This window comes from Quercus robur, chromosome 1 (assembly GCF_932294415.1).
Source record: "Quercus robur chromosome 1, dhQueRobu3.1, whole genome shotgun sequence".
Lineage (NCBI taxonomy): Eukaryota > Viridiplantae > Streptophyta > Magnoliopsida > Fagales > Fagaceae > Quercus > Quercus robur.
Window position 1 is genome coordinate 53,095,382 of NC_065534.1, and position 72,089 is coordinate 53,167,470.

The 72,089-nt window shown below is 36.3% G+C and overlaps 2 protein-coding genes across 2 annotated transcripts; one reads left to right on the top strand and one right to left on the bottom strand.

Moving 5' to 3' along the window:
• Positions 1-13,568: 13,568 nt before the first annotated feature.
• LOC126691766 (2-alkenal reductase (NADP(+)-dependent)-like) lies at positions 13,569-22,315 on the top strand. The gene is made up of 5 exons (XM_050386904.1): positions 13,569-13,978; positions 15,509-15,686; positions 21,242-21,408; positions 21,553-21,635; positions 21,750-22,315. The coding sequence occupies exons 1-5, from the start codon at positions 13,757-13,759 to the stop codon at positions 22,126-22,128; spliced, it is 1,029 nt and encodes a 342-aa protein (XP_050242861.1). The 5' UTR covers positions 13,569-13,756; the 3' UTR covers positions 22,129-22,315.
• Positions 22,316-24,587: 2,272 nt separating this feature from the next.
• Positions 24,588-59,874, bottom strand: LOC126691768 (acetolactate synthase small subunit 1, chloroplastic). Its single transcript, XM_050386917.1, has 12 exons — positions 59,581-59,874; positions 58,314-58,527; positions 57,977-58,060; positions 57,568-57,636; positions 48,291-48,374; positions 47,373-47,525; positions 45,330-45,416; positions 41,077-41,181; positions 40,860-40,982; positions 38,813-38,965; positions 34,418-34,483; positions 24,588-24,980 (listed from the first exon to the last, which is right to left on the bottom strand). The coding sequence occupies exons 1-12, from the start codon at positions 59,802-59,804 to the stop codon at positions 24,897-24,899; spliced, it is 1,446 nt and encodes a 481-aa protein (XP_050242874.1). The 5' UTR covers positions 59,805-59,874; the 3' UTR covers positions 24,588-24,896.
• Between the last annotated feature and the right edge of the window lie 12,215 nt (positions 59,875-72,089).

Below are 72,089 nucleotides of genomic sequence, written 5' to 3' on the forward strand. Positions count from 1 at the left end.
ATTTTGGGAACGTGCTTAGGTGAGTTAAGAGAGGTAAAGCACAATCTATGTATATTGTTGTTGTTATTATAATTATTTTTTTTAAATACATCATTTTGAGGCCCTTTCTTGAAGGGGACCCTAAGAAAAGGCCAAAATAGCTTAGGCCAAGAGCCGACCATGGTTTGTCAGGAGAAAATGGGCAAATGCCCCTTTCAAAAAAAATAAATAAAATCTAGCATTTTGCCCCATTTTCCAAACTAAATAGAGAAATGCCCTTCTTTTGAAACTCGATCTTCTCAAAATAGAGTTAAAAAAAAAAAAAAAAAAATTTGGAGTCTTATAGTGGCGTTTTAAGGACCTATAGTGGCGTTTTAAAAACCTGTAGTGGAGTTTTGTAACTCAAGCTCCATGAAGTCGAGTTACATGCAATTTCTTTTTCTTTTTTTTTTTACCTATAACTTGAGTTCAAGGAGCTCGAATTTCAAAACGCCACTATATGTCCTTAAAACGTCACTATAGGCTCTTTAAAAACGCCACTATAGAGCTTAACTTGATTTTGAGAAAATTGAGTTTCAAAAGAGGGCCATTTCCCTAATTAGTTCGGGAAAGGGGGGCAAAATGCTGGATTGTTTTTTTAGAAAGGGAAAAGGCCAATTTTTTCCTAGTTTGTCAAGACTCGAGTTACTGAACTATGTTAAAAGGGAAAATTATAGTAAACCCACTTGTGGTTAGGCCCGTTTTCACTTTGCCTACTCATGGTTCAAAACTTAACACTTTGCCCACCTGAGGTAACTTCCGTTAGGGATCTGTTACCTAGGTCTCCATTTGTCGTTAGAAAAACATATTTTTAGGTAAAAAAAACATAACAAAAATAAAAAATTTAGGGTTTTTGATTGCTTAAGAACTTCTATGAGAACAAAGTGGGGGAATAGTACACGAATCAAAAATAAATAAATAAAAAAAGCTCAACAGAACTTTTGTATAAATCAAAAGGCAGAGCAAAAGAGAGAGAGATAAAGTTCTGAGGAGGTGAGCAATCGAGGCCAGCACCACAAGGGACTTTACAAGAGACTTCTTTAAGAATGATTTCGTTTGTATTTTGGGCATCATTGATTTCGTCCTCGTTAGGCCAGAGATTAGTGGAAGGTTGAAGAATTGACTGGACAAAATCGATTCCAAAGAAACCAAGGAGGTAGATGAAGGAAGCGACGAAGGCGAAAATGGTGACAATCTCAGACAAGTTAAGGACATGAAGAGGGGTGGAGTTATAAATCTTCTCACGCCAACGAGTGAGTAAGAAGTAGACCACAAAGAAAAACAAAGTGAAGAAGACAACATTGATGGAATCATAACAGTAGTTTCTACAACCAAAATGTAGTGCTAGAAACCCAAAGCTATTGCCTCCCCTGTTTTCACTAGCTTTTGTTCAAGTGAGTTTTTATTATTTTTTTGAATGATTCATTTCACTGTGAAGGCTCTGATAATGGGGTTTGTTTCAAGGACTAGATTGTCGTAGCTTTTGGTGGTCTTATTGATGTAGTGATTTTTGTTTAGTTATGGTGGGGGTAGTGTTTGGATTTTGAGAAAATGGGTTGTGCTAACTCCAAAACTGATAAAAATGAAGCTCTGCGTCTCTATAAAGAATCGAAGAGATTCATCAAGCAAGCCATTGATTCACGGTATGCTCTAGCAGCTACTCATGTCTCTTACACACAATCCTTTAGAAACATTGGCATTGCTCTTCGGCGGTATGTTGAGGCCAAGATCTTAATTAGATGGGGTTTTATGCAAACAAGGAAATCTGATGTTGGGTTGAGTAGTAGTGGGAATTTAAGTTCTAGGTCAAGGGAGGCTTCAAAATTAAATGGTATGTTGAAGAAGTTGTAGGGCATAGACAATCTCAAAGGGTTTCTAATCAACGAAATGTTGTTGATGAACATGTGGAAGAGAGTAGCAGTGGTAAGTCTTTGGATGAAGTGTAATTAATAGATGATGAAAAGTCTATGGATGAAGTTCTTAAGCAATCAAAAACCCTAACTTTTTTATTTTTGTCATGTTTGTTTTTCTCTAAAAATATATTTTTCTAATGGCAAAGGGAGAGGTGGGTAACAAATCCCTAATGGAAGTTACCTCAGGTGGGCAAAATGCTAAGTTTTAAGTCATGGGTAGGCAAAGTGAAAACAAGCCTAACCATAGGTGGGTTTACTGTAATTTCCCAATGTTAAAAAATATATACTTTAATCGTATATTTGATTATTTGTTTCAAAATCAACCTTGTAATTTAAAATGTTTCACTTTAGTTCTTACATTTTCAAAATTGTTTTAAAAAAGTACTTATCTTCATATAATGGATGGAAGATGCTTACGTTGCAAATAGAATGCATGCCACGTTATAGGTTTCACATCATTAAAGTGACCACAATTTCATGAATTTGTTTGTTATGTCAACATATTCCATTTATCAAATGACTAATAGGAAAATTTTGAAATATTTTGAAAATATAAGAATGATTTTGAAAAAAAATGTCAAAGGTTGAGAACTAAACTTGCAAATTAACCTTTAAAAAAAAAAAAGCAATGCCAAACGCACAAAATTTTTACAACTTATTAAGGTGATAAATTGTAATTCTAGAAATATCAAGTTCACATGGGTCCATCATTCCCACCAATTTTATTATGCACAAATCACAATATGTCACATTAATAGTTATTAACCAACCTGGAAATATTTATCCGCCTTCGCATTGATATAACCTTCTCAAGACCTTCACATTGATCCACTGGCGTTAACAGTGCCCTTGGTGAATCCCGAGCTCTAAACTGTGGTTGCTATAATTGCATAGATAATCCTGCTATGTCCTCTTGAATCTGGCTCTTCTGGGCTATGGCAGTAATGCAGCATTGTCGGGCTACTCCTTGATCTCCCCTACTCCTTGTTCCATGGGGAACTTCACTTTCAGATGTAGGGAAAAGGGTAGCGCACCCATGGCATGGAGCCAAGGTTGAGCTAGAATTGCAGTAGAGGGGGAGTAGGCATGCACTACTATGAAATCCATTAGCACCTCTTTTCCACCTACGACCACAAGGAGCCTGATATATCTTGCTAGTATCACTGCCTTGCCATCGAAACCCACCAAAAGGTTTTCATATCTACTTAGATCACTAGGAGTCACCCCCAATCCTCAGTATAGATTGGCATGCATGATCTCAACCTACTTCCTAATCAACCATGACCCTTTTGACATTAAAACCAGCTATTCATAGAATGACCACTAGGGCATCATAATGTGGTTGAATAGTCCCTTCCTTTTCTAGGTCAGTGAAACCTAACACCAACTCCTGCTCGTACCTCTTCATTTTATCCGACTTATATCTAGACCCGAGTCTTGTTTGGGGTGTCACAGTCATCATCCTTGATCCTTGCGCAAGGCCATAGGTCTCGGCTGCATGGATTACCCATATTAGTCCAAGAGCCCGGTGGCTTTTCCGAACCTTGCAAATTTAGAGTGAAAGCTTGGTTTAATGCCAGGAATTCCTTCAGGTGCCTTATCTTCGTCAAATGACTCAGATGATCCAGCAAAACCTTGTAGTCTTGGGTTGTATGCCTTTACTTCCTATGATAAGAACAGTGTAGGCTCTATCGATGCCTTGCAATGGCTGACCACCCATCACGGCGACACTCGCGTCCCATTTAGGGGTGGCTTTAAGCTCGGGTGTTGTGTGAAAATGATGAACCTCTAGTGTGTGACTGAATTGAGTCGATTTTAACTTATTATTACCAAAGGTAGTGAAGTAGCCACCAATCATTGGGTTTTTTCTAAGGTGTGATTGCTCACCTAATTCTATTTGATTTTATTACCAATCCTAGGCTTAGAAAATGTCGTTTTTCCTAATCTAACACGGACGGGTAAAAAAATCTTGATCCTTGAGTTCAGAAGTTTGGTTACGTGCGGGGAAGGTGTTAGGCACCTCGCAACGCCTATCCGGAGACAGTCCTTTGTTTTGGTAAAATCTTAATTTTCGAACATTGACAATTGAAAATAAGCTATTGGCATTAGCTTTCGTGGCTTTAAAATAATTAGGCTTTGAGGTTTGATTTTGGGAGGGGCATGATCTTAATTAATGTTTTGCTAGCACATTTAGAATTGTTGCCAAATTTTCACGAAGAAAATCCGACTACATTTCACCTTAGGTGCATCATAGCACACAGAAAACTATCCTTACCAAGTTTTCGCGATGAGAATACAGCAACAAAGGTGCCTTATTTTCACAGTGAAAATACAGTAGAGTTTCGCGTTTAGTGCGCTATGACGCACCGACAGGGTTTCATGCCTGTGTTTACGATGTGCATCAATATGTTCATACTAGGGCGAGCCAAAGCTCACCAAAGCATCAACCATATTGATGCATGTCACATAAACAAGGAAATCAATGTCACCAGTTGACATGGATCTAGACAAACACACCGCAATGACCATGCACATAATGTAGCATGAATATGCACCTATAACAGTCTCCTTAAGCGCATACCCACACTACAAGGTCAAGAGCACCCATGATCACGAGAGGGTTGCTCTCCTAACCGTGGGAGTCCATCATACAAAGTGCATGACCACCCATAAACAAGCGGATATATATACACACACACACAAATAGACACACACATACATTATGCACAATGCAAGCATACAGAGCAGGAAAATAAACCAGACATCGCCAACATTCCAAGGGTATGGCCCAACAAGGTACGAGAAATGTAAATCAAACATTGTCATATCCAAGGAACGTGGCCCAAGCAAGGTACAGGAAAGATAAAGCATACATCGCCTATATCCAAAGGGTGTGGCCCAAGCAAGATGCAAAGAGAGCAACCCTACCCTAGATACATGGTTCTAAAGAAGAAGACTAAAGGAGAGAAAGAAATAACCACATGAGGAGGCTAAGCCCTTTTAGGCTTGCATCTTCTTGCTTACATTCTTGCCCTTTTAGCTTGAGCTTTGGAAGTCGTGCCCTCACTCCAAGCATTTACATGCAACAACAAAGAAAACACAAAGCCAGCAGACAAGCAAAAGAAATAACAAAGAAACTGTAGATATCGCATTTTGTATCCTTTACGACTCGGGCCCTCATTCCCCAATGATGTTGGAATTCCAAGCCCAAGGTTGTTTTAGGGCCTGATTAGATTTAAATTCATTTGAGGAAAGTATTTATGGAAAATTTAACTCTTTTATGAACTGAATAAAACTATTTTTGGAAAATAAAGGCCACAGAAACCCTAGGGCATGCGTACGCATACACGCATATGTGCATGCATGTCCTAAACCTGCGAGCGTATGCTAGGGTTCCAGAAAATATGAAAGGAAAGTTTTTCTGCATTAAAGCTGAGGTTTAACATGAATCCCACATCGTTTGGGAGCCATTCCAAACTCCTATTTTCTCACTATAAAAAGCCACACATGGTACCTTTTAAAAACACAACACAGAAAATCCTAAGGGAAAAACACAAGATTTAGAAATAGTGAAAGGGAATTTTTCACAAAACATCCTCAAGTCAATATTTTTCTGATTGAGGTCTTTTCTGGCCTTGATCTTCGAGTTTCAAGCTTTCTAATCACTTTTGTATTTGATTATGAATAGATTGACTAAGGGGAACGGTCAAAATCAAGCTAAGGAGTTTTGTGTTTTAAGGTATAATGTTCTTAGTCCCTTTTCTTTTTCTTTTCTTTGTTTTGATCTTTATTTCCTTGTTTCTTTTGTTTGTTTATGCTATAATGTGCCTGTTTAGCTTAGGTTTTCTTTGCTTTATCATCTTAAGCATGTTAGGTTGTTAGTTTTAAGTTTTTGTTCTGCTTTGTTCTATGTTTTCTGGGTTAGGGTTAGGGCGTGTATGCATATGCATACTCGAAGTATGCGTACACATACAACTACGCTACGTATGTAGGCCCTATGTATGCGCACGCATACTTATGCCCAAAAACTCTAATTCGAGTCTTTCTGCTATTGTTTTCTTTATTCTGTTTACATAATATGTTTCTACCTTGTTCCTTTTTTTGTTTATAAGTCTTTGTTTCTCTGCTTGTTTGTTTGTTTGTTTGTTCTTAACATGTTAGATTAGGGTTTTATCTTCTAATTTTGTTGTTTTGCCATGAACATGCATATGATATAAATATGCATTGATGCATAGGTGCCGTGATGCAGCAAGGTAAGGCATGCATTCATATGAACATGCATTTGCATGATGAGCATGATGAATATGTTTGTTTGATGCCTTGATACTATGTTTGGATCTTTTGGATATACTTGATGTTAATACCTTGCTGCCATGTTTATATTTCTGTCTTAATAACATAATGTTTGGATCTACCATGATGTTTCTGCCCTTGGTTTATATATTTTGCAATGCCATGATAGATGTATGTTAGGGTTTGGGATGAAAATGCCATGTTGATTGCTAGATGTATGCTAGTGTGTATGTAAGTCAAGAATGATAAGTATTGAACTTGTCTTTAATAAGATTAAGATGTAGAATACAATGAGTGGAAGCCGACCCATGGGTCAAGTGGGGTTAGGTGTCTAACACCTTCCCATCCCTATATCTAAACTCTGAACACGTGCTCTGATAGTAAGATCAATCATTCCATGAAAGGGCGCTATAATTATGGTTCCTAGACCTAATCTAGGTGGTGACTCCATTTCCCTTCTCTGCCCCAATCCACTCGGCCGAGGCATACTCCCCTGGTTGCACCCACAGAAACAAAGCGAGCACACAAAGGGGGAAACAAACAAAGAATAGCACACAATGGGGCAAACAAGCATGTTATCAAACAAAAAAGGGTGTCCTAGAAAGACAAATGTAGGTTTAGATTTGGTGTCCGTAGTTCCATTATATTGGAGTATGGATGACACAGGTATGAAGACATAAACAACGATGCCAAGATGCAAACAAAGCAAAGAAAAGCCAAACAAGATGGCACAAAACAAGCATAGCAAGCACAAAGGAAGCAAAGCATGTTATCACACGAAGGGGAAGGGTAAACATGTTATAAGGCATATAGAAAGGCTAACATAAGAAACCCTAACATGCAAAGCCAAGCAAAAGAGAGAAACGCAAGCGACAAGCAAGCCAAACATCACGAAGATGTATTCTCACACATGGTTACATCCAAATAAGCCACCATAAAGGGATAGATGCAACCAAACAAACAAGTGGCCCCAAAGACCATCAAGCAACAAACCCATCAAGGGAAAACAAACAAGAACATGGCAAAGAGCCTAGATCTAAGCAAACAAGCATGGACCCAAACACAAACACATGGAAAAGGGAAAACAAATCATAAGCATGCATAAAGGAACTATTCCAAACCCTTTATTGATGAACTTGGATGTATGGATCTACATCCTACCCACCAAACACAAGAAAGAGGTATAAACAAGAGATATTAAGCTATAAAGGTATAGCATCCAAACAAAGCTTTAAGAATATGAACATGTAAATCCAAACACATAATGATGGCAAGAAGCACGTAAACATGTAGATCTAAGCACAAGCAAGGTATTTAGACATATCTTAGCTTACGAAGGCTAGGTGTAGACACTGCATTTTGTACCCATTACGACTCGGACCCTCGTTGCCCAATGATGCTGAAATTCTAAGACTCGAGGTTGGTTTAGGGTGTAATCAAATGTTAAATTGACTTAAGGAATGTTAAAATGGAAAATATAACTTTTAATTAGCAAATAAATCAATTTTTGGAAATTAAGGACCAAAGGAACCCTCGGCCTACGCACACATGAACCAACCTGTACACGGGGCCATGATGCATGTGTACGCATGCTCAAACCTGCACACGCATGGTGGATTCCAGAAACTATGAAAGGAAAATTTTCTGCATTAAAACTGAATTTTGGAACAAATCCCACATCATCTAGGAGTCATTCTAAACCCCTATTTTCTCAATATATATAGCCATACATGGTACCTTTTCAAAAACACACATAAATCCTAAGGGAAAACACTAGGATTCACTAGAAATAGTGAATCAAAGAGGGATTTTTTCACCAAACATACTCAAGTCAATTTTCTTTTCATTAAGGCTTTTTCTAACCTTGATCTTTGAGTTTAAGATTACTAATCACGTTTCTTATTGATTGTGAATAGATTTGACTGAGGGGAACGATCAAAAATCAAACTTGGAAAGTTTTGTGTTTGAGGTATTAGTCTAAACTTTCTTTTTCCTTTCTCTTTCTTTTTATGCTTTAATCTTTCTGTTATTTTTATTATATGTTTTTATATGTCTATGTAGTTTAGGTTTGTGTAATCTTATGTTTTAAAAGCATGTTAGGATGTTAGATTTATTATTTTGAAGCATTGCTCTATTTTCTGTGTTACTAGGGTTTCTGGGGTGGATTCCACATGCGCATAATCCTGCCTGTGCACGCAAGCTTGTTCACGCGTGCGCATGATCCTGCCCAGAAACCCTAACCCTAGTTTTCCTGATGTTGTTTCTTATTTCACATGTAATGTTTCTGTTTTAAATCCTTTTTTCCATATATTCATGGTTTGAGCTTCTTTTTCACATGTTTGTTTGCTTGCTTGCTTTTCACATGTTAAACTAGGGTTTACCTTATGTTTTCTTGTTTTGATGCCATTAACACTCATTTACATGTTTATGCATTGATACCATAGGTTCTGTGATGCAGTAAGGTAAGGAGGTAATTCATGCATTCACATGAACATGCATTTGTTTGTTCTAAAAGCCTTATCTTTCTTTGATGAACATGTAGGTATGTAGGTCTATACTATGCTTTGTGTAACAAGATTTACTTAATGCCTATGTTTCTACCTTAATGATTATATGCTTCTGCATTGGATATAATTTGATATAAGATGATGCTAGATGAATGCTAGGTTGATATGAGATGCCATGATAGACGAATGTTAGGAGATGCCATGATGTTAGGCTATGCCATGATAGATGAATGATTAGGTCTTTTTGAGATGATTGATACCATGTTGTATGCTTAGATGTATGCTAGAGTGTGTGTGAGTTAGAATGCAATATTGAATATGCCTTTAATAGGGTTAAGACATAAGACACAATGAAAGGAAGCCAACCTTAGGGTTGGGTGGTTTTAGGTGCCTAACACCTCTCAAAACCGTACCTAAACTCCGAACTCATATCTTTGGTAGTAAGATCAAAAAGGTCCTTTCTCAAGAGGACGCTGTATATATAGTTCCTAGACCATTGTAAAAAATAGGTGGCGACTCCCCCGTTGTGTCCACACTAAGACAACAACATCAAAGTAATAAAATATGTAATAAAACAAGCAAACATGCTAGAAAAGCTATAGAACATACTAGAAAGCAAGATAAAGCAAGAGATACGCTAGGAAAAGCTATAAAACAATCTATGAAGCAAAAATATAGCAATAAAAGCTAGGAAATTAAATGGGTGTAGATAGTAGCTAAAAAGTTACATCTACACCCCTAAACCTCAAATCCAAGGTACCAAGACCAAGGAGAGGAAAAACAGAGCAAGAACACTACCTCTTGATGTGTAGAAAAAGGTGAGGGATCAAGAGTTTTTATGTATGTTTAAGAGAGAATTTATAGAGAAAGAGAAAGAGCATCTCCCAGAAAATGCCCAAAATACGCTTTTTTTTTTTTTTTGGGTATTTATGCTGAAAAAATTACTATTCACCTTCCAGCTAAAGGGCCGCCTGCCAGCTCCAGTGACCCTTTAGGGTGTGCCAGGGCTGACATGCTGACATCAGCAATTCTGTCATGCTCCCGCTTGACTTCGAACGCACATTTAAAGGCCTTCTCGGACTCCAATTAAGCTGATCTTGGTGTCCCTAGAAAGGTATGGATGTCTAGTTTCCAGAAAACTAAAGAAAATAAAATTCCAACTATCGAATCAAAATTTATGGCCTCGAGAAGAGAGCTAATGTGCCCAACACGGTTTTCAAGATATCTCAACCATTTTAACTTCAATTTCGACCCATGAATAGTTTTGGAAAGGGAATTTAATAATCTCTTCAATGGTATTTGTTTCAATCCATTATAATAGTCAAATCAAAATTAAGGTTTCTGGTGCCCTCAGGAGTCAACCTCACGTCAAACTTGGTTAAAGTTGGTCAAAGTTGACGAAAATCTCTGAATAGCTTAAGTTTGATGTAAAAGCATGAAAATTGTAGTTTTGGGATGATTTTTTACCAACTTTGAATTTTGGTCAACCCAGGGTTTGCTAGGGGCATTTTGGTCATTTTGACCTAAAATGGCACTTTGGGTGCTCCAATGTCCGAACAGGTTGTACCACGTCAATCTAGGTGTTTCCATGGCCCCATGGTGGAAAATTAATATTTTTGAAATTTTAGAGGTCCGATTCGCAAATCGAGGGTAGACAAAATACAGTATCTATAGGCTCTGATTTCTCCACGATGCATCACTGTTCATTTTACTCGGCCACTTGAAGTAAGGATCATGCTTTAGTTTCTCCAATATTCGATGGATTGGCTCCTTGAAGATTGAATTCACCACTTCTGAACTTGGTCTAGGGTTCATTGGAAAGAAATCCCTCATCGGTTGTGGGGGTAGTGGTTCCATTCTTCTCTCCTTCCTCTCTGGCATCATTGATTTTCCTTTAGTCTAAGCCTCGAGCTAATCATCCTCCAACCTTTTATACTCCCTATTCACTCCATCAGGTTATCCATGTCCTCGGTTGGGTTCTTAGTGAGAGACTTCCTTAGCTCAGAATCTACAGGCAACCCTATCTTGAAAGTATTGGCTGCCACACGACCATGACTTCCCCCAATCTCATTATACAGCTCCCAATACTGTCTATATAGGATCATAGAGTCTCCCATTCCTTCATTGAAATGGTCAAAAGGGCGTTGATAGGTTGGGGGATCCATTACAAGTTACAAACCTCGAACTGAAAGCCTTTGTCAGCTCCTCATAGCTATGGATTGTCCCCTTATAAATACTATTGAACCATCTCATGGTAGTGGGTCCCAAACTAGAGGGAAATACTTTGCACATAAGAGCCTCATTCCGAGTGTATAAGGCCATACTATGATTAAAATGACTCATATGTTCAACAAGGTTAGACTTCCCATTATAAATAACAAAGGTTGGACGAACAAACCTCCGAGGTGGATCCAAATTCTCTATTTCCTCAAAAAAAGGGGATCTAGAGATTTTATGTAGAGCTTGGCTCATGGCATCCATTCCTAAATTCTGTGGTGTAGACTCTTCTCTACGGTGAACTAGCTCTCAACCCTCTCCCCTTGGAGATCTTGACCTTTCCAAATTCCAATGCACATGCCAACTACCAATCCTCATGCCATGATTGCTGTCTCCATCCAAACTAGAACAAGAGTCCTCTCTAGCCCTTTCTTTCTTTTTCCCTTTCCTCCAAACTTCCTGCTGTAAGGATCATACTTACTCCCAAAGATTTTCGATCTCCCTATCCTGACTGCTAGCTTAAGACCTACTAAAATGGTTGGAAGGCAACCTTTCCCTCTTAAGTGGAGGGGATGGTGTCCGAGTGGAACTAGATTCCCGCCTGGAGTCAGAACGCTCCTCCCTCCTACGTCCCTGTTGGACAAAATGAAGTCCAGCAATTGATCCTACAGATCCACCGGACCTGGAATACCTAGGCTTGTTTCCGTTTGAAATTTCTAAACTTAGCTCCCTTCAAACCTACTGCTTAGTGGATTTTTCAACAACCAATGCCAATTGTGCAGGGTAAAAAACAACCAACCCAGTTAAAGACAACTAATTTATATTATGAGACTAATGATAATCCACAATGGGATATTTGAACAAGAACAAGTGTATACGTAAAACCACGTAAAAAGGTGATATAATTCAAGAACAAAAAAATATATATACAATTTTCCTCTCAAGAACAAGTCTTGAAGGTGCTCTCAGGTTCTGTTTTCCTCTCCACCATTCTTAGTCTAAGTGTTTCTCTAATTTTTCTAAATCCCCTCCTTTTGCTCTCATCTTCCCTTATATTTACCATACTTTATTCTCAAGGATATGTTGTCCTTGTACAGTTGGAAGGCTTCCTCCCATTAGGCTCTTCCTTCCTTACTTTCATGATGATTGAAGACTTTTGGGGGCTACTTGCACTGTTTAGGCTAGTCATTCATCAATAAATACAACTGTGCCAAGCAGGTGAGCCCCATATGGAGGTGACTGTTGCTTTACCAGGAAGCTTCAGCAGGCTTCCTTGGGTGATTCCGCAGATCCTAGAATCCTTCCTCAGAGGCTTGGGGAGTACATCATCCTTGGTGCTCTCCAATGAGAATAGTGTCCTAGTTTGGTCTGTGGTTTAAGGTTTGACCCTTTCAAAGAGACTTGTTATCAGAATGGACCGGTCAACATTTGACCTATTTTCATCCATGGTCCAATGTTACTTGGGCTCAAAAACCATTTCCCTACTCATACTTAGCGTAAGTGATTCCTGCTACTGTAGAAGTACCTCTTAGAAAAAAAAAATAAGATGAATTAAATCAAGCAACCAAGAGTAAACTTGCAAAGAAAGAAAAACTTAGTGATTGTTGAAAACCAAGATTTGAAGCTTAATTCATTGTTCTAAGAAGTGATTTAATCCCACTGGTTAAAATTTATCATTGGTGAAAAATTGACTCTGATGATCACCCCACGATTCAAAAACATGCTTTGGTTGTGTGCACTCACAAACCAAAGCTTTAATGCACAAAAGTTGTAGGAATTTGTAATAGAGTTAGTAATAGACTGAGGGACTTTATATAGATCCGCTGAAGAAATTTTAAAGGAAACAAATGCCAACATACCTAATGTTCAAGGATTTTTTTTGCCATTTAGCATCATTTTAGCAACAATTTCGTTATATAGCATGTTTTTGAAACATTTTAAAAAACTAACATCTCAAGTTTGTTAGACTCAATTGCAATTAAGGAAACCAAGTCTAAAACACTCAATCTATGCTCTAGCAGAGGTTGATGTGGATCTTTTGTACATGTGGATCTTAAGTCTAATACACTCGATTTATGCTTTGGAGAAGAAATATCAAATATTACACCTCTGATCTTAAGAACACGGAGAAGAAGAAGAAAGATTTTTTTGCAAGTGGGTTTGGTTTTGCAAGTAGAGATGGAAACAAAGGGATGGATTTGGTTTTGCCATGGGTGGGTTTGGTTTTGCCGTGGGTCTCTTCTTCTTCCTCTTCTTCTTTTCCTTCTTTCTTCTTCTTCTCCTTCTTTCTACTTTGTTCTTCTTCTTCGTTTCTCAAAACAGTAAGACTAAATCGAGTGCATGAGACTCAAGTTCTACGTGTATAAAAATTTCCACATCAACCTTTTAGAGCATCAAATTCAAGTGCATGAGACTTGATTTCATACGTTGAAATTGAGTCTAACAAACTCGAGATGTTAGTTTGCTAAAATGTTTCAAAAACATGCTAACTAACGAAATTGTTGCTAAAATGATGCTAAATGGCAAAAAAAAATCCAATGTACAAAGTCAAACGTGAATGGTAGGTTAGTTTAATTGTCACCTACTACCGGGCTATCACTCTACTTAATAGTGTTCAACTTGTGTGTGGGTAAGAGAGTAAGAGACTAACTGCCATTAGTTTAAATTAAATTTGAAGCTTTTCCAACAGTGCCTACTGCAACAAACTGAGCATAAAGCAAAACCCAGTTTCTCCATCAATTCCATATTACTCTTTCACCATCTAGGTCTGGGGTGTGTGAGGAGACATTGAGTCATTGTTAATTTGCTATGGAGGAAGTGGACAACAAGCAAGTTATATTCAAAGGGTACAAAGAGAGACCACCAAAAGAGACAGATATGGAAATCAAGGTTAGCAAGATTAAGCTCAGGGCTCCTAAAGGGTCAGGAGCTATTCTGGTCAAGAATCTGTACCTATCTTGTGACCCTTTCATGAGGGGCCGTATGCGTGATTTCCAGGGCTCTTACATTCCCCCCTTTGTTCCTGGTCAGGTCGTCATCATCATCTCTTCCACTACTCTTACTGCACTTAATTACATTACCCCCTTTATTCATTTGCTTTGGAATTCTGTGTTATTTCTTGTTGTGATATTGATGTTGTTCTTGCCATTGTTTGAGAAATTCAATTTTGCCCACATGCATATCTCATTTGGAAGTTTCATTGTTCAATTAAATTTAATTTGTTATGATAACACCCAAAACTCTAGAAGATTTTGCACAGGAGAAGCTTGTATTGCCAGTAACCTTTGTTAGGAACTCAAACACATATGAGATTATTGTTAAAGTCACATCCCCAAGAAATTGGACTCACCTGTAACTGTATTTTACAAATAATGTTTGTTTTTTACAATTATCTTCAAATAGAATCTATTTATGATATTACGATGTCTCACGAGCAAAGACTGAATGGTCAAAGTTTAGCTACAAAACTATTTGTAACCTAATATTACAATATTACTTAATAAAATAAACATTACTGCATATTTTGAAAATCTTACCATTGAATTGCATGTTTTTTACACTCTTAATACATATTTCAAATTTTATGTCAATCGGATATTATTTACTATATGATCTATAAGTTATATATTAAGCATAATTTTAAACTATAAAAATTTGCAATAAAAAAAAAAAATTATTGATGACATAGCTATTAATCTTTAATTTTCTAAAAATTTTGCAAGTATGAAGGATATAAGAAGAAGATGTAATCTAATGATGAATTTGTCAAAATGCACCTCAAATAAAAAGATAAAGATAAAGATATTGAGTAAGGTTATAGTCTAACCAGTTTTATAGCTAAATTTTGTCCATATATTAATAGCCAAAACTTAGAGAAAATCCAATTAGATTTTAATTGGATTCTCAATTTTACATTATGTATCCCATTTAATTTTTAATTTTGTACCATGTGAATTATTGAGTGCAAAAAATAAAAATCGAAGAGTCCAGATCTAATTAGATTCTAAATTAGATTTCAATTGGATTCTAATTTTCTGTCATATGTTTATATAAGTTTTTAATTTTTGTGGCAAGTGAATTATTGGGTGCAAAAACCAAAGAGTTTAAAACCAATTACATTCTAAATCATATATATATATATATATATATATATAATGAGAAACCATTACATATTTTAGAAATGTATAGTTTAAAAAAAAGTGTAAACTAATACCATGTATAATTTAAAACTCTTCTAAAAATATATATATAATTTTAATTATATAATTGTGACTGTTTTTAATTATACCCGTGCATATACACGGGACTACACACTAGTAATCCAGTTAAATGCTAAAACACCACTTCCTTGTATCAAAATAAATAAGTTTAAAAAAATTAAATAAATAAAAACTGTTGATCATTTTTTCTCGTACTTGTCCTTATAATAGCATGAAAGAATATAGGAGCTTGAGCTTCCATATAGTCTCTCTTGTTTCTAATAGTTGACTTAACATGAAAATAATTTCTTTATAAAAGTCATTTTCTACAATTTCTCAACAATGCTATGTTTTGATGAAGGCCTTGGAAGGATTTGGCGTATACAAAGTTATAGATTCCGAGAATTCAGATTTCAAGCCTGGTGATTTATTTTCTGGACTTACTGGGTGGGAAGAATACAGCTTAATTTGCAGACCACAGCAGTTTAGGAAAATTCAGCAAGATAATATTCCTCTTTCATACCATGTTGGCCTTCTCGGTATAATAACTTTCTAAATTTGATATTGCTTCTCTTTCACCTAAGCACACAAGAAACATTTAAATATTTTCCAATTGTTTTGACAATGATTTCTTAGTCTCAGTTATGCTTTCTCGCTTACTATGCCTAGAAGTTTCATGCAACAGATGATAATCATAATGGTTTTTCTTGCTATATGTTATGATCCTAAATGCCGTTTTAGGATAAAACTTATATAGGGTGGTTAATGCTGGATTGGCAAAGGATTGAAAAATTAAAATAAATTAATAGATGACATCTGCCATTGCCCATCATATAACTTCATTCTTTGCCTTTTCCTTTATGAAAATCTTTTGAAATCAAACCATGGAACATTTCAATTTAGTATTGATGGTCAGGGTTTCAAGGACCTATCTGCTTCTCGACTGTCCAAGTTCAATATTATCTCCCTGTAAACTCTTTATGATTGTAATTAGATTTTTGTAGTCTGATCACTGATGATGATAGTACACCAAAACACTTTATCTGCTCGTTAAAAGGGAGTATGGTCTTATCTGTCTGAAGTAATATATTTAGTGTTCTTTTTTATTATTGTAAATAGTTTTCAACATTAACCATTTTGTCAAGTCATTTGAGTTACTCATTCTAGGGAACTGGTTGGCTCATATTATGACAAATGCATAATTGCAAAAGGTGTAGTATTTTTTTTTTTTTTTAATTCTAAATAGGGGCACGTTAAATTGATTGTTCATTTGATAAAACACAACACACAATAATGTAGGAGACGCAAAAAGATTATTATTTGGTATTATTTATGTTTGCAAGCCAATTATATTTTATGCTTTAGGTCCTATTAGTTTATTGGGCTAGTATTTTAATTTAGAAGCAAGGTTATTTTTGTAATGAGGCAATTAGGGCTTCCTAGCCAATTATAATTAAGGTTTAGCAATCCTTTATAAGCAATCTATTGTACTTCTTGAGAGATAGTTGATATTTTGATGAATGAAAAAAATGGCCGTTTGGTCTCTCTTTGGTCTGGTGTTGACTTCAGGTCTACCCTAGGTGCCGACTCCTAGTGATTTTCCTGCTTAGTGTTGATTCCAAGCAAGGCTTAGGTGCTGACTCCTAGGTCATATCCCTTTATTTTATTGTTGTTTCAGTTTTGTTCTGATTGTCCTGCGTCATTTAGATGCTGACTCCTAGGTCATATCCCTTTATTTTATTGTTGTTTCAGTTTTGTTCTGATTGTCCTGCGTCATTTTTTGGTATCAGAGCAAACACCGATCTGCTGAAGTATCACCACTAGAAAGAATCAGAAAAATCACACACACCAAAAAAAAAAAAATTCCCATCACTGCCGTGTTTTTCACCACTAGAAAGTTGTCTTTGTCATTTTCCTGCTTGGTACCAAAAAGTTGTCCTATAGTTGTGCTATCCATCAGAAGACTAGATATTCATGCCAATCAAAGACTCTAATCCAAAATCCCACAATCAAGTCTCCAAATCCCTTGCAACCACAAAGACAAAGAGAGGAGAAATAAGAGCCCATTGCTGCAATCGTGCCACACTACCACCAACAAACCACCATGTTCAAATCAGGTCGAATCCTTTCATAGCAGTTGCTACGCATGCCACCACCACCACCTCCATGAGCCGCCGCTTCAATTGGTTGTCCTCACCATCACCTTTATTCCGCGCCGCCATGATTTCAGTTTTGCCTAGTGTCACGAAGCCGCAATCTAATCAATCTCCATCGTTCAAATGTCATGAGGTAACCCACTAGCCTTGTCTAAACCCAATCTCTTTATTTTTTAAACCATCAAGCTAACCCGACCCACTTTTATAACCCAGACCATTACCTAATCTGGCCCATTTGTTAACAAGCCTAAAGCCCACATTTTACAACACCGGTTTTCTTTAAAAAAAAAATAAAAATACAAGACCCAACCCACGAAATCCAAACTTGTCAACCAGCCCAATCCCAGCAACTATTTTAGAGAATAGTCTTAGAAGCCTATTCCAACGATCTGTCCAAAGAACATCACAGCAACCTAGGTTCTTATTCCAACTTCCAACTATTTTAGAGAATCATGGTAACATCAGAAGCACCTTATTTTGATGGTTGTAAAACTAATCCATGGGATTTTGTCAACTGGATGAATGGGATGGAGCAATTTTTTGAGCAAGTAAATTTTGCAGAAAACAAAAAGGTTAGGTATGCAAAGTTGAAGTTAAAAGGTGGAGCACAAATGTTTTGGGAGAATCTTGAGTATTTCCGCTATCTAAAGTATGAACCTACCATTAGTGTATGGGAAGATATGAAAGAAAAGTTTTGTAATGAGTATTTATCACTATACTTTCGAGCTAAGTATCTACCACAATCTCAGTGTGGTACTTTTCAAGTTGAAGCACATAGGATGAATCCTCATCCCATTTCATGTCCTTAGCACACTTTTGAACAATCTATCAAGGAATTATCTACCAAGGAATTAAAGTAATTATCTGTAAAGCTCATGAAAGATGTTCGAGACATGATTGCTCAGATGAAGCAAATGAAGACTCAAACCGACTCAATTGGGAAACCAAGGATAATTTATCACAATGAACTTATTGTTGCCCTTATAGAAGACAACATTGATGATGATATCTTGGTCGTGGAGAATCCTCAAGCAACACCAAAGCCTAATGTTGACACAGACGTACATGCCTTGACAAGTGTTGCTTTAACATGCGTGCAAGGAAATGAATCTATTGAAGAGCGGCAAGGTGAAGAGATGGTTTCTAAAGAGAGTATTATGTTAGAGGGTGCACATGATGTGATATTGGAGCTAATGAATCTACTTTTGATCAGCCTTCCATGGTGCATGAAGACAAACACTTTGCTAAAGTGGAGAAAGTGGATAACATAATACTTCCAATGGTTCAAGATAAGATTATGTTGATTCCACACATTGATTTTGTTATTTCAGAAGAGTTTGACATGGTGAAATTCAAGATTTTTCTTTTCTCTATGCTCCCTAAGGTGATTCCAGACTTGAAATAAGTGTTACTTGTTAGCATCCTAATCCTTCAACACTTTAGAACTCAAAGTCGAGTTTTTCCCAACCAGAGGAGAATGATGCGGGAGACACAAGAAGATTATTATTTAGTATTATTTATGTTTGCCAATTGTATTTTTATGCTTTAGGTCCTGTTAGTTTATTGGGCTATTAGTATTTTAATTTAGAAGCAAGGTTATTTTTGTAACAACGCAATTAGGGTTTCCTAACCAATTAGAATTAGGGTTTAGCAATACTTTATAAGCAACCTGTTGTACTCCTTGAGAGATAGTTGATATTTTGATTAATGAAAAATGGTCGTTTGGTCTCTCTTTGGTCTGGTGCTGACTCCAGGTCTATCTTAGGTGCCGACTCTTAATGGTTTTCCCACTTGGTGCTAACTTCTAGGTCATATCCTTTTATTTTATTGTTGTTTCAGTTTTGTTCTGGTTGTCCTGCGTTACACAATTTGTCTTTTTTAAATATGTTAGTGAAGCGCTAGTTCTGTGTGCCGTGTCTATGGTTCTTGCTCAATTTGTGAATTCTTTTCCTTGATTGACACAATGACCCATTATGGCATCTTTACTTACGTTGACTGAGTAGTTAAACAAGTAGAGAAACTTTCAACATGGTTATGTCTTAGGCCCTAAACAAAATTGTTCAAATTAACTATGGCTCTGCCTATTAATGTGAGTCCTAAAGGACCTAGATAATTTGGCCAAGAATCCTCATTCTTCATATCAACAGGACAGCTCTTATCATGCACACTTCAACAGTCAGACTGATCTAGCTGTTTTAAAGTAGTAATAATAATAATAATAATAATTCATATGCTGAACATAACCTTTATCATATGATTGTGAAGATGTTTGCTTTTATAAAATGGATAAAATCAATTTCCAGGGAGGGTTGGCATCATTGGACCACTTCTAACAACCAGGGCAGCTTCAAATTCACATTTTCTATTTTGAAATAGAAGATACTACATTGATTTTCTATTTGATTCAAATTTCTTAGCAAGTGTTTTTTTCGGTATGTTTTTCTTACATAGTTAATATTTGATGGTTCTCTCCAAATTTTGTTCTGCCCAAAGAAAGGTGTTGCGGTGAGGCTTCATGTCAACCCTTTGGCTTAATTAGGAGTTACAGTAATCATAATTCTGACACTGATCCTCACATGCTAGACCAGATTCCCTCCAAATTAGTGGAGCATAACACTAAAATATTTTATTGAAATGGAGGAATAGAGAGTAGACAAGTTCAAACTCAAAAATTTTCTCTAATACCATGATATATTACTAATGATCTTAAAATCTTAAGCTTATGGGAAAGGAAAAATTTAATCATTTAACTGTAACTCTAACATGGACCAAAAAACCTCTGCTCAAAAAAGAAGTTACTTGCTTACTTGTTGATGCTGTGAAAAGCCACGACAATTAGTTGATAGGGGATTCTCAAAATTGTTGTGTATAAACTCTGTACTTTGTAAATAAGAAAGTTAGATATTCCTGTAAGGTCCAAAATAATGTATTAGGCCTTGGGCCTTGTCCGAGGACACTAACAAGTCCGAGGAGGAGAAGATAACTTAAATGATCCACATTACAAGTCTCATCAGTGGGAGATGGAGGGAAGGGGGTCCGAGGAGGAACTCCTCCTCGGACACGACAAATGCAAACCAAGTGTGTACTCTAGCAATCGAAATGCACCTCATGAACATGTGAAAGGAAAGGAAACTCAAAATATATAAGAAAAAGCTGCTACCACCACACCACCACATTAAATGTACTGCAGCTACTTTTCTGACCACATTAATGTGGAGAAGACCCCTAAACAGTATTGTCTTAGCTGCCACAACTCATAAAAGGCTGAAAAGGGTGTCTGATGGGATGGGTACTTAAGTGGGGATCCAGATGATCAACAAGTGTAAGGTCTAGATGATCAGAAAGGAGTTATATAATGTGGAAGAGCCCCCATGAGTAGAAGAGGAGAAAGGAGGGAGAGAGAACACTGGAGCATACTAAACAATCTTAATATTCAATTGTGATCAGTATACGTTAAACTTTGGCCTCTTCGAACTAAACATCCATTGACACTGATGTCTTTTATTTGTACTTGATTGTCTCTTAACTCCATATCAATCGTTGCCCAACTCATTAAGATCTAGTTCTTTGACTCATACTCTACAAAATTCATTATATTGGGCTTATTAGACCAGGACTCCATACATTTGGGTCTGAGCACCAAATCTTGCCCTTATAATTCCTTGTTGGAAATAAAAATTTAAAATTCTTCAGAGTAACGATTATCACACACTCCTTATTACACACTCACTGTACACACACTGCCACATGGATTGAAAATCATTGAAATCATGTTTTAAAAACCCAATTTCAAAGGGAGTGTGTACAAAGCGTGCAATAGCGATTGTGTAATAAGATTTTCTATTCTTCAAAATATGGAGATAAGATAAATTATTTCTTAGTAAGATCGTGCTTTAGTCATCTAAAGTAGTACTAAGAAGATTTCTTATTGGATACAGGCATGCCAGGTTTTACTGCTTATGTAGGATTCTTTGAGGTCTGCTCCCCTAAGAAAGGGGAATATGTCTTTGTCTCTGCAGCTTCTGGAGCCGTTGGTCAGCTTGTTGGCCAACTTGCGAAGTTGCATGGTTGCCATGTAGTTGGAAGTGCTGGCACAAGCAAAAAAGTAAGTTTCTTTTCTTTTCCTTTCTTTTAGTAAAAACATTTTAAACAAATATGTTTTATTAGGCTTTTCTGAAGATGAGATAGACTCTTCACTATATGATTAATCAACTCCAACAAACAAAATAACTTAAATGAGCCATTTTAGGTTGACCTTCTCAAGAATAAACTTGGATTCGATGAAGCTTTTAACTACAAGGAAGAACTAGACCTTGATGCAACATTGAAAAGGTTAATTATTAGTTTTTTTTTCATTCTATATGTCATCTTTTTTTTTTCTTTTCCTCATTGAAATAATATGGTTACAATTTTCTTTCTATTTTCTCTGGCTGACTTATCTAATAGGTACTTTCCACAAGGCATTGACATCTACTTTGATAATGTGGGTGGAGAGATGCTTGATGCAGCACTTCTAAACATGAGGATTAATGGCCGCATCGCAGTTTGTGGGGCAGTGTCCCAGCAGAGCCTCTCTAAGCCACAAGGGATTCACAACTTGTACAGTCTCATTATAAAGTCCATCAAAATGCAGGGATTCCTGCAACACAATTACTTGCACCTATACCCACGCTTCATGGAACATGTTATCAGTTATTACAAGCAAGGTAAAATTTTTTACATTGAAGACATGAACGAAGGTTTGGAAAGTGCTCCAGCTGCCCTTGCTGGACTCTTTTCTGGAAAAAATGTTGGTAAGCAAGTCATTCGAGTAGCCTCCGAATGAGTGTTGCCTAATGTGACATTACATGACAAAGGTGAAATGTGTTAATGTGACGTACCATGACAAAGGTGAAATGTGCTCTAGGCTTCACGATGAATCATGAATGAGACATTCAACAGTGCTCTAATTGAAATACCCTTGTATGAATCATGATTGAAACATTTAAAATAAATATCTGTGATTTCATTCAGAGTTTGTATCTAGCTATGTATTTTATTTGTTATTGTCAATGTCCATTACGGCAATCAAGTCGTCACCGTCCAAATAGCACTACTTGTTTTAGGAAAAAGAGTATCCGTAAAATCAGCTTCCATATTAATGTATGGCCAATATGTTGGGAAATTGCCTCAAATTTCAATTGTGATTAGAAAAGTCAATTAGGTTTCCTAGTTAAAGAAAGAAACATTAATTTAGGTTTCCTTAGTGTGGAAGGAAAGACTATTCCTTAATGAGGAAAGAAAGTCTATTCCTTGGTATGAAGGAAAAACTATTCCTTGTGGTAGAAGAAAAGTCTATTCTTTATTAAAAAAGTAATATATTCTTAATTCAAGAGAGAATAGAAAAAGAGTCTTATAAATAAACAAAGATACAAAGAATTTGATGACTTTGGCTTTGGCCCAAGGGTCCTCCCTTTGGGGAGAGGAAAAATAGAGCGTGAAACCAATAGAGAATAAAAGGGATTTTCATTTGGGAGGAACACAAGAGGAAAGAGAGAGTAAGGGGCTGCATCCTTCGAAAAGACCAAGAGCAAAGAAAGAGGAAGCCACACAAGAAAAAAGAGAGAGCAACCAAGAGTGAGCCGCTTTGAGAAAAGAAGACGGCCAAGAGATAGTTGTGTGTGGAGAAAAAAATAAAAAGGAAAAAGTAAAGCGTTGCCGCCTTTGAGAGAAATAATTAGTGTGTGAGAGCAAAGAAAAATAAGATATTTTTTTTTAGTCGTAAGACATACATAAGAATTATTGTAATTTATTTGATAATAGTAAAATTATTCGAAATTTGTCCCGTAATTTTTTTCTTCAAAGAAAAAGGGGTTTCCACTTAAATGTTTGTGTTTTTGTGTGTGATTGTTATTTTGGATTGCTAATATTGTTGATAATATTATTTGGAACCCACCACAATGTTGTATTTTATATGTATTATTTTTACTTTGTAATATTCATTTCCCCAAGGAATTTGTGAAGAACAAAACCCACTTTTGAGAGGGACATGTAGTAAGTTGAATGACAAGAACTGAATGAATAATGCTAGGAACACTATTTTCACCACAAATTCACAACAAATTTTAAAATAACAAATTGTTAGTAATAGGCCAAATAAATACGCCAAATAAATGGACAAAGCAGCACTCCCACTAGTTGAAAGACAAAGGGATTTGAGGGCCAAAATGGCCCAATACCATGTTTTTTTGAAATTTTTAGCAACAAAGCACTGTTTCGGAAATAATTTGGGATCTACCACTTTTTGTGGTACTCGAGCTTGGTGAGCTCGAGTACCACATTTTTCCATTCCACCGTCGCCCCATATTCAAGGAGACCTATAGTGGCGTTTTTAAGCCCTATAGTGACGTTTTAAAGTCCTATAGCAACGTTTTCCTGCAAATTTTTTTAAAAGTGTGATTGGCGCATATTCTGGGTGCCCTATAGTGGCGTTTTTAAGCCCTTTAGTGACGTTTTAAATCCCTATAACGGCGTTTTCCTGCAAAAATTTTTTATAAGGGTAATCGCTCTGTTCTGGGATCCCTATAGTGGCGTTTTTAAGCCCTATAGTGACGTTTTCGGGTCCTATAGCGGCGTTTTCCTGCAAAATTTTTTTAAACGTCCCCACACCCAGTTTCGAGGGGCCCTATAGTGACGTTTTCAGGCAACTGTTTTTTTTTTTTTTTTTTTTTTTTTTAGAAAATGTTGACCAATGAAAAGATGAGCTCGAGTACCACAAAAAGTGGTAGATCCCAAATTATTTCCGAAACAGTACTCTGTTGCTAAAAATTTCAAAAAAACATGGTATTGGGCCATTTTGGCCGGGATTTGAGCGTTACTTCGGGCTGTGCACATGCCTTCTTAAGTTCCATAAGAGGAACCACAGTGTGTGCCGTTTATTTTGATACAACTGTTTGTTTGAGGGAGAATCAATTATTGACCATTGACCTCTCACACCACGACTACTGCCTCAGTATCTTCTGTATCTAATCAGGTACATGCAACATCTCTCACAATGTGTGAATCCCATAAGTGGGTGGAGCTCAAAGCAAGAGAAAATGCAAATGTCTTAGAAAACACTTGCGTTTTCTGAAAGGAATCTACAAACAAATCAATGCCAGAATGGATCAAACACCAAAAAAGAAATTAATTCAGGTCAGTTGCCTTAAGCCTAAATTTGTACAATATGATGATATGGCTACCAGGGGAAAGGTTGAACCCTTCAATGATAAAAAGACATACATTAAGAAATAAATAAAAAGATAGTTCTTTGAGGTAAACGAACATCTACTCATTTCATTCATATCACAATACATATGTTTAGTTTCGTAAAACACCCGTGAAATATTAAGTTACGACAAGCGCCATATTTGTCTGTTGATTGCTCTCCAAAGATACCTAAACGCTGGAGAAGCCAAATTCGCATCTTTTCCTTTACTCTCTAATTATAATTAAAAGATAAAAGGCCAGCAAGAAAAGAGTAATCCATTAAAAGGCAACAGGAGAAAAACTTGCTTCCGATGCTTCACCATTATATTATATTATATTATATTATAGAACTCAGCAACTCAAGCATTACAATGGAAGAGGATAGCCACGGAGGTATGTGGAATCTACGCCCGACTCTCGCGCCAATGCCACCCTCCCTGTCCGTGCCACCTTCAAGAAAGAGGAAATTAACTTGTGACCAAAGAGAGAGAGAGAGAGAGAGAGAGAGAGAGGGAAATTAAATATAAAAACATAGGCATAATTTTTTGACATTTAGTTATCCTTTTTGTTTCTTTTCCCCTTTTATCTACAATATAAATTGTATACCATCTTTTTCTTTCCTTATTTACATGCTCCTGCATTACTCGTATTATTTATCTTTTCTTTCACTTATTTAGCTGCTCTTTTATTACTCCAACTTTTATCATTTCATACTTTTTTTTTTCCTCAAATATCTCAAACTCTCATTTATTATCTTTCCATTTGACATTTGGTTATCCTTTTTTTTTTTTTTTTTTTTTCCCTTTTATTAGCATCTTCATTACTTTACATTCTTATTTTTTTTACTTCCATTTATTTTAATCTACAAATCCTTCAAACTCTTTATTCTTTTTCTCACAACAATTTTGACTTATGGTTTTCTTGTATTAATATTTTTTTTTTTTAATTATTTGATAGTTACAACAGGGAAGGGGGATTTGATCCCTAAAATGTCTCCATCGGAAACACCAAGGAAGTGCCAACTAGTTGAGTTACAAGACTTTTGGCAAAAAACAAAACTTTTATTTAGCCAGTCTTTTATTATTTCTTTTTTTTTTTTTTTTTTCTCCACAAATTCCTCAATCTCTTCTTTAGTTTCTTCTCAAACTGGTTTTAATGTTCTTTTGGGATTCTTCATTTTAGCTGTACTTGGGCCATTGCAAATGGGACAAGGATTGCCTTCTTTATAATAATTGAAAAAGGATTAGAATTGCTATTGCAAGATATTTACATTCTAAAGATTTTGTTCTTAACTTCTTATGTATACACTTAAATTTATAAAAAAACATAATATTAATAATAAATTTCTTTTAAAAAAAAAAAAACTTTCTTTATACACATCTAAATAATTAATTAAAACTTTCGTGCCCACAACTAGTTCAACTAAATCATAGTTAGAAATATGCAGGATAGAATATGTATAGTACCAAATGTACGCATTTAAAAATATGGCATAAAAAACATAAATGAAAAAAATAAAAATAAACGTATGTACAGGTGCAAAATACGAAATAAAAAATGACTATTGATGCCAACTTCTTTCTTTAATTTTTTTTTTTTTTGATAATCAAAGAGGGGGTGAGGGCGACCATATGTGACTTAGCCCCTAGGGCATAACCTAATAGGGGCACCCCCGCTAAGGAATGCTGGACTGAGCCATATCTACTGTGACTGGGGTACCAAAGACCTCACCCTAGCACCCCAAGAGAGCTAGAGTGTGGGGCGCAATGCACGCCATGAAAATTCCCCCCCCCCCCCCCCTCACATGGTACCCGCCACGACTCAAACAAGGGACCATGAGCATGCACGCGAGATCCCACACCACTGGGCCACCCCTCCTAGGGCAACTTATTTCTTTGATTTTATTCCAATTTAATAGCATACTTTTGTATCTTAATATAATTTTATAAGATGTTATAAAATAAAAATAAAAACAAAAACAGATTAATAAAAACAATTTATATATTTAGCTTCTTTTCCCATATTTAGCTGTGTTTTCAAGTAAAATATATAATAAGTTATTGAAAACGATGATATTTTCATATATTAATTCATTCGCTTACTTAGCCAAAAAGTATATGTATCAAAATAACAAAAAGTATTTATGGTCCCATATTATTATCATTTAAAATGATTTAATCTTTTTTTTTTAGTTTAAATGTAATATAAATATACATATTATATATGGCAATAAGATCTAAAAACTCAAATTATAGAAAAAATGTGGCAGATTAAAGAATTCAAAATTATAATAAAAATGTGAAAATGTGATGTTTATATAAATAGCAAAACCTGATATTAATTTTTGTAATTTCATGGACATTGTCGTATATAACCTTTACAAAATAAACATTAATAACATCAATAAAAGAATAAAAGTTAAGTCAAGTGGATAAATTTAATCATAGAAATTTTGTATGTTTTCAGAGTACTTTTGTAGAGTTATAGTACGTATAATATATGGTATAGTTCGTAGATTTTACCAACTATAAACTATAAACTAAAGTTACGTCTTTTAAAAGTTACCATGGCTTTTGAGTGGAGTTGTGGTGTGCCTTTGTATTAGAACCTCTTTCCCTCTCCCTTGTGTGTGTATTTGTTTCAAAAAAGAAAAAAACTAAAGTTACAAACAACAGTCAAAGAACATTTTGACCAACTTCTAAGTGGCTTATTTACATTTTAAATTACTAATGAGAATTAGAATGTCTCTAATCATAGTTACTAAACCTAGACTAACGCTAACCTTAGCCAATTACTTAGAACAGAGGTCTGAGTCTTTTTTTTTTTTTTTTTTTTTTTGTTGATAAGTAAGAATGATATATATACGAAAGGCTACTCTATGCATGAAAAGCACAAAACAAACCCAAAAATTACAACAAAAAAGAAGGAAAAAGGAGAAAAGACATAAAAGAGAACCAAGCAACAGATTAATTACAAAAGAGAAGAGGGCTAAGAAAAGAAGGGAGAGAATCACCAGTCGTGATACCCAAGCCCGAGACCAATCAAACAGAGTTCCACTAAAAGAAGCAAGCATCTAATCACCGAAACTATCCAAATCCTCTAAAGTCCGCCAATTCCACTTCTTCCAAAGACACCTTAGTAGGCACAACGGAACTAAATTCCAAATCTAGGACAAATGTTTTCCCAACCAATTCCACCAGCCAAAAAGCAAATCTAGAATTGATCAAGGTATGACCCACAACAATCCAAAAGTTGTAAAAACAAAGCTCCACAACCGATGAGCAATCTCACAATGAAGAAGTAAGTGGTCCACTGTCTCCCTACAGCGATGATACATAATGCACCAATCCACAAAATCCAAGCCCCTCAATCTCAGGTTATCACTTGTTAGGATCTTATTCCACACTACAGACCAAACGAAAAAAGAAACATGTCAAGGGACCTTAACTCTCCATATACCTTTCCAAGAAAAGACAACTGAGGGAGAATCTCACAACTTGTTATAATACGACTGGAAGTCAAAATCCCCATTAGGCTTCAACTTCCATCTCATTCGGTCTCCAACGTCCATTGAAGGAATATTGGCTCCCAAAATACGAAGAAAGTTCAGCCCTACATCCATCTCCCAATCATTAAATTCCCGAATGAAACGAACATCCCAACTTCTTCTCTCCCCCACCCCCAGCCTTGTCAAAGAAGCTTCCATAGATGCCTCCCTGTCAATAACAATACCATACAGCCTCAAGAAAGCCAAATGGAAAGGTTGATCCCCATACCACCCATCCTGCCAAAATCTCACTCTATTCCCCATCCCAACAACAAGCTAAGTATTTTTGCTAAATTCCTCCCAACCCATGGACATATGAATACCTCTCCACAAACCACACTCATGAATTCCTCTACCTAGCTTAGAAGTTCATCCCCCCACTCTTTCCCAAACTTTGAAGTTGTCGCCCTTTGCCATAGCCGATTCTCCTCGTTCCTAAACCGCCACAACCATTTCCCCAATATGGCCTTATTGAAAGTAGTAAGTTTCCTTATACCTAAACTACCATTGGCCATAGGCGCACAAACTCTATCCCATCCTACCAAATGAGTCTTGCCATCACCCCACAGAAAGTCCATTTGCAACTTTTCAATTCTATTAGCCACATAAGTAGGAATGGTGAAGAGCGATAAAAAATATGTAGGAAGACTAGATAACGTACTCTTGAGTAGCATCAATCTACCCCCCTTAGACAAATACAACTTCTTCCACCTAGCCAAATTCCACTCGATTTTTTCCAAAATAGGATTCCATATTGAAGGAGATTTATGAGAGGCCCCCCAACAGCATGCCCAGATAAGACATAGGCAAAATTCCAACCCTGCAGTCCAAAATTTCAGCCAAGGCATGCACATCATCTACCTCCCCTATTGGAACCATTTCACTTTTCAACATATTGACCTTCAAACCTGTAACAGCCTGAAAACAGAGTAACAATCGAATATGAAGAATTTGTTCCACATCCGCATCACAAAATAGAATAGTATCATCTGCAAACAATAGATGTGAAACACATTCCCCACCACCCCTCCTGCCCTCAACTTTAAAACCACGGAGTAAGCCAGCACCCTCCACTCTTCTCAACATCCTACTGAAAACCTCCATCACAATCAAAAACAGCATAGGAGAGAGCGGATCCCTTTGTCTCAATCCCCCTGAGCTACTAAAAAAATCAGCTAGAGGCCCATTAATCAAAATAGAGAATTGAACCGTAGATATACAAGTGCAAATCCGCTTACACCAATTCTCCCCAAAGCCCACTCTCTTCAACAAATCCAGGAGAGCCTTCCAATTCACATGATCGTATAACCCTCGGAACCCTACTCTTCACTCGAACACATTTATTCGCAATAAGAACCGAATCAAGGATTTGTCTCCCATCCACAAAGCTAATTTGAGTCTTAAAGATCAACTGATCTAAAACCACTCTCAAACAATTTGCCAAAACCTTAGCCAAGATTTTATATACACTCTCCACCAAGTTAATAGGCCGAAAATCTCAAATATTAGAAGCATCATTCTTTTTTGGAATTAATGCAATGAAAGTAGCATTCAGAGATTTTTCAAACATACAATGTTGAAATAACTCTTCAAAGACCGCTAAGACATCTTTCTCCCCTACTCTCCAGCAATGATGATAAAAAGCCATAGTAAAACCATCCGGATCTAGAGCTTTGTCCCCTTCCAAGTCTCTTACAACCTGAAAAATCTCCTTTCTCTCTAACTTCCTTTCAAGCCAAACTCTCTCCATATCCCCAATACAATCAAACTCCAAACCCTCCACAAAAGGCCTCCACCCCTCTGGCTCCTGATACAAATGTTTATAAAATTGTACTAACTAAGAAGTTACCTCAGATTCCTACTCAAAAACCACCCCATCCACCTCCAAGATCCTCAGATGATTATACCTCCTATGGGAGTTTGCCATCTTGTGGAAGAACTTGGTGTTATTATCTCCTTCCTTAATACATAACATCCTAGATTTTTGTCTCCAAGAAATTTCTTCAAAAGAAAGATGATGCTCCACCTTGGACCTCAAATTTACCCTATAAAATATCTTCCCATCAATGAGTCCAAGCTCCCAAGCTCCCCTTCCTTAGCATCTAAATTTTTCAACTCCTCCAGCAATTGTTTCCTATGACAATCTACATTACCAAACTCTTTACGATTCCACTGAATTATGTCCTCTTTCAAGGCCTTCAATTTTTTGGCAAGCACAAAACTAGGTGTACCTACAAATGAATGCCAATTCCACCAAGATTGAACTCTATCTACAAACCCATCTATCTTCAACCACATGCTCTCAAACCTAAAAGGAATCTTCCTCCTCGCCATTTCCCCCACCTCCAAAAGAATTGGACTATGATCTGAAATGGGATAAGGTAAAATCCTTTGAATAACATTTGGGTAGTGTTCCTCCCAATCATGCATGATCAAAGCTCTATCAATTCTAGACATCAATGGTTGATTTGTACCACTAGACCAAGTATAGTTACCTCCTTCCAGTGGCAAATCAATCAAATTAAGATCCTCAATAAATTCAAAGAATCGCTCCATAGCCAGAGTCAAATGTGTCCCACCCAAATATTCACTTGGAAACCATACAATATTAAAATCCCCAAAACAACACCACGGTATCCTCTAGCATTGCTGAATACCGACCAACTCATCCCACATGTGTCCCCTCTCATTGTTATCATTAGGGCCATAAACCACTGAGCATGCCCATATTAAACCATCCACCACCCCTTGCCATTTAACCGATACTGAGAAAGTACCAACCATAGCCCCCATCTTTTCCAAAACCCTCTTATCCCACATAATCAATACCCCACCAGTAGTCTGATCCACCTCCAAAGCAACCCAATCCACATACAGGCAACTCCATAAACTACAAACCATCTGTCTATCCATCCTAGCAATCCTCGTCTCCTATAAACAAACTACATCACACTTCCACTCCCATAACAAATTTTTCACTACCAGACGTTTCTGAGGATCATTTAAACCTCTTAGATTCAATGAAATCATTTTTAGCTTCATAATAACAAAAATCTCCTGACTACTGCCACAAGCACCAATTCAACATTCTATCTCCCACCATAATTCACTGAAGAGACCAAATTTCTCAGCTCTCTTCTTCCCTTGTTCTTAGATTTAACAACTTTTCAACCACCAGTGACTTCCCTATGTAACACATTGGCTGCCTCCATCTCAGATTCTAGTCTTTGTAAAAGAGCGATGCATAGCTTCTCATGACGGCTCATAGAAAGCTCAACCAATTTACTAAAACCGGGAATTATGTGTTTCATCCATCCAAAAATATTCAACTTAGCCTCAAGACTCAAAACCTTAGTGACCACCTCTTGTTCTACCGAAGTAGTCAACCCATTCAGAGCAATAATCTTTAGAGTAGCACAATCTGAAAATTCTTCGCTCTCACCAAAACCTACTGAGAGAACAATTGCATCTTCAGCAGAAAAGAACTCCCTAGGTAGGCTAAGAGAATCAACATGAAACACTACATTCACCTCCCCACCCATATCTCCCAAGCCCATAGGACCAGCTCTCAACAACCCCAAAAGAAGATTGGAGAAAGAAAGGCTAACCATTCACGCCAAAGGGATGAGGTTCGACGACCATTGAACTGTCAAAACCAACCCTCCATTCATCAACTTGAAGCCAAAAGTGCAGATTCCATCGCAAATGACACTTTCTACCAACTTCTAAGGCTTCACGAGACAATGTGTTACCTGTTCCAGCAAATCTATACTCATCAGAGACACTGAAGGACTCTTTTCATCCTTCTCGGCATCACTTCAAACTTTTCAAGGCTTAGCAAGACAGTGCACCACTTGTGCCGGCAACACAGCACTCATTGAAGACACCGAAATGCTCTCTCCAGCCTTCTCGGCCTCACCATAGGCCTCTTGAGACGTCACGGAACATCACATCACCTATACTGGCGAAACATTACTCATCGGAGGCACCGAGAGACTCTCTCTAGCCTTCTCAACCTCAACCCAAGCCTTCTGAGGCATCACGAGACAACGCACCACCTGTGCCGCAAAACAATACTCGTCAGAGGCACCAAAGGGCTCTCTCCAGCCTTCTTGACACTAGGGGCAAAGGAACATGGCCCTACAGAGTCTTTGGAGCATTCACTTGGCTCAAAAGTGCTTGGGCTTAAGGGACTTGGCCCTAAACTAGAACTACTAAATGTCTGATGGGCTTGAATGTCTGTTGGGCTATCGACTGGCTAGGGCCCAAACCCAACTTATACTTACCATGTTTTGAAGAGGCCCATGCTACCCACTTAAAGTTTTTTACTCCACCTTTAGGCTTCGTTTGAGAGCTTATAAAGGAATAAAATGGAATAGAAACGAATAATTATAAAGGAATGAAATGTATTTAAATAAAGGAAAGGAATGGAAAAGAAATGAACGGAAAGGAATTAAGTGACCTTGTTTGGATATTTTAAAATGAAGGAGTGGAAATAAATAGAATGTAAGTAATTTTTTTAGAAGTAACATAGAGGCAAAGGAATAGAATCATTTTATGACAATATTGCTATTAGACCCTAGGGGTATTTTTGGAGTTTTAGTAAAAAATTCATTAAATCTAATTTCATTCCCTCCGATTTCTCCCAATTTTTTGGAAGAATGAAAATTTGAGTTTTCAAGGAAATAGAAAAGAATGAGTGTTCCTTCCTACCCATTCCATTCCCTCCCACTTAAATTCCCAAACAAAGGAAAGGACTTTCCATTCCCTCCATTAAAAATCTCAAACAAGGGAAGGGAAGAATTTTAGAAAATTATTCTTTTCATTCATTTCCATTCACTCCTCCCAAACGAGGGCTTAGTGCTATCCCAAGAAACTTGCCTCTTTCCTTTCTCAACAACCTCCACAATTAATCCACTCCCCATCCAACATGATCTCCTAATATCACTCCCCTTCCCATTTTCATTTGTTTTTGAATTCAAACTAAAACATAATGGGAATCGTTTCCTATTTTCTACCGGATTTTCTCTCCTAAATTAGCATCCACATTAATGCACTACTCCCTTCTTTCCCCTTCTCACACCACCGTCGTACCAGGCTTGCTCACCGAAATATCCCCCACCTTAGCACTTGTAAGTTTCGGATTCATTGTCAACAACTCCCTTGACCGATTCTGCTACCTCTCCACCAACTCCTCCTGAGTCAGATTCTTTCCTTTATCCTTGGTGTAAGATGGTGTGACTAAATCACAACCCTTGACTGCACCTGACCCTTCAGGTCTCGACAAAAGACTGAGAGGGATAAAACCCTAAAATTCTCCTCTGTGGCATTGAAACAAATTTTGCCTGGCCTAAACCACCTAAAGCATATCGGTTAAGTTCCAACATCTTCCTCAATTCAAGCCCGAAAACCTTCCAACCATTTTGTGCTTTGCCTCCAAGGATTATGACAGACCTTCAACGCCCGCCAACTTTGAGTTCAGACACTAAAAGGAACTGACCAAAAGAGTTCGATCCCCACTACAAAGTGTAAGCAGTATCTCCTTCCCTGAGCGTAAAAAACTGTTTGGGATTGACTCCGACCAGAGTGTGTTCTATATTATTCATTAGCCATAACACTGCATTCTTGCCCATGAATACTGACTTCATGAAATGTTTGCCCCATTCAAAAATACTTAAGGAGAAAAAATTTCCTCCTTCCTCAACCACCAATTGAAAAAGCTTAAATTCAATGAAAACACTACGAATCCCACCCATACTAATCAAAAAGAGAAAAAGTTGTATGAATAATTATCTAACTAATTTGAGGTAGTCGGGCCTCTCCACAAATGACAAAGTCCCATTCCCCCAAAGATCCTCTCATAGAACAAATAAAGCTATGCAAATTATCAAAGTGAGGTCCAAGTCTTTAATCATATAGTTTAAGCAGATGAGCCAATCAAACCCAGCAAATCCAGTGGATTTTTTGTGAACCATTGAACTCAAGTAGGTTTTGTTAAACTGTCTAATTTTCATGTATTCCAAATTTCATATCTACCTAATTTTTCAAACCTTTTTCCATAACAAATTTATGCCAGATATTTCAACCTGTTTAATACATTTTTTATGGAATTTTCCAAAATCCCTAATAAGACATAGTCTACACAAGAAAATTCGACTTGGGCAACACAATTTTAACCAATCATATCAGCAGTATGTGAAATGTCTAAGCAAGTTACTCAAAACAAAGACTTCCAATTAATTTCATATGGCAACTCCAAGTTTCGGCTCTTCAACAAAAAAGCAGGAAATCCATATGCAAACTAACAAATTTAGCTATAAGAACCATGAGTCAAGAATACCTCACAAATTCCATATGGCTCTAGTAACCTCTGTAGTGCAACCATCTTGTTTAAATCACCTGTAAGCTGGAGCACATACAATGGCTTAGTGTTAGTAAGACAGTAAGAAAGAGAAAAGGGGAACTAGTGAAGACAGACAGCCAGTGCGAGCTATCCAGAACACGTGACTGAATGTGGAGCTCCTGGAAATCAGGTAAAAAAACTAGACATTTTGATAACTGCTACAATTTTGCATTTCTTTCATCAAACCTCATCAACTGTCAGCATTCACATGATGTATTATACAAATAGACATAAGTCTCTAATTTTATTATTGACTTAAAATTTATATAAAAAAAATTTTAAAAATAAATAAAGAAGAAGACGAAGAAAGAAAGAAAGAAGATGAATGTGTGTAGCCAGGGTTGTAGATGATGTTGAGGTGTTGTTCAATTTCAGCAGATTGATGAGTTAGACCAGAGGTGTTTCTCATGCTAATATTTGTTCCCCAATATTATAAGGTTCATTTCTCCAAGACCATTTCACTTGATGATGGCGGAATCATAAAATGGTTAAAGAAATGATATTCTCTTTGGAAGCCTAAGGCTAAGGCAAAGCCCAAGAATAATATAAGTTTTTATATTTTATTTGGTTATTCTTGAGTCAAGGGCATTTTAGTAATTTTACAATTGTTAGGTATGGGCCAGAGTTATAGGCCATAGGTTTTGTTAACGAGTCTTATTTAATTATGAGTCTTTATGTATGGGCTTTGGTTTAATTTATTAGGGTTAAATAGTTGTCTTTGTACCATTAGGAATCCTAATACTACTAGTACAAGTAAGAGTCTTTATATATATAGGGTACTTAATGTATTCAAAAAATAGAAAGAGTTGATTAATAAAATCGAGTGTTTTGAGCAATAGGCATGTTGGCTTTTGTTTCTTTCTCTCTCTCTTTTCTTTATTTTCTCTTCTTTCTTTCTAGGGTTACTGTTCACACAGCCCCTAAACAGCCTTAACTTCCCTCTAATTCTTCTTCTTTCCTACCCTAAACCCACCACAACTAAACGTAGACAACCCTTATTTGTCCTACATCAATTTGGTATCAAAGCGAAAATCCTACCGCAAGTTCTTTGTGAAAATCTTCTTCAGCCAACTGCTTGATAGAATTCATTAAAAATAAAATAAATTATGGTGACCAATGCAGAATTAGAGTCTCTATTCAAGGCTTTTTCTCAAGATTACAAAGGCACAAAGAAGACTTTGAATCTGTTATGTGAGAAGGTGAATTCCATTGAGACAAAATTGGAAGACTTACCCACCATGAGAGGTGAATTCAATAAGCTGTCTGCAATCATTCTTAGCAAATTTTCTACTGAAACCTTTGACCAAGACCCCAAGTTCCCCAAATCAGGTCCAAGTACAGCCCCTGTATTGCCCTCAAATTCAAGGCCTTTTTCTTCCACAAGTTCCTTTGTTCCAAGCACTAGTCAGGTGCCCCCACAGCAAACACAACCCAATATTGTTTTTCCTCTTCAAGGTGCTGGTTATATGGAAGGAAATCAGCCTTACCGTCCATCATCAGTCCGTTCTTATGGGGAGCCTCAATTAACGGATGCAGATAGAGGTGTTAAACTAGAAGTTAGTGATTTTTATGGGGAGGGCAATCCAGAGGTGTTCTTTGATTGGCTACATAGTATTGAAAGCTTTTTCAGATGGTATAGCTCAAGTGAAGAGCGAAAACTCTTTTTTGCAGAAGCTAAACTCAAAGGGACGGCTAGAATATGGTGGGAAAAGTATCAACAAACTCACTATATTGCCATTCGATCGTGAGAAGACATGCGAAGTGCTATGACTCGTTACTCATGCAAAGTGCTATGACTCGTTACTTTATACCACCTAATTACAAGCAGCAAGCCCACTTACAATTTACACAATTGGTGCAAGGAAGTTATTCAGTTGAAGAGTATACCAACAAATTCTATAGCTTGGCTATGAGATCGGGATTCCCATGGAATGAAGATGTGATGATTTCTAAGTATTCCCAAGGTTTGAATCCTAATATTTCTTTGGGTTTGGCTGCAAGTAGGCTTTATACCATGGCAGATGCAATTCAGATTGCATACCAAATGGAAGAGGAGACTAAAAAGAAGGCCTTAATGAGAGCTCCAATGGCAAGCAATATTAGAGGTGAGAGAACAATTGTGGATGTTAATTTGGAGAAGTCTATTGATAAGTCTCAAGGTAATTCTTACCAACCAAACAAGAATGTTCGTTCTAATACTTCTACATCACAAGGGAGTAGTTCTAATTCTAGAGCAAAGTGCTTTAATTGTGGAGGTTTTGGCCATATGTCTTTTCAATGTCCTTCAAAACTAGTTGCTAAGCTTGAAAAGGATAGTCCTAGTCTAGAGGCAATCAAGGGATCCAAGCAACTCGAAATTCAAGAAGAGATTTGTGAACCTCTCAATGCTAACTTGAAAGAGAATGTTGAAAACCCAGATCTAGCTGATGTAGGTATGCTGAACATTGTCAATTTGATCTTAATGATGAGGGTATGCTAGGCATCATTCGTCCACTTCTTACAGCATTTAACCAAGATGTTCAAGTAAATGAAGACTGCAATCATAGGGGAAAGGTTTTTCAAACTCGAGTTAATTGCAAGAAATAAATATGTTCTTTGGTAATTGACAGTGGGGGTTGTATTAATGCAATATCTAAGGATGCGGTGCAGAAATTGGGATTAAAAGTAGAGCCACTCCTAAATCCTTATTATGTTGCATGGGTCACAAACACAAAGTTGAAGGTTGATAAGCAGTGCCTAGTAACCTTTGAAATTGGCAAGCTTAAGGAGACTGTTATGTGTGATGTGCTGCCCCTTAAGCCTTGTCAAATAATTTTGGGTCGGCCATGGCTATGGGATCGCGATGCACACCATGCTAGACGTGCCAATACTTATTCTTTTGTTGAAGGCAACAAGAAGTACACTCTCACATGTGCAAGAGACATGCCAAATTTGAAGTGAAAGAAGAGTTCCTTCCTTATTCGGAAAATTGTGCCTTCTGATGGCATTCTTGGTCCAGTTCCTAACTCAATGGAGTCGAGTTATTTTCAGAGAGGGAGAATTGATGGTGGAATCATAACATGGTTAAAGAAAGGATATTCTCTTTGGAAGCCTAAGGCTAAGGCAAAGCCCAAGAATAAGTGTCCATGGTAGTTAATTAAGTTTTTATATTTTATTTGGTTATTCTTGAGTCAAGGGTATTTTAGTAATTTTACAATTGTTAGGTATGGGCCATAGTTATAGGCCATATGTTTTATTAATGAGTCTTATTTAATTATGGGTCTTTATGTATGGGCTTTGGTTTAATTTATTAGGGTTAAATAGTAGTCCTTGTACCATTAGGAATCCTAATACTACTAGTACAAGTAAGAGTCTTTATATATATATATATATATATATATATATATATGGTGCTCAATGTATTCAAAAAATAGAATGAGTTGATTAATAAAATTGAGTGTTTTGAGCAAAGGCACGTTGGCCTTTGTTGTTTCTTTCTCTCTCTCTTTTCTTTATTTGCTCTTCTTTGTTTCTAGGGTTACTGTTCACACAGCCCCTAAACAGCCTTAACTTCCCTCTAATTCTTCTTCTTTCCTACCCTAAACTTACCACAACTAAATGAAGACAACCCTAATTTGTCCTACATCACTCGACATTAGGAAAAATGTGATTGGTGGTGAGATAAAGTACTAAGAACAATAGACAATGACATTATTCATACAGATTAGCCCATAATAGAAAACACACATAATGAACTTTCAAGCTTTTGTAAGAGCATTATTGCATGGTTAGTGTTCTTATAGAATAATTGATCTTGATTGGGTAAAAGATAAGAGAGGGACTTTTATTGGATCTTTGTTTCAGAACCAATTCCTCCAAAAGAAGGGAAATAAAACTACTTTCATGCATGTCCAGGGGAAGAATAACAAGCACACAGATCACTGGCCGACATGCCCATTCCTTTTTTCCTGTTGACATATATAAAGTTATATTTGCCAAATAAAGAATGGAACATAGCACTGCTAAAATTCTTTTACAAAGGCACTTTTCCAACACTCGAGTAACCTTTCTTCAGATTGTGCTGTGTTCTTCTATCCTCTTACCTTTTGAATAGTGTTAGTGTAATGCATGTCCAAATGAACAAATTAAGGGTTTCTAGAGCAAGCTCCATACCCCATCCATAATACACAGTTTTAAATTATTATTAACAATTAGATAGGGTAGTTCCTTTTTCTTTCTATTGGAAGAAATGACATTTAAGTGATTCAGTACCCAAACCTGCTCTTAGAATCCTCGAGGAAGTATACTAAAAAGTAATAAAACGCTAATTGAGAGAATGGAAAGAATTCCTACCTCAAGGGTAATGGTATGATCAGACACATCAACAGCTTTTGCCCGGAAAATGCTGGCAACATCGAGGACATCCCTCCTAGCAGCAGTATTCACGGCAATCTTTATTAACATAAGCTCTCTCTCTGCAAATGGAAAGTGAGTAATATCCTTCACCTGATGGAAAACCACCGTTTCTTTTTGTCAACCATTTGCTCATACAAATTACAACAAGAGGCAACCCATTCATGGGATTAAGGGGATTATCCATATGCAAAGGAAAATGGATTAATGGAAACCATTCAATTAAATGCACTCTTTGATAATAAGGCAAATTAATAGCATTAGTTTCTTTTTCCCTCATTCTTGGCAAGAAATTCGACCATTAGTTCAAATTAAGAGCATTAGTTGAAAACTACTCTTCTACCAAAATTCATTTGTTTTAGCCAGCTTTTAGATTTAGGAAAACCTTTTTATATTTGTTTGGTTCAATGAAATTCTTTTGACTGGTGCAAAAATAGTTACACGTGCGTATTAAATGGATATGAAAGAAATCCTTCAACCCTTAGTGGAATATATGCCTTTCCAAATCTAATAGAAATTTCTCTTTAAATAAATTTTTCGTCTTTACTTTAAAACTCCAATATAAATATTTTATTGTTGAATATCTCTTTTCTCCACCTCGGGAAGTATTCACCGTCAACCCCAAATCAGAAAACAAATACTTTCAAGTGTGAAACATAATAGAGAAAACACATGATTACTTTCACATACGTTGGTTTGTCTTCTAGAGACTACTTTTCTAGTTGAATGTATAGAGCTACGTGTACACCCAATTTTATCTTGCAACATAGTAACAAGTAAGTCACATGCTACTTATAGATATTGCCAACAAATCCCTAAATAAAGGTTGTATGGAGTCAATTTGGGTTAGCGTGTCGTGTGCGCATTGTGTCGAGGGAGGGGTATTCAACTAAATGGCTTAACTCGAACCTAGCCCATTTAATAATTGTGTCATAACCCTTCAACTCTAACACGACCTATTAATGAAGTGGGTTGACACAACACGACCCACTTGACACACTTAATAAACGGGTCGTGTTAGGTTGATGTGACACCACCCATTTCAACCTACTTGATTTAAGCAGGTTGGGTTGACACAAATTCAATCTATTTAACCCGCTTAAAGAAAAACAACTTATTAATATTGTTATAAATATAATACAAACTCATAACATCAAAATACCTATTAAGCATACAATTTGAAAGTTAATAATAATATCAAATACTTGAAACACATCATACAAAAGTTCAAATTAACATCAAAGTAATTAATAAATATTAAGTCCATAATGTACTACCATCCATCTAGAAATAAGTTCTTTACATCCCAAAAGAAGTGCATATATTTAACCCAAAATCAAAAGAACATAGTTCAACAAAAAAATAACATCTTTTTAAGTATTTACATGAAGGTTTAGAGATTTAGGGTTTGTAAAATTTCAATTTCAATTTACAATTATATCACTTATAAATTTTTGTAATAACTCACTCTTCTTTTTAAGTTTAAAAATTTTTGCAATTATTCACTTTTCTTTTTAAGTTGAAAATATATGTTGGATATAAACGGTATTTGACAAATTTAAAATAAAAATGAATATGTATTTGTTATACAAGTTAAACGGGTTATGTTAAATGGGTCATTTGGGGTTGACACGAATAAATTGGCGTGTCAGACATGTCAATTGTGGATCGCAAGGGTTGATCCGCTTATAACACATTTCTTATTGTGTCGCTTTTGGGTCTGCCTGTTTATGACCCTAACTCATAAAAACCTATGTCGTGTAGTGTCAAACATTAACACTACCCAATGCAACAAATCCTAAATATGAGCAAAATATTTGAATTCTTAACTACCCACAATGTTAAGAGCTTTGCTTGCATTTCTATAACGGACATGGTTTAGAGTTTTTTTTTTTTTTCTTTATTTTTTTGAGAACCTCAATTAATTGAACTTAAATTGGTCTAATCTCAGGACAACCATTGCAGCATGGAATACAGTACCCCTTACCTCATGAAGATCTATTAACTTGTGAAGTTGTTGAACCAACTTGCCAATTGACTCATCTGTACCAGGAATAACAGTTGTGATGCGAGAAAGCCCATCTATTTCAGCATGGCCCACAGCTAAGCTCTGCAACATAAAGTGAAAAGAAATGATGGCAACAGAAAAGATCATCAATGCCAGAAAAGCTAGTAAGACAACCACCAGTCAAAACCAAACTGACCTGAATGTTATAACCTCTTCGAGAAATAACCCCAGTAACTATGTTGAGAACTCCAGGACAGTCATTCACAAGCATAGACAAAGTGTGTGACCGAAGCCCACTTGACTGTAGCATTACATTCAGCACATTACAATGTGTGGTACATGTAAAAAGGCAAAACAAGAACTATAATACAGCAACCAAAGCCATTCTTGACACTGATCACTTACAATTCAAATGATAATTTAACAAGTTTACCTAGTTGAATTTCAGATCAAGTTAATATTATCCACATTTCTCATGAAAATTGAAAAAATAGCATAATGGAATTATTTCCTGAGAACCAACTGATAGATTGAACATATAGATAAAATACAAAAGCCCATTTATATTGAGTTCATCATAGGCAATATCAGCAGAAACTGTATAAAGCACCAAACTGGACAGCTGCAAGGTTTATAACAAGGACCAATGGAAGATCAAGCAGAATGCAGGCAACTCAATAAATTTTGTCCTTGATTCTAGATGATTTTCTCAAGAGAGAAACCTATACAGTGTTTGACTTAGTTAATTTAGGGCTTTAGTAATTATGAGAATTTTATTTTATTTGGTTAGGTAAGATTTGATTCAATTTTTCTTTCCTTGTTAGGATAGGGGTCAGGGTTTATTATAAATAAAGCCTAAGCGACCTCTTCACCATCAGTTAGGTACATTTGGGTTATTTAACAAAGTATTTGAGAGTTTTCTCTTAACCTTGTGGATACTAGGTTTTACCTAGTGGATTTTAAAGCCCCTAGCATTTATAGGGTAAACTAGTTGTAGGTGGTGGCTACAGCCTTTCCACCACTTCCATCCTACATCAGTTTGAGTTAAGATGACCTCACTTTTAAACTGCTAATAAATACGGGTTGATTACTCAAAATCACAATAATAAATAATTTAATGTATTCATACCTGGCGCGCCTTCTACCAGCCCCTTTTTTTTTTAATGAATTCCATTATTATTGATGCAGGAGCAAAATCAAAATTATTTTAGATTTTATATTTTCAGATTTTTGTATTTATCTTATAGGAAACTGGATAATTGTAGACTTTTGTGGTTGCACGATTTTCCTGGCCCAACTTATGTTGATTAGGCCTTAGCCCAAAGCACAACCCACAATAAATATTTGTAGAGGATGGGTCAAAGAACTTAGCCTCAGTGAATCTGTTCGGTCTGATGCATGGACTATACTATTTGCAAAAAAGATATAAAGGCACAAGAATGGATATTTCTCAAGTATGATTTTATTTCTTTTTCTTGTTCCTGATACAGTTCTCCCGTCCCCTTCTTTAAGGGACTCCACTACATTATATAGTTCTCTTCTTTTCATCTCAACCTTACACCTGTTGATCATCTAAGCACCCACTTGAGCACCTGTCCCATCAGACGCCCTCATCAGTCCCTTTGTGAGTTGCAGAGGCCAAGGCGGTACTGTTCAGGTGTCTTTTCCTCATTAATGCGGCCAAGAGGGTGGTTGGAGCGCAATTAATGTGGTGATAGCCTTCCGTGAGATATTTTGGATTTAATTCTTTTTATATGTTGTGAAGGTGAGCTGAAATGGCTGGGGAAAGTTCCTCGTCTGGGCCTCTGATGTCCGAGGAGGAGTTACTCCTCGGACAAGTTTCCTTGGCGCTATTGGGATTGAGTAACGCTTCATATGAGGCTTCTCTTCGGCCAGGACGCTCCTCAGCTGGGCCTGAGTTTGGAATAGCCCATCATTTTTGGGCCGGGCCCCACAACTTTCATTCGGATAGGGATTAAATTTGAGACTAGATAGGGATTATTATTTGATTTCAATTAGGATTAGTTTCGGTATGTTGTTATCTTTATCTCTTTATTTTCCAGTTCTAGTTCTATATAAGAGACTGGTTTATTTGTATTAGAAAATTGACGTGATTAATGAAATTCAGCAAAATCAAAATTATTTTAGATTTTATATTTTCAGATTTTTGTATTTATCTTATAGGAAATTGGATAATTGTAGACTTTCATTCGGATAGGGATTAAATTTGAGACTAGATAGGGATTATTATTTGATTTCAATTAGGATTAGTTTCGGTATGTTGTTATCTTTATCTCTTTATTTTCCAGTTCTAGTTCTATATAAGAGACTGGTTTATTTGTATTGGAAAATTGACGTGATTAATGAAATTCAAATTGGATATTTTTCCAATTGTTAGGTGTTGACTCCTAACGCCTTAGGTGTTGATTCCTAAGGGTTTAGCTTGGTGTTGATTCTCAGGCTCATTCTTTACTTTTCTTGTCCTTTTATTTTTCTATTAATTGTCCTGCATCAATTTTGGTATCAGAGCTAAATCGATTGTGTTAGAAGTATGTGATTAAATGATTAAATATACCATATCTCAATAGCTTAAGCTTTTGGGACAATTGGTAATTTAACAGATTCATTCAAAAACAAAAACAAACAAAAAAAATAAAAATTCATTGTCGTGTTTCTCATCCCATCAAACCACAATACCCACACAAAAGCCAACCACCATAAAGGAAACCAGATCCAGAAAACCCACAATCCACACAGCCAGATCAGATCCACACAGTCAGTCCCACCATCAGCCTCCATCACCAACCTGCAAACCCAATTGCTGATCCTATACTGAGTTGTCATCAAGTACCTGAGATATTGGTATAGTCTCACGGGTTCATACCAAAGGCTGTAACAGAGGTATTAAAGAAGACCTGATTCATTGATCCGTATCCCACAACTTGGAGTTTTCTTAGGAAAAAAATATACTGCACAAAGCGTATCAATCCTAGAGGTCAACTTGTAAAGCCCACTACATTAGTTTGAAGCCGTGGAAGATAGAGCAAGTCTATGGCCAGTCCCAGTGACACCTCCACTCTGCATGTTCAGGTTCAATTATCAATTTTCTGTTGAGATTTGTCCTTTTTGTGCACAATGGTGGCAGTAAAATCACCTATTTTTTATGGATATAAAAATCAAGATCCATGGATTCTTAAAATTTGGGTATTTGAGACGGAAAAATTCTTTGCGCAAGTGCATTTATCAAATGACAAACAAAGGATGTGGTATTCCAAAACAAGAGTTGCTGGTAGAGCTTTAGAGTACTGGAATTATTATGAGCGCCTTCACTTTAGATTTCATTGGTCTCAAATTACTTGGGAAAGAATGAAAGAAGATCTTTGTATTGAATATTTCCCACAGTATTTTCACAAGGATCTACAACCTTCTCATGGCAATTTACAAGATCAGAGAACAAGTATGAGGCAGTGCAACAATGCTCAGCTCACTCACGAAGTATCTTCCATACACCAAGACTTAGAAGGTCTAATAAAAAAGGTTCACGACTTGTCTCTTCAGATGAACCAAAAGGAGATTCAACTTGATCTAGTGGGGGTATCAAAAATGACAGATCACAATGAGATTACTAATTCCCAAATAGAAGATAATGTTGGTAATATAATATTGGTAATGAAGGGAGATCAAGTACTACCAGATCCTGATTTTGACAAAGAAGTAGAAGCCTCTATACTTGAAGAATCATCCATGGTACATGCAGATCTAGAGTTTGATAAAGTCGAAAAGGTTGATACTCCAATTCCACTCTTTGAGTTTGTAATTCCAAAAAAGTTTCATGAGGTGGAATACAAGGTTGATCTATATTCAATGCTCCCAAAGATGATTCCTCAACTGCAACAAGCATTACATGCCAAAGTTTTCATCCTTCAACGCTTTAAAACTCAAGATTGATTTTTTTTCCAACCAAGGGAGTATTGATGCAGGAGCAAAATCAAAATTATTTTCGATTTTATATTTTCAGATTTTTGTATTTATCTTATAGGAAATTGTATAATTGTAGACTTTTATTTGGATAGGAATTAGTATTTGAGTCCAATTAGGATTAGTTTTGGTATGTTGTTATCTTTATCTCTTTATTTTCCAGTTCTAGTTCTATATAAGAGACTGGTTTATTTGTATTGGAAAATAGACGTGATTAATGAAATTCATATAGGATATTTTTCCAATTGTTAGGTGCTAACTCCTAATGCCTTAGGTATTGATTCCCAAGGGTCCTTAGGTGCTGATTCCTAAGGGTTTAGCTTGGTGCTGATTCCAAGCAACTTAATTGCTGCTTCTTAGGTTTATTCTTTACTTTTCTTGTTCTTTTATTTTTCTATTAATTGTCCTGCATCAATTATCTTTCAAGAAAGATTAAAATACAATATATTCAAACATGTAAAAATATCTTACATCTTCATCATAGAGAACACCCCAATGAGCATCAAGAACTTTTTTCATTGACAAGTCATCATATGGCTCCACAGGATAAACATCTCCCTGTAATAATGAAAATGAAAATTTACAAATGTGAAACCTTTCAGCACGGAAATTAAAAATGAATATAAGGAATATAATGCGGATTCAGTAAAGTAAGAAAGAAGATTAGCCTTGAGAAATTCCAATGGGCTCTAGCTCAAATGACACTTTTTTCTCACATAAAAATAGGAGGCATGTGAGGTCATGAATTCAAACCCACTGAATGCATTTTGTAATTAACCAATAAAAAAAAAGTCTTGAGAAATGATTATTCAAAACTTTGGAATCCGATTGCAAACACTTATAAGTTATAACCATCCTTGGGCAGAGAAAAGAAAACAAAAAACCATGACCTAACAAGGCAAACATCCTATAAATGATGAGTTCTTCTTTCCCCCTTTAATTGACCGGGGGAGAGGCCACCAATTTCATATAAAAGGGTCCAATAAGTGAACAACTTCAGGAACATTCATTATGAAAGCTTATATACAAAAAGCAATAAGGAATTTCATTTCAATTCTACCAATTCCAAACTTCAGCAAATAAAATTTTGATATCATGCCATTAAGAGTTGGATTACAAACTCATTGCAATATGAAACCACATCCTAGAAAGAAATTAATAACTTCATGCACTGTTATCAATATCTTAAAAACTAAACACCAGAAGAATTATGTAAAAGTCAGAAAATAAAAATATAGAGTTCTACGTGACAATCTACTTGAGCTAACTTGACTTGATTCTATTCACACACAGTTCAAAACACACTGGACATTGATTAGAAATTTGTTATATTGATTTCTAAATTAGCTTCTATAGATCCAAATAATATTTTGCTTACAACAAGGGGGGGTTTGGGGGGTTTTGAATCCAGGTTCTCCTTGTGGAGGGAACTGGGTAATTCCATTCAGCTAAAAGGCTCTTGGCTGTATAGCCGAATAACATCCTAAGGGGCACAAGCTGAGCTTGATTTCAGCCTCAATGAATTTCATTCTTGAGCTATCTTACTTATTCAGAAAAGTCCCACCAAAGATCCCTTCCAGCCTCAACAATCATTTCACATTTCTTTCCACAGCTGCACCATTAGATGGTCATTATTTTTTAATATTTATTTCACAGGTCAAAGTTTCCCAATAATGCAGAAACTACGGCATGTAGAAGCACAAAATCAGGATATCTTCAATAAGAAACTCCAAGCAAGTTGTGGCCACTGTGTCCAAACCATGAAACCAATTTAAAATTTAAAATTCTAAAAACCACTTTTTCACCTAACCTTCTTTAGCCATAGGTTAAAAAATAAAAATAATAATAATAAATAATAATAAAAACTGAATAAAGGGATCTTATATGCTGGCTAGCAGGAAGCATTGCAGAAATTAGACATATTCAAGAAGGCAAATATGATGAGTATATATTCTCTTTGTAGAAAGTTTACTCTAATGATGTAATGACCTAAGAAAAGGCACTAATCACATCTACGCTATACCCCAAAAGAACTACTCACAATTGAAGCTCCTTTAATTGTTAGTAAAGCCCATATCTACCCAATAAATGCCCAATATGGGACTCATTACCCATCCATAAAACACACACTTGGTCAATATCCAAATCAGATTGAGGGCATCACAAATGACCTCCCCCAGGATTCCTGAATCTAAAATTGCATTTAATAAGAATGTTTGAATGGTTAAATCAACATTTAATTTTTTCGGTCTGAAGCATAAGCAAAATATATGCAAAAATTATCTAAAATGGTAAGCCTTATAAAATTGGCATGTGAAAATGAAGCATCCGCCAACCCTAAAATTTTGGGACTAAGACTTTGTTGTTGAAAATGCGGCACCCACCTCTAATAAGATAAAACCTTATAGCTGCATACTGCAGTTCCTTCTATATAGGAAAAGAATAGATAAGAAGCAGGCTTGGAGAAAGGAAAATAGCATGCAAACACTCCCCGGTAGAACAAAAAGTACATACCCCTGAGGATATACTGACATTGCCATTATGTGATTGATTTGCATTTGCTACGAGACCTTTAGCAGGAAGTGGCCGTTCAAGGTCTGGATAAGAAGCCGCAGAGAATCTCCAAAATGGAGCTGTCTCACCCATCTTTTCTCTTCTCAAGGCAATCTACAAATAGATTCAAATTCAAAACTCATCAGATGAGAACCTCATTTAATACATTAATGAGCATCAAATATTTGTTTTGATTCATTTAGGAAATTCAATGAGCAGCACACTCATAGATGCTTAAGCTACTAAGATAATTTAATTAGATTTTTTTAAACTATTTTCTCCACAATTGCAAACTTTTGCAATGTGCATACAATGAGAAACGTCAAACGTGTGAAAGAGATCCCTCTCTCTCTCTCTCTCATATACAAATAAAAGTACTCAAAAATGCATCAAGGATTTGAGTTTACTAGTCCTACGAGTAATAAACGCGGAATCTCATTTTACAATCCTTTCACATTCAAACAATGTAGCATAATGACAGTTAATTCTCAGAGGTTTTCACCTATTCCAATACCACTGAAAGTGGCTTCTCTGATTGGACAATTGTTGTGGACAACTTATCAAGTATTAATAGTAAAAACAGGCAAGCTAGAAACTTATCTAGCCTAATTATTTGGCTCTCCAAAATCAATTTTTTCATTGCATGAAATGTATACAACCTTTACAGCTTGAATTAACTGACTATTTTCTTCATATGGATCTCAAGCACCCCCATCCTATCAAAGATCACTTTCTGTAGTATTCTGGTCTATAAGTAACTAAATAAGCAATGCCCACTCCTCTACAGTTCGAAATTAAATTCATTTTTATCATTCAGGGAAAAAAAAAAACCCTTAAAACTAATAGGCATAAATACACTCAAAAACATGCACATCTTACCTTTCCAGTTCTCGCAAGTTCTTTGATTCCAAATTTACTTAAATTTCGTTGAACGGCAACCATCTTCCCAGGGTCTCCAGTGACCTGAGATTCCATGTGGAACTCACTTTTAACATCATAAGACAAGAAAATAATCTGATCCACAAAATTCAAATGTAAAGTTTGCATTGATTCCATTGAAGGTAAAAGCTTTCACAAAAAGGTTTGATAAAAGGTCCAACACCTATAGATGAAGCTGGGTATTGAAGCACCTTATGCACTAAAGATCAGTAAAGAATGCATTTTCTGTATGTGAGTATGGATATACATTGAATTTCAGTCATCGACATGTATAAAAATGATAAATTAAAAACAAACAAATCAACAATTTTCATGATTTGGATACCTTTCTTATAGGTAACAGAACCTTATCTCTCAACCTAAAGTCATAAATGCCAAATCAGCACTAGATTTTTTAAGAGAAAATTTTATAGTATATCTCTACATCCAAGATTTGATGGGAATTCAGGACACATCAGCCAAATATTTATAGTTTTAAAAAGAAAAACAGATTGACAACATGTGAACAACATAACTACTTTAAATATAAGTAGAAAAGTTTTGTGTGGTTTCAACAATAATTAGATACATTCCATTTTATATATACATATAGTAAAAAAATTATCAGAAAAAGAAAAGCAAATGACACGGAAAGGGTGCTGCCAAGAGCATGCATCCAATCAAAATATCCGGAAAATATGCCCTTTGATAACATGGGCAGAACATTCAATTCCATCAAAGACTCTTTGTTTCTTTCATACCACAAATTATGGCATTACACACAAGGTCAAGGCTTGCAACACCTTGGCTCCTCTGTGGCACTGAAATCAACCCTGTCAATGTTCTAATAGTTCAATCACTGATTTCGGCATCACCCAAGCCAACCCAAAAAAAGTGAAGACAGGTGACCCAATATTTGTTCCCATTGAGCAATGGAGAAGCAGATGATCAATAGATTCCCCACTACATTTACACGTATAGCACCAATCAACTACTAAAATGTGTCGCTTATGAAGGTTATCAACAGTTTTAATTCTCCCAAGGGCCGCATTCCACACGAAAAATGCCTCCTTTCATGGAACCCTAGCCATCTTGATGCTCTTCCAAGAGAAAAATAAGCATGTAGGACCCCTAAAAGCACTATAGAATGATCTTGCCTCAAACACTCCTTCTTTGATGGCAACCACACCGCTTGATCTGTCTCAAACACTCCTTTCTTTGATGGCAACCGTACTGCTTGATCTTGACCAAATGAGGCAGGCAAATTATCATATAGCACCTCAATAAAAATATCAGCATATTTTCACTCCCAATCTTGAAAATGCCAGATGAACTGAAGATTCCAATGTTGTCCCTTTCCCTCTGACAGGCCAGGTAGACATGAAGACACTAAAGCCTCCTTGACCACCACTAAGTCAAATAGGTCTAGGAACAAATCCTTATGAGAGAAGCACCGCACCAAATGTTGGTCCAAAACCTCACCCTACACCCGTCTCAAACTTCAAACCATAAGAAATTAGAAAGATTCCCATACCGTAAGCATACCCTTCCACAAGCTAACCCCATGTGAACTCCGTAAGCATACCCTTCCACAAATTAAATGTTTAGTGTCACCAATACCTGCCCATAAGAAATCCCTTTGTATCTCCAACTTATTGACCACATGAGAAGACATTGTAAAGAGTGACATAAAATAGGTAGAAATGGAAGATATTTGGACTTCCCTATAACAATGAAGATGGGAAATTGCTCTTCCTTTCCAAACTATGAATTTGTTTCAAAACACTATAAACACCCTCAAGTTTTTTTTTTTTTTTTTTTTTTGATAAATAACGTAAGAATATTATTAATAATAGAAAGAATGCCAAACCGAGTACATTGGGAATGTACTATGGGGGCACAAATCAGGAAACAAAAGAACAACAGTCAAGAAAAAAAGAAAATGAAGAACAAGAAAAATGAGATAAAACCACACTCCATTCAAAGAGAGTGTGTAAGAAGAAAGACTTAATCTCCAACAAAGAACGTTCATAACCCTCAAAACTTCTAGCATTCCTTTCACGCCAAATGCACCAAATCAAGCAATGAGGCACTAATCTCCAAACATCAATGTGACGATGTCGCGCAAACTGTCCTTGCCAAGCCTCAAACAACTCAAGAACAGTACGAGACATAACCCATTGAATACCAAACAAGCAAAAAACCAAGGACCACAACTCCCAAGCTATGGAGTAATGAAGTAGAAGATGATCCACCGACTCCCCACACCTCTTACACATATAGCACCAGTCAAGCACTATCACTCGTCTTTTACGAAGGTTGTTTATTGTTAAGATCTTACCTAAGAAAGCACACCAAGAAAAGAAAGCCACCCTTGGAGGAACCTTCGATTGCCATATTATTCTCCATGAAAAGTAAACAAGAGTAGGAGGGTAGAAGGAGCTATAATAACCTCTAACCTGAAAACCTCTATTCCTTGCAGGTTTCCAACAAACCTTATCTGGGCCAAACCCCCGCACTGTCAAAGAATAGACCAACCCCATAAACCAGTCAAAGGCTTCTTCTTCCCAATCTTGTGGTGGATCTTATGGTGGACGACGAAATTGCACATTCCAATGAAACCTCCCAGCAAACCAACCCATAATTTCAGCCACCGAGGAATCCTTTGACCTACTAAGACAATAAGAGTATGTTTGGTAACTATTTTTTTTCATTAGTTTTTGTTTTCAAAAACAATTTTCTGTTTCCTAAGACAAAAAACTTGTTTGGTAACTGTTTTTAGGCAAAAATCAAAAACTATATTCAATTTTCATAATGTGAAGGAAACTGAAAACAGATCTTGAGCTGTTTTTATTTTTCAGTTTTCCCTCACCTTAGAAAACACGCTAAAACATGCTGAAACACACCCAATTAATGAACCAGCGCACTAGTTCGACCCACATGACTGACAAAAAGCTTTTCGCTTCTTTTTTCTTTCACTCAATATTTTAGTGCCTAGTATCTGATAACCCTTTATATCTTCCTCTGCGCCTCCACTGCCTCCATCTTGCTCACAGAGAAAACCTTGATTGAGAGAACCACTTGTGAGGTAAGTGAATGGTCTTCACCGGATTGTCCTTCATGACTGCATCTGCATGTGCGTTGAATCTGGGTTTATTCAGAATGGGTATTTTTTGTGTGTTTGATTTAGGATTTTGGGGTTTTGGGTTTGCTTTCGCTGTGTTGGTAAGCTTGTGGGCTCTATGGTGTTGGGTTTGTGTGTGTCTTGCATTCCTGTTTTCTTCCCTGTTTGAGTGTTACATCCCCTGTTTCTTGAACATGTTCTCACTTTGTTTCTTTAGCTATCTAATATGCTATGTTTAATCAAAAACTGTCCAATATATATATAAGTATAAATTCCAAATTGAAGGTTTGAGAAAGTCCTTGATCCCATGGAGTTTATTCAAGTGTGAGGTAAACAATGAGAAACAGTCCACAATGATATAATCTAATATTAATTCAAATATAGAATCTTGTCTACAATGCCATATTCAAATTGAAATTAGTAATCAATGCTTGAACATGTTTTCACATTCACAGCTGAAAAATTTTAAAAAAAAAAAAATAGAGCAATGGAGAAAAGAGAGAAAGGAAGAATGTCTAATAACATTTTAATTTCAAAGGAAACTTCCAAATTGCCAACTCTTGGTTATACACAATATATGGTCAATTAAACGCGTTTATATATGGTGGTCATGCTTTAATTAATGAAATTTGGTTGATATTTGCACATGAAGCTAGCTGCAACAAACCTCGGCTTGACTGGACTGTGTTATTGTTTATTAATGAATGGTAGTCTCTCCCCCTGTTCTGGTAGTGGCTGAACAGGGTATACACTTATACGGTGTAAATGGTTTTTTGGATTAAATTTCAATAAAGTTCTATCTTTTATCTCAAAAAAAAAAATATATATATATATATATATATATGAAAAGATAGGTTCAAATTAAACCTGGTGTAACTCTAAAGGGTTACACATTTTTTAAACCATTGGATTTAAGTAAATCCAACGGTCAAAAAAAGACTATCATTAATGCTAATATTTTAATTGATCTCATTTATTATCCCTTATTTAATACATTCTATACTTATTTCTAAACCCAAAAAAAATTATACGGTTGACTCTTTCTTTCTCCACTGCACGTCTCTCTCTCTTTCTCTCTGCACATTTTTTTCTCTATCTCCTCCAAGGCTCTTCTACCTCCACGGTCAAATCGCCAGCAACCAAAAAAAAAAAAAAAAAAAACAAACAAACAAGCCACAGATGGTTTCAACAAATGGTGTAGTACTCGTTAATGGTAACAAGGCTAAACAAGAGTGGTGTAGAATAATAAAGGAACCTGTCTGCCTAAAAGCAATTGGTCATGGATGGAAATAGCGTCAACATCACAGAGGAAGAGTGGATACGAATTCAACAGATGGAGCAATACTTGTTAATGTTTTGTCATTGCCATGGTAGCGCATTGAATTTTGTCATTGGACACAGTATAAAATGTTTCTTAGCTTCAGTTATTAGCACATAGTATAAAATGTTTCTTAGCTTCAGTTATTAGCTTTTTTTACTCTCTTTTTTAGCATATTCTGAGGTCTTATCCTCAAAATCTTTTGTGCCATTGTGAATGTAGAAAAAACTGAAGTAATGATTATTACTGAGATTTATTTTTCTTTTCATTGTTCAAATTCAAAGAACTTAACATTAGCTTATAAAAAAACTATATAATCACATCAAAGTAATTACAATCTCCAACCTATTATAATTTTAAAAGTATGGTTAAATTCAATCTCCTTAGAATCAAAGAGAACCAAGGACGGTAATACTTTCCAACTATAATTTTCATCTACATGTCAAAGGACCAAAGACAGAAATGCAGTGGAGAACAACATGTACGGCAGGCTGTGGTTTGTTTGTTTGTTTGTTTGTTTTTTTTTTTTTTTTTGCTGCCGGCAACCTGGCATGGTTGTGGGGGTGGAAGAGCCATGGAGGAGAAAGAGAGATAGAGTCAGCCATACAAATCTTTTTGGGTTTAGAAATAAGTATAGAATGTATTAAATAAGGAATAATAAATGAGATTAATTAAAATATTAGCATTAATACTAGTCTTTTTTTGACCGTTGGATCTATTTAAATCTAATAGTTTAAAAAAGGTGTAACTCTTTAGAGTTACACCAGGTGTAACTTGAACCCGTCTCATATATGAATATGTATATATAATGTGTATCATAAACTTCAAAATTTTGTAATTAGCAACATAATATGAGAATAATTTGTGATATCTAATCATTCAAATTAGTTGTGCATATTAAAAATGCTCTTATAGTTTAGGACATATATTGCAAATACTCTCATTGTTTCTTGGTCATTGTTTCTGACTTTCTGTGCTCTGTTGATAGCTGAAAAGGAACAAACTTTTGGGTTTTGTTTCTGGAGTTTTGGAGAAAGAAAAATAAAAGGATCTTGCATTGCTGGACTTTAGATTGTTAGAGATGTAATTTGTAAGCAAAAATATAATAACTTGCAAGTCAAATAGTCTGAGGCGGTTACTTTGTTGTAAGGAGATGCAAATTTAATAAACTTGTCATTCAACAAGAATTCTAGCACTCAATTTGTATTTCTAATCATTTGAAGATTATGAGCTAAATAGCTGTATCATTGCAGCAATGCCAAAGACCTTCTAAGTAAATGGCCAAGGATGTCTTAAGTTACACATATGATTGACAGTCTAAGGCAAGCCAGTATATTGTACCTCAAGTGCATTAGAAATTCATAAAAGAATTGAATTGTGGCAATTTATCATCTTAGAATTTTTCCATCTTGCACCCAACATAGTTCTTGTCAATTTTTGCTTCTTCAAAAGTACTGTGCAAATTATGCTCAAGTATTATAATTGTGAGAACTGTGTGAAACCAAGCTGAAAAAGAAATGAATCAGTACAAAGCTGTAATATCCATAGGAGTATTGCTTAGCATATTGTAACAAAAATACTTCTTTAGTTGTTGGAATAGCAACATGAATCATTCTAGTATTCCAGCCTATCAATAGTCAAATATTAGGTTGAATCACCACGTGTTTTTGAATTAGAATAAATATAATTTTTTTTAAAAAAAATTAACCAAAGAACACAAAATTTAACTTTTTCAAAAACAACTACCAAACAAATTTCCTGAATTTTGTTTTTGAAAAATGTGTTTTTCAAAACAACTAACCAAACATGTTTTTCATTTTGAAAATAGAAAAAATTTGTTTTTTTCTTTTTCTCTTGAAAACAAGAAAACAAAAATAGAAAACAAAAACAGTTACCAAACATGCTCTAAAGCTCTAGAGAGGCCTCTTGGAGAGTACAATCCCCACACCAGACATGCTTCCAAAATTTCACTCTAGTACCATCCCCCACATCATAAACAAAGAGTTTAGAGAAGTTCAACCAACCACTTCTAATGTATCTCCACAAGCTGACCCCACAAGGACTTGTCACCTTTTTCGTACACCAACCACCCCAAATGTTCCCATATTTTGCCTCTATAACCCTCCTCCATAAAGCATCAGTCTCCATGCCATACCTCCACAACCATTTTCCTAGCAAGGCAGAATTAAAGTTCCCCAACCCCCCAACCTGCAAAGGCCTAAATACCTTGGCCCAATTAACTAAATGTATTTTAGGTTCACTACCAATCCCATTCCACAGAAAATGTCTCTGTAATTTCTCCGTACGCAGTAGGTGGCTAAGCTAGTGGAATCGTGCTGTCCTCTCCGCCCTTACCCACCACTTCCGTCAGTGCTAAGGAAGAATTCATGCCCAACGATACCTTCGGTGACATCACAAGGTGCTCCAATGTGGTGGGTGTGATCCTTGAGCTCTCAAAATCTTAAGGGAGAAAAAATTCCCTCCTTCCTCAATCACCAACTGAAACAACTTAGATTCAATAAAGAAACTTCAAAATCCCCCCATACTAGCCCTAGGAAATGAAAACTAAAACAAGATTTGTGACTAATTCGAGGTAGCCGGGCCTCCTCTCAACTCAGCGAGAGAGAGAGCTCATGCAAAATGGATCTATAATTTTTTTGATTAATTCTGTGTGAGATTATCCCCATTGCCCTCAAGTTTTAAATTCTCCAGGTAATAAGAAGTTGAAAACAGGGTGTTAAGGGATTGGTTGTTTGCTTTGCAAAATCAATCATTCCCTTCTTTTATTGATTTCCTAGACTCTTGCAATTTTTGTATTTGATTTCTTATCCCTTGTTCACTCCCTGTGTACTAGGGTGTTCCTTTTTTATATCAATATAATCTTATTACTTATAAAAAAAACAGTTCTCCTCACTCTATAAAATAGCTTCTTGAAATGAGAGAACTTCTATACAAAGTGACTCTTTCTCTTCTTGTTTGATAAGGAACAACTTTTACCAACCCTCAAAACAACTATTGTTCAATCAAGCTCTGGGACATTGGCACTTTTTTTGAATGAAAAATTTATTAAGAGTAAGAGACACCATGTACAGAAATGACAAAATCAAGACAAAGTACAAGAGTCTAGAAACTTTACAAGATTGGAACTTGGATGGCCTGGTAAATAGCCATCCAATCATACAAAAAGGAGCTTAATCTCTGTCATAAATTGTTTGAAGCCTTCAAAAGCTTAGCTATTACGCTCACGCCAAATGGCCCACATAAGACACAAAGGGACAACATTCCAACTATGGCCACTCTGATACTTTGAAAATCACCCCATCCAACATGCCAACAAATCAACAACCCAGAACAGCATGACCCAGTGCACTCCACATAAACACAAGAAACCATAACACTCTATTCTAATCAAAGTGCAACAATATATGATCTACAATCTCTTTGATGGGAGGACCACAATTTGAATTCCTACAACGACTCTAAAAACAAGACCGCGTGGTGTGATGTCGAAGGCCATAAAAGATTTGAGTGTGTCTTCCTCATCACCAATTGGTTTTTTAAGGTAAAATGACACAGCTCAAGGTTCGACAAATGATATCAAAGCCATGGTCATGGGTTCGAGTCACAGAAGTGTCATTGTGAGGGAGGGATTGTTGGAGATATCACAATTTGACTCTCTACAACCACTCTAAAAATAGGCTCACGTAGTGTGATGTCGAAGACCATAAAAGATTTAAGGGTGTCTTCCTCATCACCAAATGGTTTTGAGATGGAATGGCATAGCTCACGGTCCGACACTCTCCACCCTTCTTACACGATAACACCAGTCTACCACAATAACCCCCCACCCTCTAGGATTATCTAAGGTAACAATTTTTACCAACGAAATAGAAGCTGTGCTGGGGGAGGCATGCGAGGCCCTCCACTATAGCCATACCTACTTATTGATAAAATTCAAGTTCTAAAAATTGCCATTTCTTGGGGACATCGTTTATGGTTTCTTTTCATAGTAAAAAGGGTGGGAGGGGAGAGAGAAGGAGACTATTCCTCTCTTGCTCCCTTGGTAGCTAGAGAAGAGATGGTTTTAGAAAATTTAAAGAAAGCAGTACATTAGAAGACTCAAGAGGTAGCACAATTGATTGGAGACCGTGCCTCATAAAGTGGAGGTCACTAGTTCGAATCTCCCCTTCCCCCCTCCCATTGAGGTGAAAAACTTACTTAAAGGTTGTACCCAATGCACAAAACTCTCACTTTTACAAGATAGGAGAGAGGTCATGATAGACAACCTTACCGGGATTTTTTTTTTTTTTGGAGACTGATTCCCAAAAATCAAACCCGCTACCTATCGCTTTTGTGGAAGAAACTTGTTATCGCACCCCAACATCTGAGCCAAAAACTAACATATAAAAAATAAAAATAAAAAGATACATAAGACTATCTTGTGGTAAGCGATCTTGGCTTCTTTTCAACGTTTGGGCTAATTTCATTATTATTGATGATGGGAAGTTTCCCACAGTTATGACCATGAATGTCTCTTCACACTAGAGTTTTATCATATTGAAAAATAACAATCACAGTAATAAAAAATAAAAAATAAAAAATTATTTCATTAATCATAATAATAATACTATGTTAAACATGTGTCCCAAATTATTCTCTTTACTTTTGCTATTTTTGAATTCATTCTATTATATTACAAATATTTTTCTTCATATCAAAAAATCGCATGGATAGCTAAGCGTCCTAACTGAAACACACTAGAGAATAGAAAAGGCTATGAATTTCACAAAACTCACCTCAATGGTCAGAGAATCTTCTGAGATATCCACAATCTTTGCTCTAAAGATGTCTACTAACCACATGATCTGGAGATTTAGGATAAAGAAGAAGATTAGGTGCTTCAATGCATTAAAATGAAATGAAAACCACTGAAATTCATAGTACTCCATCCAGGTGGCGATATCTCGACCAATGGTCGAATGATTTAAATTTAATTTTATTAGGTAATAAATTCATTAAAAATTTAAATAAAGGGTGCAAGAGGGTCTCCAAAAGTTACAAACAACCTAAAATTAAAGATGTCAAAAAATAAAATAAAAAATGTATATTGTCTAAAGCAATCATCCAATCTTACAAAGATCTTACAAACATGGACCAAAGGAATTTAAAGGGATCTCAACACTATTAAATGATCCAAATCATTACCTCAGGACGGGTACTCGGATCTGCATTAAGTTTTACAAGCATCAGCTCACGTTCTACTTGTGGCTCCCTTGAGATATCTTCAACCTGGTATATCAAATATTAATCAAGAAGTAAAGCACAGAACAAAATCTAGGGGACAGCCAATGAGCCACTACAAAAAATTAGTACTAGAGGAGTTAATGCGATGGAAAGAAATAAATGTCTTGAAGCTTCTATTTTCTGCTGAATTACCCCGAAATAATATTAAAAATACATAAATAAAACTTCAGCAACTCTGGAAACAACACAAGAAAGCTTGATTCCTATAGAATATTCAAGATTAAGGGTGAGCCATAACCTTAATGACATTCACAAGCTTGTTCAGCTGTTCAACAACTTGTCGCAAAATCTTTTCAGTTCCGGAGACAACTATGGTAAAGAGAGCCTTGTCCTTGTTTAAGCCAACTGCAAGGGACTCAATGTTGTAACCCCTCCGAGCAAAAACCCCAGCAATTCGATTTATTATTCCACTCTCATCCCCAACAAACACTGAGATTGTATGACGTTTCACCCTAAAATAAATCAACATAACACATTACAACCAAATAAAACATAGTAGATATGCATATCAGAATGGGAAAGAAAAGAGGTTCATAAGTAGGCTTTGACATCATTAAAAGTCTTTAAAAATATTGCAATCTCTAAAAGGAAGGCAAAACCACCTATCAATTAGTTATCAACAAAAGGATAAAGAAACCAAAAGCTTTATTGGCATGTTCATGCTTATATCCATATCAACCTTAAAAGGATTTTTTGGTACCCGATCATTGCTTCTCTTTGGTTGGAATCTGTATAGCCAAACTAAAATTAATAAATGGTTGGATAAATGTTCATTGCCCTTATTCCCTAATAAATGGTTGGATAAACTTAAATTTATCAAAAAACAAAATTGGATACAGCAATTAAAAAAATAAACTTAAAAGTTAAATTATTTTTAAATATATTACTTGTTGATTTCCCAGAGAAAAGAACCCATCTCAGTGTTCTTCCTATACCTAAACCCGTTTTATTGGTACATTGCTTCACAAATGCCAAGCATTTTATAATATAAATTGTCCCTAAAGAAGTCATATAAAGTTATAACTAGAAACCCAATGTGGTAATAATCTCCATCATATTAGTATTACTCTCTTTAAAATTTCATTTCTAAACCAAGATCATGAGAATAAATACCCTTTGTTACGAGGTCATCAAACTACAGAATTCAGTTAATTCAAAATACAACCAATCAACCACAAAACTTTTATACAAAATGGAACTGTTTTGTAAAAGCCAAATTCCAATTAAAAAGAATAAAAGAAGAAAAGAAACCACACCATTCAATAAATAGAATAGAGCAATGAAACAATTCCATGCAACCACTAAATCCAACAAATGAATAAAACAAAACCCTTTAAGACTTAAGAGATATAACAAACCCCAACGGAAAAGGCAACAAATTTGAAGCCAATGTACACATGTATTAATCAATAAAAAGTGAAGCTTCATAGACACATATATTAAATTAAGAAAACCCAGAAAACAACAAGCAATATATATCCGAGAGAGTAGAGTCAGAAACAGACTTAGACAGAGTCAGTGAAGGTGTGGACTCGCTTAAATACGCTGCATTGTCATTGCTAGCAGAAGCAGAAACCCACAGCTTCTTGAACTCAAAGTTCCTACATTTGGGTGTCCTAAAGTGCCCAAAATCCAAGCTTTTTGAAAACCCATTTCCCAAATCCACTCTTAAACGTGGGTTTGGATTCTGGGTCCGTAATGGTGGTGGGCAAGGTGACACAGCCGCCATGATAGAGAGTCCTGGTTTTTTGAGGAGGAGAAAAGAGAAACACACCAACTTTTTAGTTTACTGCTACATTTTCTAGCTTTATATTATACCCATAGATATATATCACACGCTAAAACTCTTTTGTCAGTTTCTCACACGTGGGTTTTTCAAAGCTTCTTAGAAGTCAGAAACTAGCGGAAATTTTTGGGCTTTTGCCATTATTTTGTAAAGAATCTAGCACAATGTCTTTATTGTTTTAAAATTTTTGCCACTTAATTTTATTAAAAAAAAAATTTATTTAAGTGAAACACGCTTAATAATTTTAAATCAGGGACATTGTACTAAATTTTTTTTTAAATAAAGACAAAAGCTCATTTTCTCCAGAAACTAGAACCGAGTAAACGGAAAAGTCACCAAAAAATAAAAAACATGTGTTTGGCCCGAGCTAAGCCAGCTGTTTACTCTCTTTTTTAAGTTTTTAAGGGTAAGTTTTATAACTTTTTAAAATTTTAATTTTTTTTTTACAAGTATACTTTATTATATTTTCAGTAAAAAAATTAAATAAGTTATTTCCAAAATTTTCTTTAGAAATTTATTCTCCCTTTTTTTTATTTAATAAGTTTGAACAAATAATTCTCATGTTATCGAGTAAGAGATCCAGCGTAACTGAGGTTTCAATTTCATTTACATCAAAAAATAAATTAGTGTCTTGGGGTCTAATAATAAAAAATCATCCTTATAGGAGATATTGATAAAAATATTACGGGGGAAAATAATTTAAAAGGTAAGGGGGCTTCACTGGATTTAAGAGTGTTTAAGAAAGAATAATAACGTGGGAGGTGAACCTATTGTTCCTAAGAAGATTTTAAGGGGTAGTCTTGTGGCGGGATAAGGATGCTGAAGTAGCAGTGAGTATTAACAGATCTTCTCAAACAACACCTTTAAATTTCAGTACTAAGAGAATAGTTTTAATATTGGAAAATATCCTATTGCCCCCAAGAAACAAGAGGATAAAGGCTGAAAATCTAGGAGAGCTATCAATGGGCCGTGCAGTGCTAAAATTGCTACAGAATAACACTTCCTCTCTCTCTCTCTCTCTCTCTCTCTCTCTCTCTCTCTCTCTCTCTCTCTCTCTCCATACATATATATATCAGCATTATTTAAAAATAATAATACATCTCTTTTTTCCCTACCAAATAAAAATTACAAAACCCCCAATACCCAAAAATTTCAACTAAAAAAAAAAGTTCCCTAAAATCTTTCTTCTCCTTTCCCAAAACCCAACTCTGAACACCATTCTCCTTCTCCTCTCTCTTCTCTATTTCTCCCCCTCATCTCTCTTCTTGACCCTTTCAAATTCCTCCGATTTTTTTTTTCAATTCAAAATACTATATCGCAAAGAGGTGATAATCAAACCTGATAAAACCCTAAACCTCTTCAAGAACTAACACCACCAACTCTCACCGTTACAATTTGCACACCCAGGCCCTAATATGTGTGATTCTTTTCTAGTTCAATTTCTTAAGATGATTCCACCAGCTTTGAATCTTTCAGGTACATATCAAATCAGCTTGAATCCTCAATCTTCCTTATCTTCTTCCTTTTTTGTTGCTCTTGTCCTAATCTATATGCTTATGAATAATTTATGGTTTTTGTTTCCATGGTTTCTGTTAGGACATATGTGTTTCATATGTTAAGAACATGTGTCATGATTTTATGTAATTGACTTATCCTTTAACAAAACGCACTTTACTTGTATTTGGGTAGATTTAGGATGTCTTTAAATATTTCAAGAAACCTTATTTCAAGATCAAGTATTGAAACCTTCAAGTCTGTTCAAGAAAACAAGTTCAGAGTGCAAAATCATTAAAGCTCGACAGCTGTCTCGACAGCTGCATCTATCGAGCTTAAGGAAGCTGTTCTACATTCGGTGTGCTCGACACCTGCTCGACAGTTGCTCGACACTTGCTATTTTTTAAGGTTTAAGATTTTCAGAATTTCAATCTGATTTTCTTGGGATCCGTGAATTTGTCTTTAGGTTTTCTTTTCTCTTAACCCTAGACATATAAAAAGATCAGTTTAAGGGCCGTCAAAGAGTTCACAAGTTACACAAGCTTTAAGCAAACTCTGTTTAAGCAAATTGTGACTGGAGACGAAGTTCTTGCCCTAGTTTATCTCTTTCTCTTTAAGAAGTTGTTGTGTATGTGCACCGTAGGGTTTTGTGACCAAACATCTTCTTAATCTTCATCGTGTGGAGGAACTGAAAAACTTTGCAACCAACAACCTTCTTAGTTGGTGATTGAAGTCGCGAACTGGGATCCGCGCAATTGGTTAGTCACGTACTGGGAGTCATGCATCTAAAAGGGGAACTGTCACTACAGAACAAGTCCAATTGGGTATTGGGGTAAGGGTTCAACTGTAGGTTGGTAAGGTACTTGGATTCCTTTACTTGTAACCGCTTGTTGTGATAATAGTGGAGTTTTGGGAGTGGTGACCTGAAAATCACCCAGTGAGATTTTTGTCGTTAAGTTTTCCCCATTCGTAAACAAATCACCGTGTTATTTATTTTCTGCTGCATATTTAGTTTATTGGTGATTTGTTTGTGCTACCACACGTTTGCATGATAAATTGATTAATTAATAACTTGGCTAATTAATTAATTAATTTATATCACAAAGGGTCATTCAATTTGTGGCCTATCAAGTGGTATCAAAGCAGGCACACTCTGATTAGGGTTTAATCTTTGCTGTGTTGATCTATTGACCCCTGTTTGTCATGGATAGAGGACAGTTATTAATCATACCTCATTTATTTGATGGCACTAACTATGCATACTGAAAAGTACGCATAAGAGCTTTCTTGCAGTCTTTAGATGAGAAAGTGTGGCAAGTTGTGGAGATAGGCTGGACTAAGCCTACAGAAGCGCCAGCCGACTGGGATGATGCCAAGATTAAGGCGGCAAACTTCAACAGCAAAGCATTGAATGCATTGTTCAGTGCGGTCACCAATGAGGAGTTCAAGAAAATATCCTCAACTGAAACTGCCAAGGAGGCTTGGACCATTCTCCAAACAACCTATGAGGGTACTAAGGCTGTCAAGGACTCAAAACTTCAGAGGCTCACTACAAACTTTGAAGAGATAAAGATGGAGGAGGATGAGTCTTTCGATGAGTTCTATGCCAAACTAAAGGACATAGTGAACTCAGCCTTCAATCTTAGGGAAACCATTCCTAAACCCAAGATTGTGAGGAAAGTGCTCAGATCTCTGCCCGAGAGATTTCATGCCAAGATTACGGCAATAGAGGAATAAAAGGATATTGACAAGATTCCTCTGACTGAGCTGGTTGGAAACTTGCAGACCTACGAGCTAGGGTCGACAAGAATAGGCAAGTCGAGTAAAAGGAAGAGTATGGCACTAAAGGCCAAGAGCAGTGAAACAGATGAATCTTCTGATAATGAAGATTCCAAGATGAAGTCCTACATTACCAGGCAGTTCAAGAAGTTTATGAAGAACGCCAATGGAAAGGGTTTTGACAAGGACCGCAAGTAATCCAGTTCTTCTCAGTTTAAAGGCCAAGACAAAGAGAAGAAGGATGCTAAGGAAGGTGGTCAGTACACTATTCTCTCAGGACCTAAGTGCTTTGGGTGTTTAGGCTTCGGTCACATGAAGCATGAGTGTCCTACATACCTCAAAAGCATTGAAAAGAGTAAGGCACTTGCTGTTACCTTGAGCGACACTGAGCCTGAGGATGATTCTGACAATGAAGATGACAGAATCTTAAATGCCTTCACGACCACTATCAATCCTACTGATGGGATTGTTGAAGATGTGGTTGAAGAAGAGGAATTGATGGAATCCAAATTTGAGAAGATGGATGATTAAGATGACATCCATACAGCTTATGAGAAAATGTACAAACTTTTTGAGAAGCATGAGAAACTGTATAGGCTAACCACCAAAAAGCTCAGTGATGTGGAACTTGACCGTGAGGAGCTTTCCACAAAGTTTGATGATGCTAATCAGACTATTGGGACGTTGAGATTTGAAAACAATTTCTTGGCTGAGAAGACCAAGAAGCTTGAAGTAGAGCTATGTCAAGTCAGAGCTCAACTGGAAAGGACTTCAAGCGCAAAGCTGGATGAGATGCTAAGCATTCAAAAATCTGCTTCAGATCGAACAGGTTTAGGGTATGGTTTTTCTTCCTCTAATACTACTTCTTCTAGTAATACTGCTTCTTCTAGTACTACTGTTTTTGTTCCTCCTGCTAATAATATTAAAATTGAGAACAATGAGATTAAAACTGAATTAACTAGTGAGAACATAGACAAGGGTAAATCTATCTTAGGAGCACCCCCTAAGCTTGAGAAGAAAGATGTTGAAAACCCTAGCACTAAGAAGGCTAACTCTCAAAAGCCTAAACAAAAGAAGCAGCATCTCTGTCATCATTGTGGAGCTGTCAGTCATACTCGACCAAATTGCTACAAGTGGCTTACCACTCAATAGAGCAACGGCATGATAGCATCTAGGAACCAGAATCAGCTTCAATCCTCTCTTGCTCCCCTTGGAGATCTTCTCAAAGCCCTCATGTTCCTTGCAAACTTGAACGGTTTTAATTCTTCCCCTTCACCGCTGGTTCAAGGGTTTTCTAGACGGAAAAGTTCTTCCAAGGTGTGGAAGGAAAAGGGCTCCAAGTGATTCGGTCACTTTTCTCTCTCTCTTCTTGTTTTTGTGTGTGCATTACTTAGGTGTTTTGATTTCATGTTTTGAGTCGGTCTAGTTTTTATACTTTGGTTGTTTAAGTTTGTTTTCAGTTTTGTTTATTTTGTTTTTGATATAAAAATAAATAAAAAAATTTGAAAAATAAAAAAAATACAAAAATAGTGTGTGTTTTGTGTACTTTAGTACTTGTGTACCTTGGATGGCCATTGAAACAAAGTCTTCTAAACTTTGTATCATTTGTAACTTAAATGAGCATCTCTATGCACAACTAAGCAAGTGAGCTTTGTGGCTCGTGTTTGTGATGAGTACGATTAAGTTGTCTCTTAAACTTAACACACATATCACTCTTTTTGACGGGAATGACTAAAAAATCCTGAGAGAAAGGCATAAATAACCATCTCACCACTGTTGCCCGCCAATCATAATAAGACACCTGTATGTTTCGGCATAGCAAAAGTGCAGTGTCAATGACATTTGTGTGCTTAGACATAGCAAAATTAGAATGTCAAATATCATTGGGTATTTATTTTCTCTTTCTAATATGCCCATGCATGATATGCTTAAAAGAAAAATATGCAAAGAAAAATCAAAAGCAAAAATATCAAAAATACTTTAAAAATGATTGCAAGCGTGTATTCTAGGAGATGTGGGAGTTATAGGATGTACCTCAAAGGTGATAGTCCCTATCAAGCAGTTATGATTGTGTGTGAGTTAAAGTAATTTTCTCATATCTCAAATCGTCATAACATGCATACACTCATGCAATCTTGCGATACTTTTCACACACAACACGCAATATTCTTTGCTATTCTTGATACATGTACAGGTACAATGTGATTTGGTCATCACGAGGTTTTACATGCATTAATGTATGCTTACTAAACTGTCTTAACTTGTTTTTGAAATATAAAATTGGTTAGACTTGTTTATTGTGTGTGTGTGTTTTTGAAGATCCATGTGCTTAAATTTTATTTGGGAGATGATTTTGAAAGCTTAATATGTTGATTGGATCGTTGGTTGAGTTGCATGTTGGATTGCATTCATGTCTGTTTTTTCGCATCTCGAAAAACTGCTTTTAAAAGCTGGCTCGACACCTCCTCGATAGCTAGCTATCTGTCGAGCTTCCTAAGCTTTTTCTTATCGCAATTTTGCCTGCACCTCGATACCTGGTGGATCGATCGAGATTGGGTCTATATCCTCGATAGCTTCTCAACACCTGGTGGATCGATCGAGCTTCTGTTCTTGATTCTGATGTGTTGTTCCTTGACACCTCAGCTGTCGACGAGCATTTTCTCAACACCTCCTCGACAGATCCCTCAATACCTCTCGATACCTGCATCTGTCAAGATTTACTGGCTGCTCTATATAAGGCTTCTGCGCGATCCAGAAATCATTTTCTTTAATCTCTCTCTCGATACTTCTCTGTTTTCTCTCCCAAAACACTCTTATCTCACTCCAAACTTGTTCCTTAAGGATTCTACAAGCTTTTACAAGCTTCTCTTTACTTGGTAAGCTTCTAATCCTTTCTCATTCATGCATTTCATGTTTTGAAACCTAGGTTTTGTGGTTTTTGAAAAATTTTGGGGTTTTTCAAAATTGATGAGCTTTCATTGAAATTTTGGGTTGGGTTTTCACTTAAATATGTTTAAAACCTCATACATTGCATCACATTAGCATAATAATGGTATTGCCATGCATTTAGATGTGTGCTATATGTTTGTGTACTGATAGGTTTGAATTGGGCTGAGCCCGTGATGCAATTTCTTTTGCATGTCACATGTTCATGCATTTCCCATGCATATGTACTTCATTTCAATATACTTGATATATTTGAAACTGCTTGGGACTTTTCTGATTGTCATTCTTTCTCTCCCTCTCTGTTAGTTTACGTTAGTTGTGTCTATGGCACCTAAGCGTAAATCCACTCCTGCACAGAACCCTCTTCGTTCTGTTGCTTCTTCTTCGTCTGATCCTACTCTATCTCATATCGATTCCGTGATGATGATGCCTTTAAGGCATTTTCGGAGAACTTTTCTAGACGAGGCATTCATTTAAAACGCCAAGTCATTTTGATGGACTTTGCCGAAATCGACCTTCCCTCTGTCATTCATAGTAAGGGATGAAAGTCACTGTGTGACGTCTCGGTCAATTGTCCTCTCGTGCTTATCCAGGAGTTCTACTCCAACATGCACGGGATTGATCGGTCAGTACCTCTTTTCTTCACTTACGTTCGAGGTACGCGCATTTCTTTCACACCACAGCTTGTTGCGGATATGCTTCGGGTCCCTAGGATAAAGTTTCTTGACTATCCTAGTTGTAAGCGTCTAAGGACTGTGTCTAGGGATGAGCTCATGTCTGCTTTCTGTGAGCGCCCTACTACTTGGGGTGAGCGTCTGTTTACACCATGTCGACCTTTTGCTAAAGGTCCTAGATTCATGAACATGGTGATGACTTTTGTTTTGCATCCCCTCTCTCACTATAACTCCATCACAGAGCCTCGTGCTCGATTTTTGTTGTCTCTTCTTGAGCATCTTACCATAGACTTTCCTTCTCATTTCATTCTGTTTATTATAGTTGTTCATCTAGATTCGGCGTCCCGTGATAAGCTCATCTTTCCTTCCGCTATCACGAGGATCTTACTCCATTTTTCCATTCCTTTTCCCTCTTCCGACCATTTTACCGTCATGTGTGCCATAGATTACGCTACCGTTAATCGTAGCGAGGCCCAGCTTCAGTCGTGGCAATCGGATTCAGCAACTCCTCCCTCCCGTTCAGCTCCATTCCGTTCTGCTCCATCCACATCTGCTCCTCCCTCTTCTTCAGGCGATGTGACTTTAGGAGACATCATGGCGCAGCTACAGCACATGGATGCTCGCCTAGATACACTCTCTACGGAGTTGTATCAGGTGAACGTTCGTGTCGGTCGTATTGCACGACGACAGGCGACGATGGGTGGTTTTGCTCCTGAGGCTACTCCTTCACTACCTTCTCCCGTGACTTCTGCTTCTCAGGATGGGAATGATGATGATGGTGATGATGATGATGCTTCTGATGATGTTGATGGAGATGCTAGCTCTACCGATGAAATGTCTACTTGACACTCTTACCCTTTGTCCTTCGTGACAAAAAGGGGGAGTAGTTTTGACATGAGAGTAGTCTATCTTAGGGGGAGAGTTAGTATAGGACCATTTTGTTAGGGGGAGTGTTGATACATTTTGAGGGATGTAGTGAGGATAGTATGTATCTTTTCTTTTTTTTCTTTTTAGATACATTACTCTTGTACATGAGGTCTTATGACCATTTATAGACATACATTGTACTTATCTCTCTCTTTATATTGATGTATATTTTTCTTTCACCTACCCCTTCATGTATTGTTTCTTTTCTCCCTTTATACACATGTTTCTTATACTTATATGCAATCTATTATTTATGTTTCACACAAAGATGCCTTAATGAGTTTTGTTTAAAGTGTTTCAGAAATACAGGTTGTCAAAATCTACTTGCCATAAACTCTCTTCTTGCAAAATTTTTCAAGAGTTTGTGTTAGGATAGATTTTATTGTATTCAACAAGTGAATATGAGTTGAGTGATTTATGACGTCTCTCATATGTTCATTTGTTTGTTGTGGTTTTGTCACGGATTGCCAAAAGGGGAGATTGTTAGGACATGTGTGTTTCACATGTTAAGAACATATGTCATGATTTTATGTAATTGGCTTATCCTTTGACAAAACGCACTTTACTTTTATTTGGGTAGATTTAGGATGTTTTTAAATACTTCAAGAAACCTTGTTTCAAGATCAAGTATTGAAGCCTTCAAGTCTGTTCAAGAAAACAAGTTCAGAGTGCAAAATCATTAAAACTCGACAACTGTCTCGACAGCTGCATCTATCGAGCTTAAGGAAGCTGTTCTACATTCGATGTGCTCGACATTTGCTCAACAGCTGCTCGACACCTGCTATTAGTCGAGGTTTAAGATTTTCAAATTTTCAATATGATTTTCTTGGGATCTGTGAATTTATCTTTGGGCTTTCTTTTCTCTTAATCCTAGACATATAAAATTATCAGTTTAAGGGTCATCAAAGAGTTCACAAGTTGCACAAGCTTTAAGCAAACTCTGTTCAAGCAAATTGTGACCGGAGACGAAGTTCTTGCCCTAGTTCATCTCTTTCTCTTGAAGAAGTTGCTATGTATGTGCACCGTAGGGTTTTGTGACCAAGCATCTTCTTAATCTTCATCGTGTGGATGAACTGAAGAACTTTGCAACCAACAACCTTCTTAGTTGGTGATTGAAGTTGCGTACTGGGATCCGCGTAATTGGTTAGTCATGTATTGGGAGTCATGCATTTGAAAGGGGAACTGTCACTACAGAATAAGTCCAATTGGGTATTGGGGTAAGGGTTCAACTGTAGGTTGGTAAGGTACTTGGATTCTTTTACTTGTAATCACTTGTTGTGATAATAGTGGAGTTTCGGGAGTGGTGACCTGAAAATCACCCGGTGGGGTTTTTGCCATTAGGTTTTCCCCATTCGTAAACAAATCACCGTGTTATTTATTTTCCGCTGCATATTTAGTTTATTGGTGATTTGTTTGTGCTACTACACGTTTACATGATAAATTGATTAATTAATAACTTGGCTAATTAATTAATTAATTTCTATCACAAGGGGTCATTCAGTTTGTGGCCTATCAGTTTCTGAACATTCTTGAATTATGATGAAATCAAAATGACTTTGAGGTTTGATTTGGGGTTTTTATTATTGATATATATTTCATTACCTCTTCATTATATTTTTGTTTCCTTAAAAGTAGTGGTATTTTACCTTCGCCTTTTGGCTCCCACTTATCCTACACCTCTCAAGTCATTTCACAAAGTCGGACCAGAGTCAAGCTCAACAGGGTCTTCTTTCCCTACTGATTCTGCCAAGCCCGTTACCTTGGCTATGGTTTCGCTGGATAGTAGACAAGGACAATAGGAATCTCGTTAATCCATTCATGCGCATCACTTTAGATGACGAGGCATTTGGCTATCTTAAAAGAGTCAAGGTTACTCATGTCATTTACCCCCACTTGGTTGAATTTCTTCACTTTGACATTCAGAACACTAGGCAAAAATCACATTGCGTAAGCATCTACAAGGACCATCGCAATGCTTTGTTTTAATTAAACAGTTGAATTCCCCTTCTCAGTACCAATTCTGAGTCAACTATTCGACGCCCAGGGAAGACCGCCGAGGCAGTCGTTCCCAGTCCATCCCCCAACCGGCACGCGACGACCCTCTCTCGCTGCGGGAGCAACTCGAATAGTCCGCCGACAGCTGACAGGTTCAAGACTGGGACACCCGTGCCCAACCTTCAGAGCCAATCCTTTTCCTGAGGTTACAGATCCATTTTGTCAACTTCCCTTGCCTACGTTGTTCCATTGACCAGAGGTTGTTCACCTTGGAGACTTGATACAGTTAGGAGTACAACCGGGCATGGGAGGCACTTGGTCCTCCGAATTTTCAAGGGCCACCGGGGGCACACTGGACACCACTCAACGTGCAGTGCTCTTCTAGCCGCTAGACCCTACCTCCGATTGAGCCGTTTCTAGGGTGGGCAGGCTGTTAAACAGAAAAAATAACTTTTCCTAAGGCCCCCACCAACATCTCTAGATCATTTTTGTAAAGTTATTTGAGTGCTCTTTCTTATAATAATAAGTTTTTCCTGTAGTTGTCGATAAAGGCTACAGCGTTCACAATCACAATGATTGAGGCATGAAATGCATTAGAATGAGTACCAAAATTAAAGGTAAGTTTTTACGAATTTTCCTCTTTATTTTTTTGAATCTTAATTTATACTTCTGTTAACAAATGGTTGATTTTGTATTTACATAATTTGAATTTTTACAATTGATTGGCTAATGAAATTTGAAAGCATTTGTTGAGGAGGAGGTTAATTTGGGCTATCTTGTAACACCCTAACCCATCCCAAGGATTTAGATGCATAACTTGTCTTATAAATAATCAGCACTAATATAATGGAACAGAGTGTAATTAAATATCCACAAATAAACTTCAACCCAAAAATCTCTCCTATGAAATCCATAAAATAAAAACTTTAACAATAAAATCTCCAAATAAAATCTTAAAGAGTTCCACAAATAACAAACTCACTATCCTAAGAAAATATACTAAAATGGTCCATCAATTAACATAGCTCCAAAAGAAGTCTTCAATCTATTGCTCCAATGATCTACCCCCAAAAGATATTCCATTACTCTAATCTAAAAGGGTGGAGAAAGGGGGGTGAGCTAGAAGCTCAGTAAGAGACTATATAACATGAGGTTGTCTTTCAAAACAAAACATTAGTATCATTGACAAAATATAGTCTTTACACAACATTTACAAATAGCTTTAACATATATAATATATTCTATAAAATTGTCAAGAATAAAACGTTTAACTATAACACTATAATCATTAAATAAAATAATAACCACTTTAGTTAGCCAAAATACACTAAATAGGTAAAACCAATATATATTAGTAATAAACAATTTTTCCACTTGTAAAGGTCAATAACAATAAAACAATAGTTTGATATGGAAAACAATAAACATTAGTCAGACAAAGACATAAGTTGCTAAACACTCGGTGGGTGATTCTCATGGGGAATAATAACACTAACTTCAAAGAGACAACACTAACTCCAAAGAATAAACAATAACACTGGCTCCGAAGAGCAAACGATAACACTGCACCACACCACGATAACACTACATCGACCGAAGACCAACACTTAAACTTGTGTTGGCAAAGGTTGCAAATTGTCTAGCTGATCGTTTGAAATCATTCTTAATTTATTTCAATATTGTCAATACCAATCATATATCGTATAACAAATACTTTCTCAAAAAGATAGTTTTGAATCATTCTTAACATATATGGTTTCAAGGTAACACTTAAGAAATAATAAAATTCAAGTATGCGTACAAAGCATTGATAATGGTATAAGTTTTTGAAAACTTCACTTTTGCAATTATGTATATATAAATATATTTTTACAAAAAATATATATAAATATACACGCCTTGAGAGACGTCATGTTTTGAAGTCCACTTACCGCTAGTTGCTAAACCAAGCTTCACTTCAATTGTCTGAATCAATGTCAACTAGAACCTAAATAAGGACAAGACGGCTTGATAAGAATGAATACACTAAGGCAGCAATGAAAATATAAATTTCACTCTTAAAATTTGTATATCACTACTCATTCTGAAACTACAGCTAATTTAGTACTTAATTGCTTTATCAAGTACTCCAAAAATCAGTACCTAGTGAACAATTCTAATGAGCCGAATATGTAGATCTCTATGTTATTTAAATCTCCCAATACAAGTTGGCTTCCAAATAATCATATGCTTGTAGATCATATCAACCCAAAATAAATATATAGCATCCATAAAATCTCTAACCGTAGGACTTAGTATTCTATAGCATGTATTGACAAAAATTTTGGAACTCGAAACCATGTTATAGATTACCAGGTTCATAAAGTCAGCACCACTAGTAATTAAGCTACGTAAACCCCAAATAACAAATCAT

What these genes read in the sequence shown, in the direction of transcription:
- LOC126691766 (XM_050386904.1), top strand. Translation starts at nt 13,757, where the DNA reads ATGGAGGAAGTGGACAACAAGCAAGTTATATTCAAAGGGTACAAAGAG. An exon ending in CCCCCTTTGTTCCTGGTCAG is followed by an intron (nt 13,979 to 15,508) that starts GTCGTCATCATC and finishes GTTTTGATGAAG; the next exon opens with GCCTTGGAAGGATTTGGCGT. An exon ending in ATACCATGTTGGCCTTCTCG is followed by an intron (nt 15,687 to 21,241) that starts GTATAATAACTT and finishes TATTGGATACAG; the next exon opens with GCATGCCAGGTTTTACTGCT.
- LOC126691768 (XM_050386917.1), bottom strand. Translation starts at nt 59,804, where the DNA reads ATGGCGGCTGTGTCACCTTGCCCACCACCATTACGGACCCAGAATCCA. An exon ending in ATCCGAGTACCCGTCCTGAG is followed by an intron (nt 57,637 to 57,976) that starts GTAATGATTTGG and finishes CTAAATCTCCAG; the next exon opens with ATCATGTGGTTAGTAGACAT. An exon ending in GTGTTCTCTATGATGAAGAT is followed by an intron (nt 41,182 to 45,329) that starts GTAAGATATTTT and finishes GTAATGCTACAG; the next exon opens with TCAAGTGGGCTTCGGTCACA.